General features: G+C 38.0%; 5 protein-coding genes across 5 annotated transcripts; 1 reads left to right on the forward strand and 4 right to left on the reverse strand.

Moving 5' to 3' along the window:
• Positions 1-16107: 16107 nt before the first annotated feature.
• Positions 16108-17196, reverse strand: LOC127129855 (uncharacterized). The gene is made up of 2 exons (XM_051058970.1): positions 17008-17196; positions 16108-16737 (listed from the first exon to the last, which is right to left on the reverse strand). The coding sequence occupies exons 1-2, from the start codon at positions 17194-17196 to the stop codon at positions 16108-16110; spliced, it is 819 nt and encodes a 272-aa protein (XP_050914927.1).
• Positions 17197-20838: 3642 nt separating this feature from the next.
• LOC127129856 (uncharacterized) lies at positions 20839-21981 on the reverse strand. The gene has a single exon (XM_051058971.1). It carries the CDS (start codon positions 21979-21981, stop codon positions 20839-20841), a length of 1143 nt encoding a protein of 380 aa, XP_050914928.1.
• A 2936-nt stretch (positions 21982-24917) lies between these two features.
• LOC127129857 (uncharacterized) lies at positions 24918-27690 on the reverse strand. Its single transcript, XM_051058972.1, has 2 exons — positions 26909-27690; positions 24918-24936 (listed from the first exon to the last, which is right to left on the reverse strand). Exons 1-2 carry the CDS (start codon positions 27688-27690, stop codon positions 24918-24920), a joined length of 801 nt encoding a protein of 266 aa, XP_050914929.1.
• A 12-nt stretch (positions 27691-27702) lies between these two features.
• LOC127129859 (uncharacterized) lies at positions 27703-46290 on the reverse strand. The gene is made up of 2 exons (XM_051058974.1): positions 45509-46290; positions 27703-27853 (listed from the first exon to the last, which is right to left on the reverse strand). Exons 1-2 carry the CDS (start codon positions 46288-46290, stop codon positions 27703-27705), a joined length of 933 nt encoding a protein of 310 aa, XP_050914931.1.
• Positions 46291-61205: 14915 nt separating this feature from the next.
• LOC127129860 (uncharacterized) lies at positions 61206-63004 on the forward strand. The gene is made up of 3 exons (XM_051058975.1): positions 61206-61360; positions 61459-61899; positions 62017-63004. Exons 1-3 carry the CDS (start codon positions 61206-61208, stop codon positions 63002-63004), a joined length of 1584 nt encoding a protein of 527 aa, XP_050914932.1.
• Positions 63005-72089: the final 9085 nt, after the last annotated feature.

Below are 72089 nucleotides of genomic sequence, written 5' to 3' on the forward strand. Positions count from 1 at the left end.
ATTCTAAAGTCAAAGATAATGTGGCAAGGAACTAGAAGCTTCAGAGTTTTGAAAGAGTTAACGGGTGAAAGCTCACATGTCTAACTCGAGTGATCAGTGTTTGTAAACATATAAGACTAATCTCAATTTCACTAAGGCAAATCACACACACACAACATCTTAAAAAGCCTCTCTTGATTTTATAAAATCACCTAAAATGATTTTAAAATTAGAAGCATTTTTTTCAAAGGTATAATCGATTAGGCCTTTGGGATAGTTGATTATTCCACTTTATAATGCCTTACATCGATTGGAGAAGTCCGTTAATGATTTGCAACAACTAGAAATTAAAACCTTCCATTTTACGGTTCCATAATCAATCATGTACTTATGATAATCGATTATGAGCATTAAAACAAGCTTATGGATTATTTTCATATTCAGCCACCTTTTTTCCTATAAATAGAGGACACATTTCTCATTTCTAACACACTAGAAATCGTATTTGACATACCCTTCTCTCACTCTCTTTTCTCTCTTTTAATTCTTCACATTTTTCCTTAATGCTTTTGAGAGTTAAATCTTTATATCTGTGAGGTAGTCTGGTCTGGTGTAAGATCATATTTGTAATATCTCATTGAGAGAAAAATATAGTTTGGTTGTGAGCTAAAGCAAGTGAAAAACTCTCTTTTGGTTATTAAGGTAAACAAAGTAAAACCTTTGTTTGCTTGGGGAGGTCTCCGTTAATAAAACTCTCAGTCGGTTCATGAGCTTAGCTGTATTTTAAAAGCTCATTTTTGTTCGTGAGTTTATCCTATGCTAAAAGCTCGTAGTTGGTTGTGGATGTCTCCTCACTTAAAACTCAAAGTCTTGGTTGGGTAGTTAGCCATTGAAAAATTATAATCCTTGTAAAATGAGGTTTTTGATTATATCATATTAAAAGCTCTCAAGATAGTGGAAACTCCCAATAAGGAATTGTTGGGCAAAATAGTATGTCATTTCTTTAAGCCTGAACCTATATAAATATGGTGTTTTCTCTTATTCCTTATCTCTTTAATTTCAAGTAATTTATTTCCGTTGCAATTTCATTTTCTTATTCTGGCTACCTTTACTCTGTTTTGTTTTGAAAATGGATTTTCAATGTCACACAACTCACCCCTTCTCCTGTGTATGTATTCTCATGTCCAACAAGTGGTATCAGAGTCTAACTCATGTTTAAAGACTAATCCTCTTAGGAGGAAGATGATGACTACATACACTTCTGCTTTTAACAAGAGTTTTTTTTCATGACTACACTTCCACCATTTGATGGTGGTAGGTTTGACTTATGGAAAGTAAAATTTGAAACTTTTATCAAAGATAACGATTTTGAAATATGGGATATTTTAAACAATTGTATGTTTATTACTACCTTATCCATTAATTATGAGGTAATAAATAAACCCAAGTTTGATTGGACCGAAGAGGATTTGAAAAAAGTTAAACTTGGTTTAAAAGTTAAACACCTTTTGATAAATGCTTTAAGTTCCAAATTATTTTATTATGTTTTTACTAACTACTACGAAAAGAAGATTTTAACATGGTTGGGAGAAAGATTCTACCACGAATGGTGGCCCGTGGTAAAGAAAGGTGCGGTTGTATGGGCTCTCTTTACCACCACTGACTATTAGCCGTGGTAAAAATACATTAGCGTGTAACATACCACTACAGTTGTATAAATCAATCATAGTAAATGTTGAGGTTAGGGTTTTGATACCCAACACCTGGATTTTGGAATATTTCAAAACAATACACCACGACTCTAGATTCTAACCATAGTGAAAGACTTAGCGCATAATATTTCACCATGATTCTAGATTCCAACCGTTGTTATATGCTTACATGATTTTATTCTAACTTATGTGGAATGCTTATTTTACCAACGACTCACTAAACATATAATTTTTCAATCGGATTTAGAAATCAATAATATGATAAATTAAGTTATATTAGAAGAACAAGCTACAATAATCAATATTGTACTAGCTTTATACAACCTATTATCCGCATTTTACTCTTTAACGTTTAAAATTTGTTTCATTATTTCTAATTTTTCAACTAACACTTCCTTATATACTATTTCATTTTTTAAAGTATTAATTACTTTGTAGACAAAACTAGTAGTGAAGGAAGTGATAGCAAAAGAACTATAAGCATTGAATCAGATTCTAACCATTAAAGAGTAAGAGACTAATAATAGGCTGTATAAACCTCAAAAATCATTGATTACTATATGTTTTTTCTAATATAACCTCATTTTTCATATTATTATTTTCTAATTTAATTTGATGGTTATATATTTAGTGAAGGGTTGGTAAAACACTCAAACCATATATGATATAATAAACTCATCTTCTAGGACATGTTGGAGAAACGAAATGATAGTTGTATTGTAAAGGAATAACATTAAGAATAACACAAATGATTACATTTATCAACAAAAATATCAACATACTTCAAAATTCATCAACATACTTCAACATTTACAACATACTTCAACATTTATAAACATACTTCAACACAAACAACAATATTTATCAACAAAAACAAAAACTTACTTTAACATAAACAACAACTTAACAAAACAATAACATACCTCAACAAAAACATCAACAAACCTCATAAAAAACATCTACAATAACACAAACAACAACATTTATCAACAAAAATAAAAACTTACCTTAATAAAACAACAACATACATCAACAAAAATATCAATGTGCCTCATAAAAAACATCTACAAATAACAAAAATCATAACTTACCTTAACAAAACAACGTAGATCAACATACCTAAACAATAACATCCATAATAACACAAATAACAACATATGAGCTAAATAAAAACATGAATATACCTAAACAATAAAATTCATAATAACACAAACAATAACATATGAGCTAAATAAAAATATCAATATACCTAAACAATAACATTCCTAATAACACAAACAACAACAAATGATTTATACAAAAACAACAACATACATAAAAATATATTAACATATCTTAACAAAAACATAAAAGATATCACAACTCATAACATAAAAGGTGGAAACATCTCACATACCTGAAATGTGAAGAGGAAGTAAAAGAAATGAATTTGGTGTTTTCCTATTGCATGTTGTGTAACACCTTTCCTTGATCCATATGAGTTGGAGAAGATATGTTAGAGTTTTGTGAAGAAATGATGCACAAACGTTAATTGAGATTAGGATAATGGTTGAGAGAGATGTTAGGGTTTTTATTTATGAGAGATACAATTGTTCTATACTGAAACGAGAGAACTTTCGCTTATATATATATATATATATATATATATATATATATATATATATATATATATATATATATATATATATATATATATATATATATATATATATATATATATATATATATATATGTAATACTTTTCACCACGACTAATAATAATGATAGTGATGAAATGTCAGTACTTTTCACAACAGTTTCTATGTTAGACCGTGGTGAAAAGTATTTTAATTTTAATATAAATATAATATTATAAGTGAAACACCCATTTTGTAACTTAAAAATGGAAAATTGTTGGTGCTTGGGTTCGAAGCCTGCCACTTCAGGTATGTTTCACTACGGTTGTTAGTTCGGACCATGGTGAAATGTATTTTAGTAAATAACAAAAAAAATGAGCCTAAAAATTAGTTATTACTACGGTTGACTAAATGGTCATAGTAAGATGATGTTACGAAATGTTGTCATACCCTCATTTTCATCCTAACATATCATCTCATTCATTAGCATATCATTTGGTTCTTGGTTCTCAAGCATGGTGAATCATGAATAGAATGCAAGGCATTATAACTAGGGTTTCTTGATACCCTAGCTTGCATCAAAGTGAGCAAGATAGACTTGAGAAGGTATTGGCCTCAAGTCAAAAGTAAGAGGAGCAAAGTATCATAGTCAAGACTTATTCATCATGGCATTAGGGTTTCATCATGGTAAAGAAGGATGCATTTTGCTACTTAGGTTCAAGTATGGTTCATGAGTTTATTTCCATGTCGTATCATTCAAACTTCAATACATCATCATGGTTAATCAAGGTTCAATCAAGATTTACTCATTTAATCCTCAATTGGTCATCATTGTGCCTTGGGATTCAAGAAAGTTTCAAAGAATGCAAGTTAGTGCATGGTTGGTTGGCCTAGTTTCCAAGTTTGGCCTACCATTTGGTCAAAACCCCAAAAGTTTCTCATTTCTCAACCTTTTCGAGATATACTTTGATAAAAATGTCACACATGGAATCCTCTATAAGTTTATTTCAAGGCCCAAACCCTAATTCAACACCTAAAAACCTCAAACTTTGCATTGGCCAAAACAAGTCAAGTTGCCTAAACAGGCCCAAAACCATGTCATGACCACTACTTTACTCCTATGCCATTTTCACCTCCAATTTCATTTTTCCCTAATTATTTTTGCATCTAATTAAGATAATGGCAAGGATTATTTGGCCTAAGTTTGACCTAAAATACAAGAGCCAATTTCATTTGGCCCAAGCCTAAACTTGGTGACCTGCCAAGCTGTGTACACATACCAGACATAGCCAAAACAACCATATTTTTTTATTCCAAGCCACCAAATCATGCACATCCCATTTAAATTGAACAAGACATGTGAAAGAACAATTGAGAGAAACAAATAAAGTCACAATAAAGGCACATAAGTAGCAAAAAGGTGAGGTCCCAAAAAGCACAAAAATGCAAACTCGGGTACAAGCCAAATAGCAATTTCCGAGCTTCTAGAATGAGTGGGGACCACCAATGATTCACAAATGATCCCTCTCTTTAGTGCAAGAAATGAGAGAAGGATTCCACACACTCTCACATGCCAGCTCACCAACACTTAGTGAGCAAGTTTCTGTTTTCCCACTTTTTTGGTTCACGCGATTTCACCCAAATTTCACACGTATGAAGGTACCCGCAGCTTGCCTACAAGTAGAGCAGTGTTTTCCTCCGTTTTCCCAAGCTTGAGAGCCAACAAAATCCTGCAGAAATCACTCTTCCACAATCTTCAAAATAGAGCATTCAAGTAGAGGATTTGAGCAACTTTCAAAGATTCTTGAGCATCCAAACACTTTCCCCAAACTTTTCTGGAGCTAATCAGATCAAGAGAACCTCTCAAACGAAGCTCACCTAAGCTTTGCAACTCCACCGGAATCTGAATTTTGAGTTTTTCTGACAAGGTAGATTACCCTATCATTTCACTTAAAATAAGTTACCACTGTGCTCGTTATACTCCACTGATCATTTCCACTAACATTTGAGCTTCTATCACTGAACATCAACCATTTAATTTTTAAATTAGGTTATCTGTTCTTCACAATGTAAGCCGAAATTCTCCATGCTAAGGTCAAATTAATGGATTCTGAGCATGGAGGAAGCAACAGTGAGCTAAGACGAGTGTAAGAGACACATGTTTGTGCATTCAAATGGTGAGATGCTGGGATTCTATTTTCACATGTTTGGAGGTTGAAGACAATGTCTTTGCGACTCATCTCCCTCCATTTTTTAGTTAAATTCAAACAATCTTGCATGGTGTGTTTTAATTGGTTGTTAGGAGTGATGTGGCCTTCTGGTCATGTGTGTTTTTGGTCAGCGCGCGTGCATTTGATCTTTTTAATATGAGCTTTTCTTTTTGCATACCAATTTTAGTAGTCTCATCCAAGGGTTAGTGTTGGTCTTCTGTATAACGCGTTTAGGCCATCAGATCAGATCCAATGGATCTGATCACTTGATGGACTATGCGTTGACCTTTGGTCAACCAGACTTGGCATTTAGGCCTCCAACGCGTTGGGCATGGCATTATTTGATATTTGGACCCCTTGTTTCAGTTTACACCCCCCATTTCATTTTAATTTCATTTTCTTTTTCTATTTTATTTGTTTTATTTTTATTTTCCATTTTCTTTTATTGTCACATTTTTTTATTTTATTTTCAACTCTTGATTTTATTTCTTAATTTCTTTATTTGTATTTTGTAATTATTGTCATTTTTATTTTTTATTATTTAGTATAATATTTTGATTAATTGAATTTTAAGTTAATTTTAATTCTTTTTTTTTGAAATATTATTTTTCATTTTTATTAATAGAATAATTAGGTTAATTGCATTTTAATTCTATTTTGATTTTGAAATTTATTTTTCACTTTTTATTTTAATAATTGAATTAGTTGCATTGTAGTTTGGTTTTAATCTTCTTTGTTTCTTGCAATATTAACTCCCTCTAATCTAATTACTAGCTCCTCATTTCTTTTTATGATAATTCCTATTCATCTTGTGTGGTTGCTTGATTGATAGATCTTTCACATTTTAAATCATTGATAGATGGACGTTTCAGTTGATTTAATCTTCTTTAATTCAAACATGTTGATAAATGATCATTGTATCATTTTGACACTTTGAATCAATGATAACTTATCCCTTAATGCGCCATATTTTGAGTCCTTTGACTTGTGGATAGATAATCCCTAGGTGATCACCTTTTGCAACTTAACTCCTAACATCTAATATATAACTTTTACCTTTTATCATCTACATTTTTCTATTTACTTTATGCACAAATATCATCCATCATTATCATCATCTACTTCATCATTGTCATCTACCTCATCTTCATGCATCTTTATTTATGCTTTAGCTATTGTGTTTTACTTATTGTTATCTAATCCATTGAAAAAGAACAAAAACATGATAAAATGAAAAGACCAAAAATAGTTCTTTGTGAGACTTAGTGTTGGACTTAGAGGATTCTTGTTAGGACCCTTGCATTTGGACCTTGAGATTATGATACTTGACATATTGCTTTGACTTGGAGTTTCATTATAGAATTGCAATCTTTTATTGTAAGAACGACATTCATGACACTATTATTGGGAGACATGTTTTGAGTCCATTATCCACTTGTTAGCTTAGACCACTTTGCACACACAAGGCTTTCTCTTGGGCTACCTTACAACGAGACCCTTTTATTTCTCGCATCATTTCCCTTGTAATTTTCCATGTACCCATTCCCCTTTGGTTGTACTTTTCTCCTTTGTGTTCGTTTTGATCTCTTAGAAATTAGGTCAACCTTACCATTTCAAAATAATATGCAAACCCTTGATCTAACGTCAAACGACCTTTTTTTTCAATCAAAACTCAAAAGGTAATAAACTACAATTAGGATTGCGCACTCCGTGTAGTAGAGCAATTCAAATCAACTAATAAAAAAAAACCATTTTCCCTTTTAGCAAGTCAATTTTTAAATAACAACACCCATTCGTGTAGACGACCTAGATGGTTCCCATCGAGTACGATGGATGTGAGGGGTGCTAATACCTTCCCCTCTCATAACCGACTTCTGAACCCTAGTTTTGGTTGCGAGACCAAAATTTTCTTTTCTTTAGGGGGTTTTATCAATATTTTTTCTTTCCTCTTTTGAAATAAATAAAGTCCGGTGGTGACTCTATGTTTGTAGTCAGTTTTCGCGTAGCGACAAATGTATATTTTATAGTAGTGACTTATGAGTCCACCAAGGAAGTTTGGTCCACTCTTTAAATGATTTATGGAGTTTTTCTAAGTATTAATAAGAGAGAATGAACACGCAAAACTAGGAAGTTGTAACATCAAATGAATGTGAAGGTTATCTTCACATATGGTGCTCAACCATTGGAAACCTTGAAGGATATATTAGAACATTTTTTCTAACAAATATCTAAGTGTTAAAAATTGGAATCAAAAACCTAATTCAATTCTTATATCGAGAGATGGTATTGTTTTTTATTTTTAGGAGAAATCAGAGAAAAAGGAATCATTGAAAAGCTCAACGAGCTAATTCAATTGTTGATTGATGAAGTAATTAATTTAGAAGAATCTTCATCAACAAGAAGATATTTTAAGGAAGAAGAAGTAGAATCAACCCCAGTTGCTTCCTTCAAATAAACTATTTCGATATATGGACAATCATCAATCGATGAGTATGACGAGGAAGCCATGTCCAATATAATATTTTAAGAAGCTTCATCAAGGAGAATATTTGATTCAAGAAATAGATATGATGAGGAAACTTTGGTCAGTGGAATCTTTGAAATAAGGGATAATAAAGAGTCAACATCTATAATTTTTTTTGATAAGTCAACTTCTGAAAGAATACTCAAAGATCCTTCATATCCAGTTTCTTGTGAAGAATAAAGCAATGGATCAATTGAGGAAACATGGATAAACCCTTACAGAGATTCTTGCAAATACCTCTTCAAAATTATACCTGATGATACATCAAAAGATTCCTATGAAGCGCCTCTTGAAAAATAAGAAATTGATCGCGTATGCCTCAAGACTTTAAAGGAAGATGACTATGAGGTAACTTCTATATCTCATAATCAACTTTTTAAGCTTAGTGTTAAGATTTCTAAATAAAATGATAAGTTAGAGAAGAACATTACTAATCTTAAGGATTATGCCGAATTCCTGGAAAATAGCAACAAGATTCTTTGTGAAGAAATGGCTAGCATAAAAAGCATATCCTTAAACTCAACTATATGTAATTATTGAAATTATCTTAAAATTTAAGTATCTAAATTGAAAGAAACCCTAATTAAATTTACTAAGAAGAAAGAAAACCCTCATATGACCCTATCAAATCAAAGGCCATCTGTCGCGGTGAGAATCAGATATCAAGCTATTGTATTAACTTGAATCACAAAACATTAAATGTTCACCACCGAATTTTAATTTATCCAAGGGAAGGGGAAAAGATAGAATAAAACCCTAATTGTACAATGTAAAAACAATGCGAAGAGATCTAAAGTTTAGGGGTTAGTTATACTAAGGGAAGGTATTAGCATCCTCAGTATCTATAGTATCCTATAGGAACATTTTGAAAGTATTTGTGTTATGTTATTATTTGTTTTCTATTATTTGGAAATGTTTATTGGGAAGGACCTAAAGGTTTTATTAAGTTTGCTCGCCAAAACTTCGCGGTCATGTGCCTACGTATCCTTATAAGGATGAAATCAGAGCAACCGTAGTTCACCTAACTAATTGTGAAAGAACACTTGGTAGTGATCAAGGTTCCAAAGGGGGAAGTAAGTTTTCATAACAAACATACTTACAAGAGTTACAAACTCTTACTTAAATCTAAGTTGAAAGTGAGAATGACTCTAACAAGGTCAAAGGGAAACTAGGGATTGCTAAGCTACCTATGACATTAAGTCAATAAAGAGGTCTTTTCCTTGGATTTACGCAAAAAGATAAACAAAATATAAGCAAGATGAAGAATATGTTCAAGCATGACATCAATAAATATAAGCACATGATAAAGAAGATGTTCAAGTATGACATCAACAAAGATAAACAAATGGTAAAGAAGATGTTCAAGCATGACATCAACAAGGACAAACAAATATGAAGAAGATGTTCAAACATTACATCCACAAAGATAAGCAAATGAAGAAGATGTTCATACATGACATCAACAAATATAAGTACATGATAAAGAAGATGTTCAAGCATGACATCAACAAAGATAAACAAATGGTAAAGAAGATGTTCAAGCATGACATCAACAATGACAAACAAGGATGAAGAATATGTTCAAACATGACATCCACAAAGATAATCAAATGAAGAAGATGTTCAAGCATGACATCAACAAATATATGGAAGCATGATCATACCAATATCAAGCATGGTATGTAAACACATATGTACAACATGTGAACATGAATAAATATACAATAACATCAATCAAATATGTATAAAGTTAACATGAATATGCATGACATGGATATATCATCGTGAAGAAACAAAAATGAATGACATAACAAAACATCAACATGTATATGGATGTCATAATAAGTATGAATGAACATGTGTATGCATGAAGTAAGACATGGTTTGGACATAACATCAACTTAATCATGAAAACAATTTAAGGTATTAAAGACATGCATGTTAAGGTTCAATATCATACAAAACATTTGAACATGTAAGCATACAAGTCATACAAAGACATGTTATTACAAGTTTAAAGCATTTGTAAACACATAAACAAAGACATACACAAGGGGACACATGCACACAAAGGTTCAACAAGACATGAAATAATGACATATGAATCATGGATCAATGGCAAAATAAGCACACAAAAGTCCATGGCATATTAACAAAAGTTCAAAGCACATAAACATGTAAACATACATTAAGGTAAGTCAAAATTAGGTCAAAACCAAGAGTAACATATTAACAACATCAAACAAAGTTCATATATGATGCACAATATTCATACAAGTCATGGTGATCAAGAAAAATTAAAGTATCAATCAAAGAAGGTCATTTGAAACCCTAAAGCAATCCTAAAAAGGTACCAACTTTAGACAAGTATAAGTATGTGAAAAATAAATCAATTCTGGAATTTCTTTCTACCATCATAAAATAGACAAAATTATGAACACATAGAAAAAAGAGTGGGTCAAAAAGGCTTAGGGATCATCAAGTTATGAGCATTTGAAGTTATGAAAAGTAACAAAAATAAATAGGCAAATAAAAAAACAGAGAATAAAAAAGGTTCTAGGGCCAACAAGATTCAAACCCCAGACCTCTTGCACACACAAAGCCCTAACATACACACTCTAACCGTTGGGGCGGTGATACATCTAGTAAACAAAACGCAAACACTAATATACATAATAAAGGTTCAAGAAATTGGAAAATGGCACCAACTCATCATCTTCTTCCTCGGGTTATTGCATGTTTCTTTTCATTTTTTTCTTCAAACTTTCAACAACTATAACTCTCTCAATTTTCCATGAAATTAAAAACCATAAGAACCTAAATTGCTCTATTTTTTGCAAGGAATCTAATGGTATCATTATCTCATCCTAAAACTCAATGTACAAAGCGTGCCAAGGCAAAAACCAGAACTGCACTTTTAATTTCCAAACAATAAAATCTCAATGCATGAGCATGGTATAATGCATACAGTAGCAAACACACAACAAACACATTATGTACTACATTTTTACTTTAATAAATATTCAAGAATGATGCATTCACAAGAGTTTTAGAGTGTGAGTGATTACCTATTGGAGAAAGTCCAATGCTTCTTCTTAGCTATTACAGAGATAAGAGATAGATTTTAGCAACCTTGTTGATCCTTGAGGGTAATGTTTGAACAATGAGAATGGCCAGAAACAACTTGTATTATATCACACAAATGTTCTTGAAAAGTGAAGAAGTGAAATGGTGAATGATAAAATAGAGGCTACAGAGCTTGTTCAAGCGATTAAACAAGCTCTAAATGATGTCTAGAGATGATTTATGGTGTTTGTTTGGAAGATACACGTGGAGAATAACTTTGGTTAGAGAACTTGCAAAAATAGTGTGTTTTTGCAAATTATAATGGAGTGGGAGTTTGATGAAGTGTTGAGGGGTTATTGTTGTGTGTTTTGAGGCTTAAGGGATTCCTCCATTTATAGGAAAAGAGTGAGGATTGGAACTGATTAGAAACAAAAGTTGTGAAGTTATGGTTTTGGTTGAGAATGAATGAGAAGTTTGCATGAATAGTTGGGTTTCAAGGAGTTTGTCAGATTTCCCTAGCCTCTACAAGGTTGCTTCTGATCTCTTAAGATTGTTTGTGATCTTTAGGGACAAGTTTCAAGGGTGAAAGAGTGAGTTGTTGACATAAAGCTTGCTTTATCAAAGTAGTAATGTGACCTTTTGCAAATTCACCCATAAATGGTATAATGCAATGGACAAAACCTCAACTCCTTGTGTAATGTACTTAGAATTCATATAAACATCTGATTATGTAGATATTTATACACAAGAGGACATGCAATTAAGAGATTTTCACATTTGAAATGGTTTTCCTCCAAAAATTCATCATGAACATGACTTGAAATTCAAGTTTGGAACCCCAACTTCCCATTTTTGAAACTCATAGCTCATGCATGGGAAAACAATGTTCTTGTACTTTTTAAAAGGCCCCAAACATGCTCTACATCTTTCATGTTTTGAGTTTTTTCTGAGTCAAAGTGGATCATGATGAAAACGGGCTGTAAAGTTTATCACTTTTTAGGGATCAAAGCTGACTTGAAAATATTCCAAGTGTTTCAACTTGAGACACCAACTTTATGTCCTCATAATTCAAAATCCTTGCATTTTTAGGGAATCAACCCTCTATGACAAAGTTGAAGTATGGAACAAGAGATTTCATTTGTGCTTTGGAGCAAAGAAAATGGCTGCTCAGATTGCAAGTTATGGCTTGAGAAAGTAGTGCACTTGAACATGAAATTTGGATACTTAGTGAAATTTTCAATGTTTTCAAGATTGCCCTTTTTGCAAGTAACCTTATTTATCTTGATTTTTCTTGATCAAATTCATCAATTAAGCATATAATCATGAAATTTAACTTGAGAAGTTCATATTTGATCATAAATCTCAAAAGTCAAAGGTTTGACTTTGTAGTGCATTGATTGTATATCAGATAAATTTGAATTTCTTGATCTTCAATGAATTCAAACTCTTGAGCCAATTGAACATCATGGATGGGACCTAAGATGTACTTTAGTGCGTTGAGTGATGTCTCAAGGCTTTAGATCATGTCTTGATCAAAATTCTCAGATGAAATTGAATGTTGTTGAGAAACCCTAATTAGTGAACCAGATGAAAGTGAAGCTTGATGCACTTGTGATTAGGCCACAATACCCTTATTTGTTGATGGAGAGAGATCTCTTGAGTGTATGAGAACTTTATTTATTGATGATCAATCCAAAACTTTGACTAATCAATCCTTTGAGCTCTTTGAGGGAAACCTTAATTCACATATGAAACAAACCAGGCATATCTTGATCTTGAGGTTAGCTGTGCATGAATCATGTCTATGATGAAAATGATTATGAAATCTAGGGGTAAAATTTGGGGTGTGAAAGTTTCTCCTATTTAAATAACTTTGCCAGATGGCATGAGTGATGATAATACTCATGAAATCAGGGTAAAAGGTATTTAAATATAGAAATAACCGGTAATTTTTCCCTTAGATGCAATGGCATGCTATGCTATGGACAAACAAATTCTCTTTTTGGTATATATTTTTTTATCTGCTGGGGATATGATGCAAAATGCAATGAATTCTAGCATGATGATTTATGATGAATGATGAATATGATATGTAGGAAATGATGGAGATAAAGTATAATGTCAATGACCATGAGCAACAACTCACTAAGGATGAAATGTACTGGGGAAAAACAAACTGGGGGGTATTCAAAGCAGTTGATCACCAGGTTCAAGCATGACCAGATGACACTGAGAATAACAAGAAATACACAAACTTGAAGTAAGTGATTGATCACCAGGTTCAGGCATGACCGAATGACACTAAAAATAGCAAGCTGGAAGTATTCAAAGTGATTGATCAACTGGTTCAAGCATGACCGGTTGACACTAAAAAATATCCTCATTGGAGTTTTCAAACAAGATAAAACATCCAATCCTCTGGAAATTACTTACAATGAAGAGTTCAAACATGACCTTCAGGAACCATCAAGAATAATACAGGGTAATTAAACTCTTCTGTATGTGCCAAATCAGATTGGACTTTATACCGCAGGCAAAGGTATCACGACCAGCTTCTAGCGGATTTAATGCCAGCAACAACTGGACTTTAACAATGATGCCAACAATAATTGGACTTTCAAAGTAGAATAACAGCAACAACTGAACTTCAAGGGAATATTGGGGTTAACCAATTGTGCTTTCACAGGGGACGCCAATAATTTACTGGAAAAAAATTGGTCATGTCCAAACTTCGAGGTACCAACAACAATTGGATTTTCAACTGGAGTGCCAGTTATAGCTGGACTTTTGGAGTTAGAAGAACGACAACTAAGAACAAGGATTTATATTAAATGTCAAATGCACATGATTGAGCATGATGTGAATGATCATGATATGCAAATGCTGACTCTGGAGAGACAAAGAGTTTTGTGGAGACTTAATGGGGAATACATCCTTAACACCAGTAACTTAAATAAGTATCACAAGATGGGCACTGGGGAGATCCTCAAACTTGAGAGTTACACACAATCGAAGGATTTATCCAAGAGTGCTTGTCAGTTTAGACTTCAATGGGGATTTTTGTAATGACAGTGTAAAAGTGCTTCTGCAACCTTGAGACTTATTGGGGAGACAAAAGATTTCCCTTTCAATATTTCTATATGTCAAAGAAAAATTATGTTTTTCAAAGTTTTTTCAAAACATTTTATTTTCAAAACCTTTTCATTTTCAAAAATCATTATTAACAAACAAATGACGTTTTGCATAACAAGGAAAGGTAAGAGAAGTACAAATGATAAAATTGATAGGCAAAGTCTTTTTTTTATTCAAGAATGGTAGCTTCCAAGTGGCAAAAGCTCCATGGAGTGTTACATTTCGAAGATGGCAATAGGGAAAGGTTTATATTGAATCCAATAACCACTACTATCCCTAATAACTAAGATTTTCCCAAAACTTTGCTTCTGACAAGAGCAACTGAATTGATCCTTAACTTTGATTCTTTAGTAATGGTAAACACCATCTGATACAGTCAAATGCCTTTTGTCCCTAATTTTTCCTGGACCACCCTTTCGGGCTTTCAATCCACCGGGACACTCTTTTTTGCCTAAGCCGCCCTTTCGGGTTTTCAACATAGCGAGCTTTCATTTTTTTACCCCTAACTTTTGCCTGGATCTCCTTCATAGGTTATGATCCACCGGGATACCCATTTTTTGCCTTAGTCGCCTTTTTAGGTTTTCGACTTAGCGGGTTTTATTTAAGTATAATATCTTTTGCCCGCATCAGAGTTAACAGGGTGTGCAAGCTATTCACCATCCATAGTTGTGAGAATCAAGGAACCTCCGGAGAATGCTTTCTTCACAACATATGGGCCTTCATAGTTGGGACTCCACTTTCCATACATATCCTTGTGTACTGGCAAGATCTTCTTGAGTACGAGATCTCCTTCTTTGAATTCACGAAGACAGACTTTTTTGTCAAACGCCCTCTTAATCAGCTTCTGGTACAACTGACCATGACACATAGAAGTCATTCTCTTCTCACCAATAAGGTTCAATTGGTCATATCTATTCTGGATCCATTCAACTTCCTCTAGCTTGGTCTCCATCAAGACCCTCAAAGATGGTATCTCTACCTCAATTAGGAGAACTGCATCCATCCCATATACTAGAGAGAAAGGGGTTGCCCCTGTTGAAGTACGAACTGAGGTTCTGTATCCATGCAAAGCAAATGGTAACATTTCATGCCAATCTTTGTAAGTTTTCACCATCTTTTGCAGGATTTTCTTGATATTCTTATTTGCGGCTTCAACAACTCCATTCATCTTTGGACGATACGGAGAAGAGTTGTGATGTTCAATCTTGAAGGTATCACACAACTTTTTCATTGTTTTGTTGTTCAAATTTGTCCCATTTTCCGTGATAATTCTGCTTGGAACTCCATAGCGATAGATAATTTGGTTCTTGATGAAGCGGGCAACCACTTGTTTTGTCATGTTGGCGTAGGACGTAGCTTCTACCCATTTGGTGAAGTAGTCAATTGCAACCAAGATGAAACGGTGACCATTGGAAGCTTTAGGCTCAATTTCCCCAATCATGTCAATGCCCCACATTGAGAAAGGCCAAGGTGATGATAAAACATTCAATAGTGTCAGAGGCACGTGCACCTTGTCAGCATAGATTTGACATTTGTGACATTTTGTAGCATAGTTGAAACAATCAGACTCCATGGTCAACCAATAATAACTAGCTCTCAAGATCTTCCTAGACATGGCATGTCCATTGGCGTGAGTTCCAAATGATCCTTCATGAATCTCTTTGATCAACAGGTCTGCTTCGTGCCTGTCCACGCCTCTGAGCAGAACCATGTCATAGTTTTTTTTTATATAGCACCTCGTTGCTAAAGAAGAATTTGGATGCCAACCTCCTTAGAGTCTTCTTATCTAGGGTTGTTACATTCACTTGGTATTCTTGATTTTGTAAGTAGTTCTTGATATCATAGAACCACGGTTTCTCGTCAATTTATTATTCAACCAATAGACAATAGGCTGGCGCAATTTTCCTCTCAATTGTGATAAGTGGTGCCTCATTGAGAAATCTGACTTGGAACATAGAGGCTAACATAGCCAAAGCACCTGCTATCTGATTTTCTGCTCTCGGAACATGATGGAAGGTGATTTCATCACAGTACTTTATCAATTCCATAATGTGGGAACGGTATGGGATTAAATTCTCATCACGAGTTTCCCATTCTCCTTTGACTTGGAAGATCACCAAAACTGAGTCTCCATATACTTTAAGGATCTTGATTCGGGTGTCAATTGCAGCTTCAATACCCAAGATACATGCTTCATACTCTGCAATGTTGTTGGTACATTCAAAACACAATCTTGCTGTGAAAGGAGTATACCCACCATTGGGATTCATCAACATAACTCCCACACCATGCCCCATGCAATTGGAGGAACCATCAAACATCATCTTCCAACAGGAACCTGGCTCGGGACCTTCATCTGGGCTTGGAGTTTCACAATCTTTCACCAACATAATGTCTTCATATGGGAAATCAAACTTCAATGGCTCATAGTCTTTGACATGATGATCAGCGAGGTAGTCAAACAAAACACTTCCTTTAATAGATTTCTGGGTTATGTACTGGATGTCGTATTCAGATAACAACATGTGCCAATGGGCAAGTCTTCCAGTCAAAGCAGGCTTCTCAAAGATATACTTTATTGGATCCATTTTGGAGATCAACAAAGTAGTGTGACAAATCATATACTGCCTAAGACGTTTGGCAGCCTATGCTAAAGCATAACAAGTTTTCTCTAAAAGTGAATATCTGCTTTCACAATCAGTAAACTTCTTGCTCAAGTAGTAAATGGCATGTTCTTTCTTTCCAGTTTCATCATGTTGACCTAGTACGCAACCCATGGATCCTTTGAGCACAATCAAATACATGAAGAGCGGCTTCCCTAGAATGGGTGGAATCAAGATAGGAGGTTCTTGCAGATAACCTTTAATATTCTCAAAAGCTTGCTGACAATCAGAATTCCATTCAATTGCTTGATCCTTTCGGAGCAATTTGAATATAGGCTCACATGTAGCAGTCATGTTGGAAATAAACCTGGAAATGTAGTTCAATCTTCCAAGAAAACCTCTAACTTGCTTTTCAAATTATGGAGCTGGCATTTCTTGTATCGCTATGACCTTGTCTGGATCTACTTCAATTCCTCGTTGACTAACAATGAAACCAAGTAACTTCCCTGATCGAACCCCAAATGTACACTTACCTAGATTCAGACGCAAACCTGAATTTTATGAGGCGCTCAAATAGTTTCAACAAATGGTCCAAATGATCCTCCTCACTCTGTGATTTGGAAATCATATGGTCCACATAGACCTCAATCTCCTTATGCATCATGTCATGAAAGAGGGTGACCATCGCCCTTTGATAGGATGCCCCTGCGTTCTTTAGACCAAAAGGCATAACCTTGTAGCAATAAGTTCCCCATGGTGTGATGAAGGTGGTCTTTTCCATGTCATCGGGATCCATCTTGATCTGATTATAACCTGAAAACCCATCCATGAAGGAGAAAACAGCAAACCTAGCAATGTTATCAACTAAGGTGTCAATATATGGGAGAGGGAAATCGTCCTTCGGACTAGCTTTATTCAAATTCATATAGTCCACGCACATTCTGACCTTGCCATCCTTTTTAGGTATTGGCACAATGTTAGCTACCCATTGAGGGTACTTTGCAATTGCAAGGAAGCCAACATCAAACTGTGTTTTGACCTCTTCTCGAATCTTCAAAGCCATGTTTGGTCTTGTTCTTCGGAGTTTTTGTTTTACTGGTGGACAATCTGGTCAGAGTGGTAATTTGTGAACAACAATGTCTGTGTCTAAACCGGGCATATCTTGATACGACCATGCAAAGACATCCACATATTCTTGTAAAAGCTTGATCAACCTTTCTTTGATGTCTGCCCCAAGTGTTGTACCAATCTTGACCTCTTTCTTTGCTTCCTTAGTGCCAAGGTTGATTGTCTCTACCTGCTCTTGATGTGGTTGGAGATCTATGCACCCGTACTCAACCAATCTTTCCAGTTCGTCGGGAACATCACAATCTTCCTCACCCTCTTCTTCAGCTTGGTAGATTGGTGAATCAAAGTTAAGAGTAAAAGTAGAGTCATTGGATTCAACAGGGTTTTCTTTTATTCTACATGTTTAAATGATTTGTTTTTATTAAAAGTAAAAAAAATAAATGAATGCAAGAGGAAAATGATTTTTATTTTAATGGTTTTGAAACATTTCCATTTTTCTTTAAAAGTGAAAGAGAAAAAGCAGTAAATGAACAAACAGGAATTTAACAAAACGCCTTCATTGATATAATCTTTAAAATGCAAAAGGTGGCCCTACAAAATAGTCCATAGCTTTGGGCATAGCTATGTAATTTTGAAAAAACAAAGAAAAACAACAAATTACTTTGATAAAGGAAACATCTCTGGGATTTCAATCTCCTTCCAATTGTTCAAAGCCATTTCACATTGGTACACTAGGTTGCTCAAATATTCATCTTCAAGATCTTCATCAATAACATTGACTTGATATCCAGTGCTGACAAACACTTCATGGATAGTCTTCAGACGTCCTTTGATGGAGGTTGATGCTCCCTTCTTGGCATTGGTTGGTTTGTAACCTAACCCATAACGGTTCGGCTTTAGTTTGACATCAATAACATCTCCCCAAACTTCGGGACTTCATTCCTCAATGGTTGATCTTACTTTCTTCCATGATGAAAAAGATAGAATACCATTCCCCTTTGGTTCTTTAACTTCCATAAGGACATCGTTGGCTATTTCAAGAGCTTGGAAAGAAGTTTCTAAAGCACCCCCATCAGCCTCAATGGAACTGAACGAAGAGAGGTGGCTTACCATAAGATCTTCGTCACCTGACACAATCACCAGCTTATCATCAATAACAAATTTCATTTTTTGGTGCAAGGTTGAAGTCACGGCCCCAACGACATCAATCCATGGCCTTCCAAGCAAACAACTATAATTTGGGTTGATGTCCATAACCTGAAAAGTAATTTCAAACACATGTGGACCAATTAAGATTTGCAACTCCACTTCCCCTATGACGCTCCTTCTCGATCCATCAAATTCCTTGATAATTAATGCACTTGGCCTCATCTCAACCCCTTCATATTCCAACTTAGCGAGTGTCCTCTTAGGTAAAACATTCAGAGAGGAGCCAGTGTCCACAAGGACTCTTGCTAGGGTATCTTCTTGGCATTTCATAGATATGTGCAAAGCACATTTATGGTCTTGGAAATCCTTCGTCAAATCTTCTCTACTGAAGCTGAGATGGTTGCATGTTGTAATGTTGGCAATGACCCCATCAAATTGATCAATAGTAATGTCGTGTGTGACATGAGCCTGAGCTAACAATTTCTTCAAGGCACTCCTATGAGCTGGAGAACTCATAAGAAGAGACAAAATGGATATCTTTGAAGGAGTTTGATGAAGCTGATCGATAATCTTGTAATCACTCTTCTTGATAATCCTCAGAAATTCAGTGTCTTCATCAGTTGGGATCAACCCTTTGCCTTTATCGGTAATAGTGGTGGTGGTTTCTTTCGGTGGAATTGGCGGAGCCAAGTTGAACTGAGGGGTATAAATGTGACCACTGTGGGTCATTCTGCTTCCCACTGCTATATCAGTGCTTGCAATCTTTAGACCTTCTTTCTGACCTACTTTCTCAGACCTTTGGTTAACCACAGTTGTATCATACTTCCAAGGAACTGCTTTAGTATTCTCAAAAGGAAAAGATCTAGACCTTTGGACAACCACTGGCTTAGGCATATTGAAGACTGGTTCAACTGATTCTGGAATGTTGAAAATTGAATGAACAATATTAGAATCTGAAATATTGAATACTGGCTCTGGAATGTTGAAGGTTGGTGTTGTAGTGCATAACTCAGGTAGATTGAAGATGGGTTCAATCACTACTACCTCATTCTTTCTCATACGATTGCTTACTTGCAACACACCCTAGTTAATCAATTCTTGAATGTCCTTTCAGACCATTTCACATCCTTTAGGACCAATAGTACATTCTTCACAACTCTTATGGCAATTTTTCAATAAACCTTCCTCCACTAACTTTGCATGAAACTCTCTGAGCGGAGTCTTGATTTTGGTTGCATCAAGAATCAGACCTTCATCAGGCTCATCATCAATAGCATTCACAGACCCATGAGCGGGTAAAGGATTATTTTTGACATTTGGACTGGTATCCCCAAATGAAAGAATATTTTTCTCAATCAATTCCCTCACAATATGTCTTAAGGCATAACAACCTTCTAAATCATGCCCTGGGGCGCCTTCATGGAACAAACAATGTGCATTGGGATTGTAATCTGGTGGGAGAGGATCTGGTGGAGGTCCCAAAGGTCCTGGAACAACTAACCCTTTCTTCAATAATGACGGATATAATTCAGTGTAAGACATAGGAATCTGAGGAATCAGAGGTTTTCCACCTTGTCTTTTATTTTGAAATGGAGCATTTTGGCGTGGAGCTGAAGTCCTTTGTTGATAAGCTGGAGCATTGGGAGCTTGTTGAGAAGTTGGAAGGTTGGGTGTTGTTTGAAAGATCGGAACTGCTTGAGTCGACTGATACACTGGGACTTGTTGATTGAAAGTTGGTGTAATAGCTGCTACATACGGCTGTTGAGCAAATTGTGGTTGTTAAACATACTGTTGTTGAGAAAAAGGTTGTTGCTTTTTCCAAGACTGATTCTTTCTTCTACTACCCATCACTGCATTTGTTTCTCCTTCCTTTTTCTTATGGAAACTGCTAGAAAATTTCTTGATATTGTTGTTGGAATTACTAGCTTCAATAATCATGTTGTCATTTTTTAAGCCAAGTTCCACTTTGATACCCATGGCCACCAAGTCAGAAAAACTTGTAGTCACGCTTCCCACAATCCTTTCAAAAAAATTTGGTCGCACTGTGTCGACGAACCAATCTTCCAATTCTTTTTCAGTTAATGGAGGTTCCACTTGTGATGCAGTCTCTCTCCACCTTTGTGCATATTCCTTAAAGGATTCAGAATCTTTTGGGGACATGCTCAACAATTGCCTTCTATCAGGAGCTAGATCCATGTTGTACTTGTATTGTTTGATGAAAGCATAAGACAAATCTTGGAAACAATGGATGCGAGTCTGATCAAGGGTCAAGTACCATTTGGAAGAGGCACCTTTCAAACTGTCTTGGAAACAGTGGATAATGAGTTTGTCATTGTCCACGTGAGCTGTCATCTTTCTATAATACATGATAAGATGACTTTTGGGACAAGTAGCTCCTTCATATTGATCAAGGTTGGGTGTCTTGAATTTTGCGGGGATCACCAATCCAGATACAAGGCACATTTCTCTAGCAACAACACCAAAGATTTGATCACCTTCCATTGCTCTCAGCCTTTTCTCAATAGTTTCAACATTTTCTCTCGGCTTTTCATGTCTTTCATCACCTTCTTCAGGCATATCAGGTATATCATACACTTGTTGATGATCATCGAAGTACGGTTGAACTCGAGTGTGCATGGTAGTGGGTGTAAAAGTTGGAATCACTTGATTAACTTCAGTAGTTAGTGGAACTGTGTGTTGAGTGGGCTGTCCTTGAGTAGGAGGCACAAAACCATAAGGAAGACCAAAGGGAGGCCAAGTTGCTGGAGTAGTAAGTGTTGGCTGAGGATTAATCACTAGATTGACGATCTTAGAAACAATTGTGGGTTGAGTATCTATCTTTGCACGTATTACTTGCAACATCTCCATGATTTGACATATATTCCCATGTAGATCTGTAAGCTCTTCATTGACTATTTCCATATTGTCGCATTACGCAAAAAATCGGCGGGAAACGAAAACAACAGAGCCGCCACCGTGCGTTATTTATCCCAAAGAGGGAAAGGAAACGCTCGAAGTAAACCTGGAAAAGACATGGTCTCGCGACCAAAGAGAGATGGGATCGGGAGTCGGTTATGCGAAGGGAAGGTATTAGCACCCCTACGCATCTGTCGTACTCGACGGGATCCACGCACAAAAGGAAGGATAAGGTTGCTAGAAACTGCTCACAAACTGCACACACAAGGCTGGAAAGAACACACAGAAAGACAAAAGAAACAGGACTCGGCAGGATATCGCATCCTGGGCCTACATAGTCTGTCAAGCACAGACATCAGAGTCGACGGAGTTCGGGACAGGGGAAACGTGCTTGCTAGGATGTCGCATCCTATGCATACGTATCTTCTCTGACTGGAGAAGAATCAGAGCACTCGTAGCTCAGCTAACGCACGCCAAACAAAACCACACAGGAAACCGACTGCCAATCGCTGGACTTACGTCAGACTCCACACAAATAGGAAAACCTGGAGACCGAATGCCAATCGCTGGACTTACATCAGACTCCGAACCAACAAACACACACACACAGGAAACCGACTGCCAATCGCTGGACTTATGTCAAACTCCAACAAGCAAACAAGACACAGGAAACCAACTGCCAATCGCTGGACTTATGTCAGACTCCAAACACACACAAAGGGGTTGAAAAATAAAAAGGGCGCCCGGAGAGATCAGTTCATCTCCTGCCTACGTACCTCATCTGGTATGAGGATCAGGGCGACGTAGTTCCCCTGAACAGGGAAAGAACTCCTAACCTAACCAGAGACTGGGAAATGACAAAGAAGGGAGCCTGACTCGAGCCTAATAGTTATCATGTAAATTCACTATGGTCCTAGGTTAAGGTTTCTATCTAACTTGCACAGGGAGCAAGCTATCCTAAACAACACAGGCAAATACATACAAGCACACAAAGCAAGCACACACATTATATGCACACAATTGGGCTCATACCAGGGTTAGGCTGTGAAACACAAGCCAACTGGAATCGGGTGTAGTTAGCTCTTAACCCTAACATTGAGAGTTAGGGTGAAGCAGATGAAATGGGAAGTGAGGGTAAGACCTCACAACTCTTATCCATGGCCTGGGAGAGCTTCAGACAAATGAAAGTGCGGGAGTTCAGAAAGTTGGAACTCTTCTCCACATATGACTGACTCAACAGGGATCTTGGGTTAGTATCCACAATGCATCAACATAAGGTGTGTGAGCAAAGTGGATGACACACTGAGTAGCAGGAGATGGATTACACATCTCTTTTATCTGCCAATTTCCTCTTAGAGGTCTTTACCTGCTTGGCACAAATTTAAACATTCACAAGCATTGCCTCTTAAGGAGGGCTTCAGACAGGTGCCTGCCCAAGTAACATGACAGGTCTTCCAGACTACATGAAGAAGAGAGGTTATACCTAATTGGTTAAGCAACCAAGCAAAAGCAAGTTCAAAGTGAACTTAAGCAACTTATGTACCTGTGGAAACATCAAACAAATCAGTACACAACTCAGACAAACAGACAACATCAATATCAACAGTCAAACCCAATAAGCAAAGACATAAGCCACAAGTCAAGCTCAAATGAGTTAACAACCCTACAAAACACACAATGTTAGTAGTCAAAAGTAAGCATCAAATGCTCAAGTGTTGAAGCATAATGAATCATATAACTTGGATGTTCAACCTGAAATCAAAGCTCAAACATGAGAAGCAAAACACTAGGTCAAAGCCTAGGGTCAAAGATGGAGAAAAAATTCAAAACAGAAGCTGAAAATTAACATGATGAAACTTCAAACAATTATTGACACATTGCAAAAAGTCTCACATCAATATCAATTACCAAATGCATTTCATGATCAATTGAAATTCAAGGCAATTTTAAAGCTCAAATAGGATCAAATAGAATGAAAAATCTCAATTAAATCATAAATGATTCAAAAAAATCTGGAAAAATTCATGCATATTCAAGACATCTCAGATGATCAACATGCAAAAAACCAGAACAATTGAGCATCATTTGATAGGGTAAACACATAGCACAAGATGAACATCCAAAGGTGTGACACAAATTGTCACACCTACTTAGAAAAATCACAAACCAGAAATGATAAATGATAAAAATGCAAACTCAACACCAAAATGTCAAGCCAAGTGCCTAGTTTCAACATGTAAATTTTCAGATTCATTGGATCAACAACCAGAATTTCATAAATGCAAAAGCAAGGCAATGTCAAAATGGACACATGAACAAGAACCCTAGGGCAAAAATTTAATCAGCCAGGCACAATTTGAGTTATCATGATGATAAAAAACTAGAGAGAAAAAGAAATTCAATGCAAAAATCCCCATATTTTTGGATCATTATTGAATGAGATATGATTTTTTAAAGATGCAAATGAAAAATGAAATGAAAATTGAACAAGTAAATGAAATAATAGGAATTATTGGAATTAATTTGAATAATGGTTTTGGCGCCAGCCTTAAGCGCTGCGTTTCATTAAAGAAACGCCTGGCCAATCACAAGCGAGCATGAGCAACACATGCAGCCAATAGGAAACGAGCCCTAGCAACATTAGAAAACACTTTTGCGTGGCATATGCAGGATTAAAACCGTGGCCATAGGGACTGTACTTCTTCTTCCCCAAACGCGTGCAAAAACAGTAACCATTCAAGAATAATGAAGAACAATATTTCCAGATTTTGAAAACAATCATATCAACATGTAGCCTAAACATCCTAGAGCAAGAATCAACCATTGAAATAGCATTTAACATCACAAATCACTTGGATCGAGCAAAGTAAAATTCACCATGAAACTTTAAATCTTCGAAACTAAGTGAATATGGCATGTTTTTTAGTGAATCAGAGCTCAGATTAATCACAACAATGAGATCTACAAGAATAGCATAAGCAAATTGAGAAATGAGAGACACGATTTCATGACCTCTTGAAGAGCAGCTTTCGAATTCAATGGAATCAGGCCTTGCAATGCTCAAATGATCTTCTAGCAAGCTTGTAGAGTTGATTGGAAGAGGTCTTGAGGTCCAATTGCTCGTGATTCAACAGAATTTGGATTTCACCATTGATGAGCTTCAAGCTTGAGTTGCTTCAAATTGCACGAATTCACTTGGATCTTGGTTCAAACATGCTCCATGATGATACTAGATGATGAATTAGGCAAGGAAATGTGGTTTGATTTGAAGAAATTTGAAGAAAAAATGAGAGAAAGTTTGAGAGAAATTTTGAGATCTGAAAATTTTGATGTGTGTTTTTGAAATTCTGTTAGGGTTTTAGCTTATATACTCTCTCCTAATCATGCTTAATTAGGCTCTAATCAAATGCTAATGAAAATGGTTAAGTTTGGAGGTGTTTTGCAAAAATGATTTTTCACCCTTATGCATGGCAATGGCATGTGAACAGTACACGAATTTTGATTATTTTCACTTAAAATGCAATTTTGAAACCAATGGCAATTGCAAAATATTTGAATTATGCACCAAATTTAAATGATGAAATTTCCCTCCAAAAATCCCAAAATTGGCAAGTGTTCATGTGATGACAATTGATGCAATGCAATGCAGGATTTTGAAATTATAGGTCAAAACAAGAATAATGCAAAAAAAAGCCAGGCAATTTGGAGTTTTGGTTGAGAAGTTATGCACATTTGAATCTCCATGTACACCTTGCCTAGATTGATCCATATCTCTTCAACCACACATGAGAAATTCATGATCTTAGACTTTTTGGAAATGGGAGAGGAAGATCTTCAACTTTCATGTTGGACAAAATTTCATTTGAAGCTTTCTTGATGATGTAATCTTGAGTTGAAAACCTTTCCATTTTTGGCAAATTCAAATTACAGGTCACCTGCTATTTTGGGCAAGTCTTGATCTGACCTCAAATCCTTCAATGTTGATGTTTGAAATGTCAAATGAGACTTGTATGAACATGAATGAGGCATCTCTAACCATCCCCCACCTCCAAATCCACAGTTAAACTGACAGTTGACTTCCGTTGACTTTTTAGGGTTTCAGATGAATTGCACATGGACTGATGAGCTTTGAGCCTCCAATTCTTGGCCAATCCACTTCAAAATGATCCTTAGATCACATGAACTCATTGGAACCACCCTAGGGCTTTGATCTCATGGAAAATGCCTTTGTTGCCTTGCACAGTGGAATCTCTTGATCAGTCTGTCTGATGAGATGCAATGGACTAATGCAATGACAATGCAATGTTAATGTGATGTTAATGACCTAAAAAATAAAATGTATATACAAATGGAAGGTGTAAATTTGAGGTGCTACACATATCTTGCTCTTGCTCGGCCATTCTACGTCGGGCTTGAGCTCTGGTGTTGTACTGGTGTGAAGGTCTCAGTGTGGAAACTATTGGAGAAGAAATGACGGAAATGAGTTTTTATTTTGATAAAAAATTCAAGTGTGATGACATATGCATGAATGCAATGAAAATTCAAATTTTCAAAAGTTTCAAGGAACTTAAGAGATGATTGCAAACATCAAAAGGAAAATAACAATGGTCAAAAGAAACTCATTTCATTAATCAGAGAGAGTTACAAAGTTTGAGTACACTTTCAAAAGTTCTAAACAAAGCTAAATAAAAGCTAAATAAAGTCCTTAGGAGATTCCCCTAGTAGCCTCAAGTTGAGCTTCTTAATTTGTTCTTCCATCTCAGCCTTCTCGAGCACAAGCTTGTCCACGATCAACTTCCAAGGAGTATATGACTGAACGGAATAGGAAAATAAATCCTCTTGCACCTTTCTCTTCTTTTTTTAGAGATCTTCTTCATTCTTCATCTTCAACTGCCTTTGAAGTTCTTCATCCTCATTGTTGATGATTTGATACTTGTTCTTCCAAGTGTCCCTTTCTCGCTGCGCTTTGGTCAAAGCAATCTTCAACTTCTCTGCATCAGTCATGAAGATATAGGTAGGTTCTTTGTCAGCTAAAGGAAAAGGCTCTTGGCGAGGATAAGGAATTTTCAAGTTGATGGCCCTATCTTGCACCCATTTAAGGTAAGGTTCTAAAGAGACACAATTTGTCTTCCCTAAAACTTTCTTTTCTAGCTTATGAACATGGCACCAAGCGTGCACAATCTTCTCTTTGAGCACTTTGCAATCTTTACATTCCTTAAAGAACAAACCCTCCAATTGAATATTCTTTGGCTTATCTCTCATTGGATAACCGAGTTGACGACGAGCTAGGATTGGGTTGTAACGGATGCCTCCTTTTGTACTAAGAAGAGGTACATTAGAAAATCCTCCATAACTATCAATGATACTAACTCCATCATAGTCATGATTATACCTAACAATATCTGAATGTGTGAGCGTTATAATCTTCTGCGACCATAAAAGACCATTCTTAAGATCCCAAAAAGCATGAGACCTAGGCAAGTGAGAAATAAACCACTTGTACAACATAGGCACACAACCTGTAATCATTCCCCCGCTATAAGAATTCCTCATATGAACAGAATGATAGGCATCAGCAAGCAAAGTAGGAACTGAATTTCCTATTAAGAAGATCTTGATGGCATCCAAAGCAACGAAGTCGTCAAAACTAGGAAAGAGGAATAATCCATAGATAAGTAGAGCAAAAACAGCCTCAAACGCATCCACACTCCTCATTCTAGCAAAATGCTAAGCTTTGTTCATTAGAAACTTAGCTGTCAAACCAAGCATTTTTCCTTTTGTGGTCATGTGATCCCTGATCTCTGACATTTTCAAGCGAGTAGCCTTTGCGATGTCTTGATCTTTGGGATCTTCCTCCAAACCAGAAAATGGAGCTTGACTAGAAATAGGAACACCAATCAAATGAGAGTATTCTTCAAGTGTTGGCATAAGCTGATAGTCGGGGAAAGTGAAGCAGTGATACACGGGATCATAAAACTGAATAAAAGTAGAAAGAAGTCCATATGCCATGTTGATCTTCAAAAGAGAGAGCAAATGTCCATATCTTTTGCTGAAACTTCCATTGGGATCTGACATTATCACTGGGGATCTTGATTTTTCCAGAAAAGATGCATCCAAACGTCAACGGACGAATGGGAAAAACTCAACGTTTATGGAAACCAACGGAGAGGTGACCAGACATCAACGGATGAATGGGAAAAGAGATATACAACCATACGTCAACAGATGAATGGGAAAAACTCAACGTTTATCGAAACCAACGGAGAGGTGACCAGACATCAACGGATGAATGGGAAAGACTCGACCAGACGTCAACAGACGAACGGGAGAAGCTCGACGTTTATCGACACCAACGGAGAGAGGTGACCAGACATCAACGGATGAACTGGGAAAGACTCAAAGAAAGGGGTGAGGTGTTACCGGTTAGTAGGTAACAAGCTCGGGAAGAAGGAATATCTAAAACCGGTGCACGGGTGAGAGATATCAATCAACCAAAAACATCTGAGGAAAACCTGAAGAGGCATATTTCAACTCAGGAAAATCTGACTCCACAGGGGACCAAGGTCGCAATAGGGAGTAGGAAGGAAGGAACACCAAGGATACCGAGTTGTAGGCATGAAACAGGTGACCAACCAAAGCGTGAATTGGTTTGTGTTCCAAAACACTCATCATCCTGAAGAGAGCTAGAAAAGCAATCTTGTTAAAGGATGGACATTCGGTTCCACAAGGAATACGAATCTTACTCAGTTGGGGAAACAAACAGAGGGTTCAACCAGAGAGTGCATGAGATATATTATCTATAGCCATCAAAACATAGATAATATACTCGCAAGGAAGATTATCCATAACCGGGTTGTAGGTTGTTAAAGGATAAATCAACCAAAACGTGAATTGGTGTGTGTTCCAAAACACTCATCATCCTGAAGAGAGCGAAAGCAAACTTGTTAAAGGATGGACATTCAATTCCACAAGGAATACGAATCTTACTCAACTGGGAAGGACAAAACTTCGACCAAAGAGCGCATGAGATATATTATCTATAGCCGTCAAAACGTAGATAACATACTCGCAAGGAAGATTATCCATAACCGGGTTGTAGGTTGTTAAAGGATAAATCGACCGAAATCGTGAATTGGTGTGTGTGCCAAAACACTCATCATCCTGAAGAGAGCGAAAGCAAACTTGTTAAAGGATGGACATTAGATTCCACAAGGAATACGAATCTTACTCAACTGGGAAGGACAAGACTTCGACCAAAGAGCGCATGAGATATATTATCTATAGCCGTCAAAACGTAGATAATACACTCGCATGGACGATTATCCATAACCGGGTTGTAGGTAGTTAAATGAATAAATCGAACGAAATCGTGAATTGGTGTGTGTTCCAAAACACTCATCATCCTGAAGAGAGCGAGAGCAAACTTGTTAAAGGATGGACATTCAATTCCACAAGGAATACAAATCTTACTCAACTGGGAAGGACAAGACTTCGACCAAAGAGCGCATGAGATATATTATCTATAGCCGTCAAAACATAGATAATACACTCGCATGGACGATTATCCATAACCGGGTTGTAGGTTGTTAAATGGATAAATCAACCGAAAAGAAAGGCATCGGGATACCGAGACTAGGTATGCAAAGATGACCCATCAAAAGGGGAAACCACAAACATTACCAGCAAACGGTGAATGAAAGAGGACCCACTGAGGATAAGATTGCTTACTCGGAGCAAATATCCAAAAGGAAGGGGAAGACCCGCTGGGGATAAGATTGCTTAATCAAAGCAAGCATCCAAAAGGGGAAAGGAATATCAATACCAAAAACTGGATAATGATAACCGCAAAGAGGGGATTACATCTACCGGTTAGTAGGTAGAAAACCGACAAAACCATCTGTTGAGGGACAGAGTGAGAAAAAAGGATTTACAACTACCGGGTAGTAGGTAGAAAACCGCAAAATCCGCCAACAACCAGAATGAACCACAAAGGTTACCTCTGCTAGGGGGATGAAAGTGGTATTTATAACTACCGGGTAGTAGGTAGAAAACCACAAAGATAGGACTTACAACTACCGGTTCGTAGGTAGAAGCCAACAAATTCGCTGAGGATAAGATGAATGAGTGCCGGTTAGTGAGCAACTATTCATTTATACCACAGGGAAGCACAAGAGACAGCCACAAGGAAGCCAGTTTATGATCGATCCAAAAAGGCGCACTGAATCAAGACTCATCCTAATGAGGAAAGAACTCAATAGGGAAAACCCATCCCGTTATGTGTGAGGGAGGGAACAGAAACAACCGTCATCCACGAGGATATAACTTAGTGGGGAGCGCAGAAGGAAATGACAGACACTTTCTGCTTAAGGGGTCGACTCTATATGGAGAGATCTGACACACCCACATCTGCTAGGGGATGATCTACTGGGGAGATCTATATCACCAATTAGCAGGAGACAACCATCAACAGATACATGGCAACAGCTGCAACATGAGTATCTGAAGGTTATGATTATGCATGTATGCATTATGCATGAGAAATGTATGATGAATGCTGACAAACAGACATGCTCAACACACATAGGTCCAGGAATCAACCATCCGGTGCTACTCTTCCAGAGGGAAGGCCAAAATCACCAGAGAGCAAAGAAAACCTGCTGGAGACTGGGACATCAGGGGACAACATCATCCTGCAGGGGAGGAAGGCCACAAGAGGCTTCCGGGGGGATCATTAATCACAACCGGAGAGAAGAGTCCAATGCACAGGCAGACACTGCCACAACAACAACTCATGCTGGGGGTCAAAAATACCAAGAAGCAAACAGATCTCTGATGAGGATAGATAGGCATTGATAAATTTCCTCATGTCAACAACTCCGCTGAGGAATCTATCCGAGGGAATGTCGGATTACTGGGATGTCAAACCACCAAATACCGAATCTTCCAAAGACAAGCACCCATGCCGAGGAGAGGAGAAGACTGCTCTTCTGGAGAGACGAGAGTTGAAGTCGATAAACGCTCTGCTTGGGAACTGCCCCACAAAAAGTGTTCCAACAGCAAACTTGCTGGGGATGCCCCACGATAGGGCTCAAACAGCACTCTACTGGGGATGCCCCACCATAGGGCTAACAAGGGCTTGGAGGAAGAATGCTGCACTGCCGGGGACATGAAGATGAACACCTTCAACCAACACTGCACTGAGCAACCTCGTTGAGGAGAAACCATAAGAGGTTCTACAGGAAAAAGATACAGTTATACTCGAGATACGAACAAATGTCTTACCTGTTGGTAACATTACAACCCTTGGGAAAGCACTGCGGATCTCCTAAGTATCCTTCCATCATTGTGAATGTTCACTTTGTTTAAGAACAATTTTGTGAAAAATTTGTTTATTTCGAAAACAATGATACTTTATCAATTAAAACATGCGAAACATTTGTTGAGTTGAAACAAATAAGAGTGCAAATAATTGGATAAAAGCTCAAATTGATGTGATGGAATGGTAGTCTGCAAATGGCAAGACTCCATAGATCTGTACAAGTTTGAAACCGGTGATATATATTGGAGAGGGCTACATTGAACATAATGACCTTTTCTCTACCAATTCCGAATTTCGATGTATTCGAAGCTTCAGTCGACGATGAATCGAGAATTTTCTGGCGGATGACAGATATAGAGCACAGTCTTGTTAGGATGCAGTTACTTGCCAAATCCCTAATTTTTGCCTAGATTGCCCCAGTGTGAGGTGTTCAATCTAGCGGGATGCAGATTCTTTTTTTTCATGTCTCTAATTTTTTCCTGGATCGCCCTTTCGGGTTTTCAATCCACCGAGACGCTCCTTTTTGCCTAAGTCGCCCTTTGGGGTGTGCAACTTAGCGAGCTATTTTGTTCTTTTTTTTTTAGGCGAAGTATTTATTGACTGCATCGGAATTCACAGGACGAGTGAACTTCTCCATCCATTGTTGTAAGTGTCAAAGCACCGCCTGAAAAGGCTCTCTTCACAACATATGGACATTCATAGTTTGGGGTTCACTTGCCCCTGGAATCGGGCGCGAAAGACAAGACTTTCTTGAGCACGAGGTCACCTTCTCGGAACACACGAGGCTTGACCTTCTTGTCGAATGCTTTCTTCATTCTCTGCTGATGTAACTGACCATGGCACATGGCAGTTAATCTCTTCTTTTCGATCGGATTCACTTGGTCGTAACGACTCTGAATCCATTCAGCATCAGTCAACTTGGGACTTCGAGGGTGCTATTTCTCTTTTGTTTCTTTTCTTTTTTTCTTTCTTTTGATTTTGATCTCTTTTGATTTCTTTTGATTTGGCACCCTCCTTTTTCTTTCTCTTTTTTTTTCTTTTTTTTGTAATGCCCCAGTTGGACTGTTTTGCTGATTCTCGAGATGCAGCTGAGTGATCTTCTTTTCTTGCTCAAGAAGTCAGGAAATCACTGTCGCATCCGCGAAAAACAACCGGCGGGCTAAAACAAAACAAACAGAGCCGCCACCGTGCGTTATTTATCCCAAAGAGGGAAAGGAAACGCTCGAAGTAAACCTGGAAAGGAAATGGTCTTACGACCGGAGAGATGGGATCGGGAGTCGGTTATGAGAAGGGAAGGTATTTGCACCCCTACGCATCCGTCGTACTCGACGGGATCCACGCACAAAAGGAAGGAAAAGGTTGCTAAAAACTGCTCACAAACATCACACACACACACACTGAAAACAACACAGGTGGGAGAAGAGGGGAACGGGCTCGCTAGGATATCGCATCCTATGCCTACGTATCTCATCTGGAATGAGAATCAGAGCTACCGTAGTTCGGCTCACGTACGCCGAAACAAAACACACACGAACAAGCAAACATGGAAACCGAATGCCAATCGCTGGGCTTACATCAGACTCCGAACCAAACAAACACACACTGGAAACCAAATGCCAATTGCTGGACTTATATCGGACTCCAAGCACACAACAATAGGATACGGAATGCCAATCGCTGGGCTTACATCCATCTCCTAACTCACAAGAAGGATAACAAGTTACTAAGGAGTCTGGCACTCGAGCCTAGTAACTGTCAAGCAAACACACACAAAAAGAAAAAAGAGTGAGGGTGCCCAGAGAGATCTCGTGCGACCTCTTGCCTACGTGCCTCATCTGGTATGAGGATCAGGGCAATGTAGTTCCCCTGAACAGGGGAGAAACTTTCTCCTAACCAGAGACTGGGAAATGACAAACTAGAAGGGAGACTGACTCGAGCCTAATAGTTATCATGTATTCCATAATGGTCCTAGGTTGAGTTTTCTATCTAACTTGCACAGGCAGCAAGCTATCCTAAACAGGACAAGCAAAGCAAAGCAAACATACACACAATTATCACACACTATATACAAACAAAGTGGGCTCACACAAGGTTAGGCTGTGAAACACAAGCCAACTGGAATCAGGTGTAGTTAGCTCTTAACTCTAACATTGAGAGTTAGGGTGAAGCAGATGAAATGGGAAGTGAGGGGTGTGCCTCACAGCTCTTATCCCTGGCCTGGGAGAGCTTGACTCAAATAGAAGGTGTGGGAGTTCAGAAAGCAGGAACTCTTCTATCCACATATGACTGACTCAACAAAGATCTTGGGTTAATATCCACAATGCATCAACATGTAATGTGAGCAAAGGGATGACACACTGATTAGCAGGAGATGCATTGCACATCTCTTTTATCTGCCAATTGCCTCTTAGAGGTCTTTTCCTGCTTGGCACAAAGATAAACAATCACAAGCATTGCCTCTTAAGGAGGGCTTCAGACAGGTGCCTGCCCAAGTAACAGGACAGGTCTTCCAGACTACATGAAGTCAGTGAGTTATACCTCAAATGGTTAAGCAACCAAGCAACAGCAAAAGCAATTTCAAAAGAACTTAAGCAACTAATGTACCTGAAAACAATCTAACTCAATCAGTATACAAATCAACAAAAGTCAAACAGACATACTAGTGGTCAACAGTCAACAATACACAATTAAACAGACAAGCATCAATGCACCAAGGCAAAGCACAAGCTCAACTCAAAGGAGCTAATCCACCTAAAAAACAACTCAATGTTAATCAACATCAATCAAATAGGCAACTCAAGCCAATGAATCAATTCCTCAAGGCCATATGCTTCTTGTCCTGAAAACAAAGCTCAAACATAAGCACAAACCACTAGGACAAGGCCTAGGGTCAAAAAGGGAGAAATAATTCAAAACAGAACATGAAAATTGACATAAATCAAGTTCAATCAAATTAGAACATCCTCCAAGTGGTCTCATGTCAATAGCATCAACCAATTTCATTTCACAAAGCAAATGAGGCAAAGCATGCAAGCTAGAAGCTCATTGAAGCAACAGAATGAACCAATCCACATCAACTCAAAAATGTTTCAATAAATCTCAAGAAACATCATGGCTAAACAACACACATAACATGATCAACACACCAAAAATCAAGGCCTTTGGACAAGTTTAGGCAAGGCAATCAAATTCCATAAGGCAAGGTAAGCACAAACAAGCTCAATTGAGGCACAATTTCATACATCAACTTAGCATAAGCCTAAAACAGAATTGACAAATGATAAATGTCTCAAACCAAAGCCACAATAAACTTCAAAGTGTCTAGAATCAATGTACAAAATTTCAAATTCATATGATAAACATCAAGCATTTCACAAATCATTGAAGTTCATGACTATCCAAAAGTCCACAAATGACCAACCAGAAAGGAAAATTCCAAACAAATCAACAATCAATCCAAAAATTCCATAAAAATTCATGATCATTCCTAACATCCACAAGTAGCATCATGAAAAAAATCACATCAATTTGCATTTATTTGGCATGGCAAAGAAAATCAGCAAGTCAAGCAAGTAAAGGTGTGACACACATTGTCACACCTATATTAATCAGATCATAACTCATCAACCAGAAATGCTAAAAGTACAAACTCAACACCAAAATTTCAATCAAAGTGTCTAGTCTAAGCATGCAAAGTTTCAAAATCATTGGATCAAAACTCATCATTTCATGAAGCTTTTGGCAAGGTAGGTCAAGAAAGCACATACATACACAATCCCTAAGCCAAAACAAAATTCATGCGTGCACAATTTCTGGAAAAAATCTCATAAAATACTAGACATGATGAGGAGCAAAGTGCAAAAATTCTCAGGCCAATTGGATCATTATTCATGAACTTATGAATTTTCTAAGTGAGAAAAAAATAAAAAAAACATAGATGAATGTACATGAACATGGATGAAGGAAAGGAATAAAATGCAAAAGGAAGTTTGGAAATGTCTAGAGCCAAGATTCGAACCGAGGGAATATTTGAAAGTGGCGCGTTTCATCATGAAACGCACCGTTTCATTAAGCTTATGTGGCCGTGTGAATGAACGAGAGCCAATCATCGTGCCACGCTGGATTTAATGCAGCCAATACATGGCCAGAAACAAGAAAACTCATGCAATCACGCGCTCAAGAGATCTACAGCATTTCTGGAAAGCAAAACCTAACGCGTTCATCATGTTCATCAATATTTTCCAGGTCAAGAACAATTGTTCACAGAAATGCAAAATGAACACACCATTGGCTTCATCTTTCAACATACATTAACATGCTAGGCTTGGATTTTGCTAAATCAAACTATATCAAAAGATTCGCATGCAAGAACATTCATGTGCCAAACTTAGATCTACCATAACTCGCTCATTTCTTAATGAAAATCCACGATACAAAGCTCAGTGTGATCACCAATGAAGGATCTACAACATGCATCCATCAATTTTAAGAATCATGACATGCGAAATCTAACCTTGTTGGAAGTGCAGAATTGGATTTGCTGCTTTCAAGCCTTGTAATGTCCAAACAGGTGATCTAACACTCTTGTACAATGGAATGGATGAAGGTTGATAGCTCAATTGCACTTGATGTTGCTCAAATCCTCGACTGCCATGAATGGATGCTTGCTTCAACAGTTCCAAAACATGCACGAAATCCTTGAAATCTTGCTTCAATCTTGTTCAAAAATGCTTGTGAATGATGATTCAACCAAGAACAAGGCAATGGATTTAAAGAAATTTGCAGAAAAGTGAGAGAAGAAGTTTGAAGAGATTGGTGAACTAGATCTAGAGCTGAGCAAAATGAAATGTTAATCCAATTTTCTGTTATGATTATGTTTATATATGGTTTCCTAATGATGTTGCTAATCACAATTAAGCAAATGCAAGTGAATTAAGTAAAAACCAAGTGTTATGCCAAATTGTCCAATTCACCTCTATGCATGTCATGACCAATGCTACAGTGCACGATTTCCTTCTCAATTCACTTGGAAATGTTGTGTGGAAGCCAAAGCAAGTGTAAAAACATGAAAACAATGCATAATTTTTGAAATTGGAATTTCCCTCCAAAATTCAAATGAAAATGCACATATTTTTGTGATCAAAATGCATGGCTTATTATGCATGAATTGGATAGAGCATGTCAAAACAAGAATGTTGCAAAAAGAACCACTTCATTTGGCCTTATGGTTCAAAAGTTATGCACTTGTGAAATTCAAATTTGCTTGGCAATGATTGATCCATAACTTCTCAACCATACATGAGAAATTCATGTTCTTGTACTTTTTGGAAATGGGAGAACAAGATCTTCAACTTTCATGTTGGACAAAATTTCATTTGAAGCTTTCTTGGACTTGTAATCTTGAGGAGAAAACCTTCCCATTTTTGGCAATTTCAAATTACAGGTCACTTACTATTTTTGGAAACTTTTCATCTGACCTCAAATTCTTCATTGTTGATGTTTGAAATGTCAAATGAGACTTGTATGGACATGAATGAAGTATATCTAATCACTTCCCACCTCCAAATCCATCAGTTGACTTTTGGTTGACTTTTTTAGTTAATAGATGACTTGATCATGCATAGATGAATTTGAGCCTCAAACTCTGATGAAATGGCTCCAAAATGAAACCCTAGCTTATACAAGCTCATTAAAACCATGTAATGATCCCCATCTCCATGAAAACCTCATCTCCTTAACAAACCCTGATTGGCACAATACAACTAATTAGGGTTGACCAGAGGTCAAAACCCTAATCCCAAGGAAGCTTGATCAGGAATAATGAACCTCTTGGTGATGATGATGTATCCATGATGATGGTGTACCACTTCAACCAAGATAATACCCAATCTCCTTGAGGAACCAAGAAACCCTAATTGAAGCACAAACCCTCAGATGGCTAGTGATCAATCCATGAGACCCTCAAGCTTGAATCTTTTACCCTCTTCATCTTCTGAGCAAGACTTAGGAGGATGACTTGCTTATTTTTGCCACATGATATGCCAAAATGCAATGACTAATGACCTACAAAACAAAAGGCAATATGCTAAGCTAGTCCCAAGAGAGGAGGGCAAATTTTGAGGTGTTACAATCTCGTCAGGAATCCTTTCAACATCGTCTTCTTCCACTTCGAATACAGGGAATTCAAAATTTGGGAGATGACGTTGGATCACTATGTTCAATGGGTTTAAGAATCAACCTGCATAATGATTTTGATATGAAAAGCTTTTTGAAAAACAAACAAGGCAACCATTATGCAGATGAAAAGCTTGCTTTTATTCTTGTTTTTAGGGTTTTTTGTGATCACCAATTTCATGCAAAAAGCGAAAAGGGAAAACAAATGGAAAAACAAATGTTTTAACATGCTTTTATTTGAATGAAAATATCATTGCACAAATGTTGCCAACAATGTCATCACTTCTCCTTTTGGCATGGGAGAAGGGTTTTTAAATAAAGTGATTATTACTCTGACTTATGAACAACTGCAGGAACGCCCACAGTGACCCAATTGCGACAGATCCCTCCAGGGATGACAACTGTCAGTATCCTTTGCATCAGCGGCTTCTCCGCTCTGATTGACGTGGACAAAACCTTCACTCTTGAACATCCCTTTTCGTTGAAGACCTCAGAAGACAAGTCAACGCCAGCCCGGGACTTGTTATCTTCAAGTTCGATTACCATTGGGACCTAAGTCCTCGAAGCTCAGAATACCTGATCTGATAAGGTCCTGCACCTTATTCTTCAACTGAAAGCAGCTTTCCACATCATGACCAGGAGCACCCGAATGATACACACAATGTTGATCAGGCCTATACCACCACCGAGGGTTGACGGGTATAGCCGGCGGGTCTCTGGGAGTAATCAAGTTCCGCTCTATCAAAGAGGGATACAGTTCTGCGTACGACATAGGAATTGGGTCAAAAATGATCTTCTTCCTCTCATTACTTGTACTGGCTTGATTACCATTGTGAGGCTGGTAAGCCTGCTGTTGAGGACGATGTTGTTGGTGCTGATATTGCTGAGTTGGTCTTCTTTGCTGTTGTTGAGTTGCTGGAATAGTCACATCAGCAACTTTACGATACTGTCCTCTGTTCACATTCCTCCGACAGTGCACAACATTTGTTTCACTCTCTCCCCTTCTGGGTGCCCCAGAGGATGGCTTCTTACAACTCTAAGAACTTGAAGAGCCAGGATCTTGTATCTTTCCTGCTTTGATAAGACTCTCAGTCCTCTCCCCACAGACAACAACATCAGAAAAGCTACTGAACGGGCAACTCCCCATGCGGTCCATGAACACACCCTGCAAGGTCCCGATGAACATGTCAGTCAGCTCTCTCTCCAACATCGGAGGTTGTACTCTAGCGGCTAACTCACGCCACCTCTAGGCATACTCTTTAAAGCTCTCACCAGTCTTTTGACACAAGCTCTGCAGTTGGGTCCGGCTCGGCGCCATATCCATGTTGTGCTTGTATTGCCTCAGAAAGGCTTCACCCAGATCTCTCCAGCTTCTGACTGATTCTTTCTTCAGGTCCATGTACCAGTCCAAAGACGCTCCAGACAAACTGTCTTGGAAAAAGTACATCCACATCTTTTCATCGTCTGTATATGCTGAGATTTTCCTGTAGTAGGCCTGCACATGAGTACAAGGACAGGAAGTGCCATTGTATTTGTCAAAGGACGGCGCTTTGAATTTGTAAGGGATCCTCAATCCATCAACCAAACCCATATTTGTCACATCAAACCCCAAAGAGTTCTGACACTCCATGGCTCTGATCTTCTCAGCTAGGGCATCCACTTTTCTATCCCTCTCTTCAGTTCTCACGACTTCGTCTTCATCACTGAGAAGAGTAAACATATCCTCCTGCCGGTCAACCAACGGAGCAGGATGGCGAATAGGAGCACGGGTTGCTCTGACATTAACAGTCTCTGCAGCAAGAGGCTGTCCGTTGACTCTGATACCCTTCAATTCATCTCCCATGGCATAGTCAGTGGCGGGAGCAGCAGCAACAACATTCTCATGAACCGGGACACCCACTGGTGAAGCACGGCTAGGCGGTGGAAGCACGACTTCCTGTCTCTGGGCTAAGGCACGCAGCTCCTCTTGCCCCTGAACAACTCCTTGCATCATTGTCATGAATTGGGCCATGTTAGTCCTCATCTCAGCCAACTCAGCCTGAACCTGATCCATACTTCTCTGTTGATTCAGTCTGGTGTGGACGACGATCAACAATCCTGTCTCAGTCAGGAACCAGAGTGAGAAGTCTCTCCCAAGCATGTCTGTAATGCAAGGATGATATGTGCATGATATGCGTATGATGCAGATGCTATTTTATCATGAATGATCCAAATGAAGGATATGCGTATGCGAGTTAACTTTTTTCTTTATGCAGTATTATTTTTTTTGGAAAATAAACATGCTATAATACAGATGATGCAGTTATGACTGGTCGGCTATGCATCACAAGGCACAGGATCAGAGCTTCGGCCTGAATTCGGAACCACAAAGTCATCTGAAACCCAAAGTCATCTGAGACCCATACCTCTGAACCAAGTCACCATCTGAGCAAGTACTCTCAAATTCAGCCCAGGGATCCGAAATAAACGGAACCCTCTGATCAATACTAGGGTCAAACCTCCAGCGTCCAGAAATAAAGATCCATAAATCCGGCTTAAGGTCACCAACACAGCATCACTGGCAGAAACTTGTACTTGCAAGAATCAAACCCTCCCCTCACAGGTGAATTCTAACAAGGTCATCCTAAGGCGGACAATGGTCTCGAAAATCGGGCAAAGATCTCTTAAGATCGTCTAAACCAAAGATCCGGGACAGAACGGGTGTGCCGTTGCAGCTCTCTTAAGATCGTCTAAACCAAAGATCCGGGACAGAACGGTCACCGAAGTCAATAGCCCAAAAGAGATAATCCAACCTAAGCGGAATAACTCCACCCGAAAGGACTCTCTCAAATGAACCTCGTCCGGCTGTGGTGACACGTCCCCTCATCATGTCGTACAACATGTGAAGAAACATGAGACCACGCTAATCCTAGGTGTATACTCAGGCCTGGGTATTGGGCCTCACTCAGAACACCCACCCCAAATTAGAGGAACCAACCTGTACAGAATCCAACATGACAGTATGATGCATGCAAATATCTATGCAAACATAAATGCAAACAATAAATGAATGCAATAAATGAAACAGCAAAAGTAACCAAACCCTATCCTAGAGAGCGCTAGGACTGACTCGCTTAGGGAAGATGGACTAGCAGAAGGTCAACTTCTATAGTCCCCAGCAGAGTCGCCAGCTGTCGCATTACGCGAAAAACCGGCGGGAAACGAAAACAACAGAGCCGCCACCGTGCGTTATTTATCCCAAAGAGGGAAAGGAAACGCTCGAAGTAAACCTGGAAAAGGCATGGTCTCGCGACCAAAGAGAGATGGGATCGGGAGTCGGTTATGCGAAGGGAAGGTATTAGCACCCCTACGCATCCGTCGTACTCGACGGGATCCACGCACTAAAGGAAGGATAAGGTTGCTAGAAACTGCTCACAAACTGCACACACAAGGCTGGAAAAAACACACAGAAAGACAAAAGAAACAAGACTCGGCAGGATATCGCATCCTGGGCCTACGTAGTCTGTCAAGCACAGACATCAGAGTCGACGTAGTTCGGGACAGGGGAAACGTGCTCGCTAGGATGTCGCATCCTATGCATACGTATCTTCTCTGACTGGAGAAGAATCAGAGCACTCGTAGCTCGGCTAACGCACGCCAAACAAAACCACACAGGAAACCGACTGCCAATCGCTGGACTTACGTCAGACTCCACACAAACAGGAAAACCTGGAGACCGAATGCCAATCGCTGGACTTACATCAGACTCCGAACCAACAAACACACACACACAGGAAACCGACTGCCAATCGCTGGACTTATGTCAGACTCCAAACACACACAAAGGGGTTGAAAAAGAAAAAGGGCGCCCGGAGAGATCAGCTCATCTCCTGCCTACGTACCTCATCTGGTATGAGGATCAGGGCGACGTAGTTCCCTTGAACAGGGAAAGAACTTCTAACCTAACCAGAGACTGGGAAATGACAAACTAGAAGGGAGCCTGACTCGAGCCTAATAGTTATCATGTAAATTCACCATGGTCCTAGGTTAAGGTTTCTATCTAACTTGCACAGGGAGCAAGCTATCCTAAACAGCACAGGAAAATACATACAAGCACACAAAGCAAGCACACACACTATATGCACACAATTGGGCTCATACCAGGGTTAGGCTGTGAAACACAAGCCAACTGGAATCGGGTGTAGTTAGCTCTTAACCCTAACATTGAGAGTTAGGGTGAAGCAGATGAAATGGGAAGTGAGGGTAAGACCTCATAACTCTTATCCATGGCCTGGGAGAGCTTCAGACAAATGAAAGTGCGGGAGTTCAGAAAGTTGGAACTCTTCTCCACATATGACTGACTCAACAGGGATCTTGGGTTAGTATCCACAATGCATCAACACAAGGTGTGTGAGCAAAGTGGATGACACACTGAGTAGCAGGAGATGGATTACACATCTCTTTTATCTGTCAATTGCCTCTTAGAGGTCTTTACCTGCTTGGCACAAATTTAAACATTCACAAGCATTGCCTCTTAAGGAGGGCTTCAGACAGGTGCCTGCCCAAGTAACAGGACAGGTCTTCCAGACTACATGAAGAAGAGAGGTTATACCTAATTGGTTAAGCAACCAAGCAAAAGCAAGTTCAAAGTGAACTTAAGCAACTTATGTACCTGTGGAAACATCAAACAAATCAGTACACAACTCAGACAAACAGACAACATCAATATCAACAGTCAAACCCAATAAGCAAAGGCATAAGCCACAAGTCAAGCTCAAATGAGTTAACAACCCTACAAAACACACAATGTTAGTAGTCAAAAGTAAGCATCAAATGCTCAAGTGTTGAAGCATAATGAATCATATAACTTGGATGTTTAACCTGAAATCAAAGCTCAAACATGAGAAGCAAAACACTAGGTCAAAGCCTAGGGTCAAAGATGGAGAAAAATTCAAAACAGAACCTGAAAATTAACATGATGAAACTTCAAACAATTATTGACACATTGCAAAAAGTCTCACATCAATATCAATTACCAAATGCATTTCATGATCAATTGAAATTCAAGGCAATTTTAAAGCTCAAATAGGATCAAACAGAATGAAAAATCTCAATTAAATCAGAAATGATTCACAAAAATCTGGAAAAATCCATGCATATTCAAGACATCTCAAATGATCAGCATGCAAAAAACCAGAACAATTGAGCATCATTTGATAGGGTAAACACATAGCACAAGATGAACATCCAAAGGTGTGACACAAATTGTCACACCTACTTAGAAAAATCACAAACCAGAAATGATAAATGATAAAAATGCAAACTCAACACCAAAATGTCAAGCCAAGTGTCTAGTTTCAACATGTAAATTTTCAGATTCATTGGATCAACAACCAGAATTTCACAAATGCAAAAGCAAGGCAATGTCAAAATGGACACATGAACAATAACCCTAGGGCAAAAATTTAATCAGCCAGGCACAATTTGAGTTATCATGATGATAAAAAACTAGAGAGAAAAAGAAATTCAATGCAAAAATCCCCATATTTTTTGGATCATTATTGAATGAGATATGATTTTTTAAAGATGCAAATGAAAAATGAAATGAAAATTGAACAAGTAAATGAAATAATAGGAATTATTGGAATTAATTTGAATAATGGTTTTGGCGCCAGCCTTAAGCGCTGCGTTTCATTAAAGAAACGCCTGGCCAATCACAAGCGAGCATGAGCAACACATGCAGCCAATAGGAAACGAGCCCTAGCAACATTAGAAAACACTTTTGCGTGGCATATGCAGGATTAAAACCGTGGCCATAGGGACTGTACTTCTTCTTCCCCAAACGCGTGCAAGAACAGTAACCATTCAAGAACAATGAAGAACAATTTTTCCAGATTTTGAAAACAATCATATCAACATGTAGCCTAAACATCCTAGAGCAAGAATCAACCATTGAAATAGCATTTAACATCACAAATCACTTGGATCGAGCAAAGTAAAATTCATCATGAAACTTTAAATCTTCGAAACTAAGTGAATATGGCATGGTTTTTAGTGAATCAGAGCTCAGATTAATCACAACAATGGGATCTACAAGAATAGCATAAGCAAATTGAGAAATGAGAGACACGATTTCATGACCTCTTGAAGAGCAGCTTTCGAATTCAATGGAATCAGGCCTTGCAATGCTCAAATGATCTTCTAGCAAGCGTGTAGAGTTGATTGGAAGAGGTCTTGAGGTCCAATTGCTCGTGATTCAACAGAATTTGGATTTCACCATTGATGAGCTTCAAGCTTGAGCTGCTTCAAATTGCACGAATTCACTTGGATCTTGGTTCAAACATGCTCCATGATGATACTAGATGATGAATTAGGCAAGGAAATGTGGTTTGATTTGAAGAAATTTGAAGAAAAAATGAGAGAAAGTTTGAGAGAAATTTTGAGATCTGAAAATTTTGATGTGTGTTTTTGAAATTCTGTTAGGGTTTTAGCTTATATACTCTCTCCTAATCATGCTTAATTAGGCTCTAATCAAATGCTAATGAAAATGGTTAAGTTTGGAGGTGTTTTGCAAAAATGATTTTTCACCCTTATGCATGGCAATGGCATGTGAACAGTACACGAATTTTGATTATTTTCACTTAAAATGCAATTTTGAAACCAATGGCAATTGCAAAATATTTGAATTATGCACCAAATTTAAATGATGAAATTTCCCTCCAAAAATCCCAAAATTGGCAAGTGTTCATGTGATGAAAATTGATGCAATGCAATGCAAGATTTTGAAATTATAGGTCAAAACAAGAATAATGCAAAAAATGCCATGCAATTTGGAGTTTTGGTTGAGAAGTTATGCACATTTGAATCTCCATGTACACCTTGCCTAGATTGATCCATATCTCTTCAACCACACATGAGAAATTCATGATCTTAGACTTTTTGGAAGTGGGAGAGGAAGATCTTCAACTTTCATGTTGGACAAAATTTCATTTGAAGCTTTCTTGATGATGTAATCTTGAGTTGAAAACCTTTCCATTTTTGGCAAATTCAAATTACAGGTCACCTGCTATTTTGGGCAAGTCTTAATATGACCTCAAATCCTTCAATGTTGATGTTTGAAATGTCAAATGAGACTTGTATGAACATGAATAAGGCATCTCTAACCATCCCCCACCTCCAAATCCACAGTTAAACTGACAGTTGACTTCCGTTGACTTTTTTAGGTTTCAGATGAATTGCACATGGACTGATGAGCTTTGAGCCTCCAATTCTTGGCCAATCCACTTCAAAATGATCCTTAGATCACATGAACTCATTGGAACCACCCTAGGGCTTTGAGCTGATGGAAAATGCCTTTGTTGCCTTGCACAGTGGAATCTCTTGATCAGTCTGTCTGATGAGATGCAATGGACTAATGCAATGACAATGCAATGTTAATGTGATGTTAATGACCTAAAAAATAAAATGTATATACAAATGGGAGGTGCAAATTTGAGGTGCTACACATATCTTGCTCTTGCTCGGCCATTCTACGTCGGGCTTGAGCTCTGGTGTTGTACTGGTGTGAAGGTCTCAGTGTGGAAACTATTGGAGAAGAAATGACGGAAATGAGTTTTTATTTTGATAAAAAATTCAAGTGTGATGACATATGCATGAATGCAATGAAAATTTAAATTTTTAAAAGTTTCAAGGAACTTAAGAGATGATTGCAAACATCAAAAGGAAAATAACAATGGTAAAAAGAAACTCATTTCATTAATCAGAGAGAGTTACAAAGTTTGAGTACACTTTCAAAAGTTCTATACAAAGCTAAATAAAAGCTAAATAAAGTCCTTAGGAGATTCCCCTAGTAGCCTCAAGTTGAGCTTCTTAATTTGTTCTTCCATCTCAGCCTTCTCGAGCACAAGCTTGTCCACGATCAACTTCCAAGGAGTATATGACTGAACGGAATAGGAAAATAAATCCTCTTGCACCTTTCTCTTATTTTTTTAGAGATCTTCTTCATTCTTCATCTTCAACTGCCTTTGAAGTTCTTCATCCTCATTGTTGATGATTTGATACTTGTTCTTCCAAGTGTCCCTTTCTCGCTGCGCTTTGGTCAAAGCAATCTTCAACTTCTCTGCATCAGTCATGAAGATATAGGTAGGTTCTTTGTCAGCTAAAGGAAAAGGCTCTTGGCGAGGATAAGTAATTTTCAAGTTGATGGCCCTATCTTGCACCCATTTAAGGTAAGGTTCTAAAGAGACACAATTTGTCTTCCCTAAAACTTTCTTTTCTAGCTTATGAACATGGCACCAAGCGTGCACAATCTTCTCTTTGAGCACTTTGCAATCTTTACATTCCTTAAAGAACAAACCCTCCAATTGAATATTCTTTGGCTTATCTCTCATTGGATAACCGAGTTGACGACGAGCTAGGATTGGGTTGTAACGGATGCCTCCTTTTGTACTAAGAAGAGGTACATTAGAAAATCCTCCATAACTATCAATGATACTAACTCCATCATAGTCATGATTATACCTAACAATATCTGAATGTGTGAGCGTTATAATCTTCTGCGACCATAAAAGACCATTCTTAAGATCCCAAAAAGCATGAGACCTAAGCAAGTGAGAAATAAACCACTTGTACAACATAGGCACACAACCTGTAATCATTCCCCCGCTATAAGAATTCCTCATATGAACAGAATGATAGGCATCAGCAAGCAAAGTAGGAACTGGATTTCCTATTAAGAAGATCTTGATGGCATCCAAAGCAACGAAGTCGTCAAAACTAGGAAAGAGGAATAATCCATAGATAAGTAGAGCAAAAATAGCCTCAAACGCATCCACACTCCTCATTCTAGCAAAATGCTAAGCTTTGTTCATTAGAAACTTAGCTGTCAAACCAAGCATTTTTCCTTTTGTGGTCATGTGATCCCTGATCTCTGACATTTTCAAGCGAGTAGCCTTTGCGATGTCTTGATCTTTGGGATCTTCCTCCAAACCAGAAAATGGAGCTTGACTAGAAATAGGAACACCAATCAAATGAGAGTATTCTTCAAGTGTTGGCATAAGCTGATAGTTGGGGAAAGTGAAGCAGTGATACACGGGATCATAAAACTGAATCAAAGTAGAAAGAAGTCCATATGCCATGTTGATCTTCAAAAGAGAGAGCAAATGTCCATATCTTTTGCTGAAAGCCTCTGTGTCAACAACCAAAGATCCCAATCTCCTTAGGTCTTCTAACTCAGGACTCTTGAAAGTGTACTTTTGAGTTTTTTTCCTTCCAAAATCCATGATAAACCTAATGTTTGCAACAAAAGTTCCTAAGTTCCTTGAAAACTTTGTTAAAAAAAATTATGTTTATGATGCATGGATGTATGAATGCACAAACACACAAACAAGGGTCACACACAAATAGGGTTCAAAGGTTCGACATTGCGAGCATGAGGCCATGGGTCTAACCATCCCAAATGTACCATGGGTTTATTTTGTACCTGTACAGTGGGTTCTACAAAGGTTCCCAAAAATCATTGACCCATCTTTCGGATATTATCAACACGCCAATTACTCGGGAATCAATAATATTCTCAAGAGAATCTCATTTGAGTGTAGTATCACGTCTCAACTATTTCAGATTTACACCTTCATAGTCATCGCACTACATCCTTAAGACCAAGTGGGGTAAAGGGGTTACTAAGGTCCTCAGCTTCTCAGGTTACCCAAATCAATATAGTATGTGTTTTCACAATTGCTTGATCAACAATACTAATTGTAAAGTGAACCTCCACATGAGTGGTGGATTCTCAAGTCAGCTTGTTCAGGATTAATCTCCCTATAAGCCTTCTTGACTATACCACATCCTATCTTATTTCTGTACACTCAAGTTCGGGTTAGGACTTAACTCACCATACAATGGATCGCCCAAAACAAAGATCCAAACAAACAAAAAAAACTAACAATAACAACACAAATATAATCAAAATAGGCTTAACCCTCTTACAATGTGTCCCCAGTGAAGTCGCCATTTCTGTCGCGGTGATAATCGAATATCAAGCTATTGTATTAACTTGAATCACAAAACATTAAATGTTCACCACCGAACTTTAATTTATCCAAGGGAAGGGGAAAAATCGAATAAAACCCTAATTGTGCAATGGAAAAACAATGCGAAGAGATCTAAAGTTTGGGGGTTGGTTATACTAAGGGAAGGTATTAGCATCCTCAGTATCTATAGTATCCTATAGGAACATTTTAAAAGTATTTGTGTTAAGTTATTATTTGTTTGCTATTATTTGGAAATGTTTTATTGGGAAGCACCTAAAGGTTTTATTAAGTTTGCTCGCCAAAACTTCGCGGTCATGTGCCTACGTATCCTTATAAGGATGGAATCAGAGCAACCATAGTTCACCTAACTAATGGTGAAAGAACACTTAGTAGTGATCAAGGTTCCAAATTGGGAAGTAAGTGTTCATAACAAACATACTTAAAAGAGTTACAAACTCTTACTTAAATCTAAGTTGAAAGTGAGAATGACTCTATCAAGGTCAAAGGGAAACTAGGGATTGCTAAATTACCTATGACATTAAGTCAATAAAGACGTCTTTCCCTTGGATTTAGGCAAAAAGATAAACAAAATATAAGCAAGATGAAGAATATGTTCAAGCATGACATCAACAAATATAAGCACATGATAAAGAAGATGTTCAAGCATGACATCAACAAAGATAAACAAATGGTAAAGAAGATGTTCAAGCATGACATCAACAAGGACAAACAAATATGAAGAAGATGTTCAAACATTACATCCACAAAGATAAGCAAATGAATATGATGTTCATACATGACATCAACAAATATAAGCACATGATAAAGAAGATGTTCAAGCATGACATCAACAAAGATAAACAAATGGTAAAGAAGATGTTCAAGCATGACATCAACAAGGACAAACAAATATGAAGAATATGTTCAAACATTACATCCACAAAGATAAGCAAATGAATATGATGTTCATACATGACATCAACAAATATATGGAAGCATGATCATAACAATATCAAGCATGATATGTAAACACATATGTACAACATGTGAACATGAACAAATATATAATAACATCAATCAAAGATGTATAAAGTTAACATGAATATGAATGACATGGATATATCATCGTGAAGAAACAAAAATGAATGAGATAACGAAACATGAACATGTATATGGATGTCATAATAAGTATGAATAAACATGTGTATGCATGAAGTAAGACATGGTTTGGACATAACATCAACTTAATCATGAAAACAATTTAAGGTATTAAAGACATGCATGTTAAGGTTCAATATTATCACAAACAAAGGTTCAACATCATACAAAAAGTTTGAATATGTAAGCATACAAGTCATACAAAGACATGCTATTACAAGTTTAAAGCATTTGTAAACACATAAACAAAGAAAAACACAAGGGAATACATGGACACAAAGGTTCAACAATACATGAAATAATGACATGTGAATCATGGAATAATGGCAAAAGAAGCACACAAAAGTTCATGGCATATTAACAAAAGTTCAAAGCACATAAACATGTAAACATACATTAAAGTAAGTCAAAATTAGGTCAAAACCAAGAGTAGCATATTAACAACATCAAACAAAGTTCATATATGATGCACAATATTCATATAAGTCATGGTGATCAAGAAAAATTAAAGTATCAACCAAAGAAGGTCATTTGAAACCCTAAAACAATCCTAAAAAGGTACCAACTTTAGACAAGTATAAGTATGTGAAAAATAAATCAATTCTGGAATTTCTTTCTACCATCATAAAATAGACAAAATTATGAACACATAGCAAAAAGAGTGGGTCAAAAAGGCTTAGGGATCATCAAGTTATGAGCATTTGAAGTTATGAAAAATAACAAAAATAAATAGGCAAAAAAAACAATGAATAAAAATGGGTCTGGGGCCAGCAGGATTCAAACCCCAAAACTCTTGCACACACAAAGCCTTAACACACACACTCTAACCGCTGGGGTGGTGATACATCCAGTAAACAAAATGCAAGCACTAATATACATAATAAAAAGGTTCAAGAAATTGGAAAATGACACCAACTCATCATCTTCTTCCTCGGGTTCTTGCATGTTTCTTTTCATTTTTTCCTTCAAACTTTCAACAACCATAACTCTCTCAAATGGCCTTCAAACTTCAAACTTCAAATTTTCAACAACCAAACCTCTTGCTTCATATTCAAACTTAATACCACCACAACTTAGTTTTCACATTCACACATTCGATAATGATTGTAACTCAAACTCATTAGCATTTTGGTTCTATTTTTGTGCTTAAAAATGGGTTTCATTCATGGCTTGCATTTTGAGAGAGTTTTTGAATCAAGTTTGAGAGAAGTGGTTTTGTTTGGTTTACACTCTTTTTGGGATTTTTTGTTATTACTACTTTTCATTTATCATTTTCAATCACATTTTATCATTATTATGTTTTCTTGTTTTTTTATTTACCTATTGTTATGATTATATTGGTTGATGACAAATCTTGAATATCATTGATTATTGATCCTAAGGTTGATTGAACCTTCAACATTTCAAACATATTGATGAATGATCAATGGATCATTCTTGACATTTTGAGGTATTGATAGGTTACCTTTGGTTGATCATATTGTTGAATCTCTTGATGATAGATGAGGCCTTTTGTAACTTTGTCAGTAACTACTAACTTCTAACTTTTATATTATTGCACTTTATTTCTTCACCATTTAAATTCTCGCAATTTACTTTCCACAATTTATTTTTATTGTTCATTTTATTTCAAGCACTTTATGTTTATGTACACTATCATCCATTTACCTCATATATCATTTACTTTGTGCCATTTTATTTTCTTGTTATTTCCTTATCATTTTGCATAATCAAAAAGAATAAAAACATGATAAAATGGAAAGACTAAAAAGATGTACCATTTGTGACTTAATGTCGGACTTAGAGGACTTATTAGGAACTTTGCATTTGGACCTTGGACTATTGTATTTGACTTATTGTTTAACTTGGAGTTTCCATAGACTTGTAATATTTTATTGCAAGAATGACATTCATGGCACTACCCTAGGGAGACATGTTCTTAAGCTCGTTATCCACTTATTAGCATAGGTCACCATGCATACACAATGCTTTCTCTTGGGTTACCTACAATGAGATCCTTTATTTCTCGCATTATTTACCTTGTAATTTTCCATGTACCCCCCCCCCCCCCCTCCTGGTTGTAATTTTATTTTCCTTTGTTTCCCAATCCTTGGCGAGCATAATAAATAAAAATAAACCATTTCCCCTGATAGGAGATAAGAATTAAGATAGATAAAACACCCATGCATGTAGATAACTTAGATGATTCCCATCGAATACGATGGATATGAGGGGTGTAAGACCCCAATTTTGACCCTAAGATCCCTCATGCAATTTCATCATAAGCATTAGCATTGGGATCATATCTTGGCATCCTCCTTACCCCTCCTTTCATTGGGTTTATTTTGGGAGATATCACCAAGAATTTTGTGATTATATCATACTTATATATTATCAATTTTTACTAACAAAAATACAAAAAACATGTCTTTGCATTTATCTAACTCTTTTGTAGGTAGGGCATGATCTCATTGATTCATCAAGTTCACATCTAGGGTTTGAGACCCTCATGAACAAAGAGCACAACCAATAATTGATTCAAGAATGGTTATTAATATCACATATGAGTCCCAATGATCTCTACATGTTATATTGATCATGTTTTCTTCAAGAGTTTGAGGGTGATTTGCCTTGGAAACCCTAGTTTGACTGGGTATCTTGAGTAACTTCTCCAACAAGCTATCTCACCAATTGATAAAAAATTTCAAGGGACACTTTAAATATTCATCATCTTATACATATATGATCTACCATGAGCCAATAAAGTCAAGAGAATTGGAAATTAGCAAGTTGGTTGATGGTGGTTGGCCAGATGAATTCATCTAATCAAAACTGGGTCTCCCTAGACCCTATCTCCTACAATTTTCACCATATGAAAATGATTCCAAGAGAAAACTTACTCTAAATGACATTCCAAACAACTTTCATGTTGAGACCTAGAGCTAGTTTTGCTTGGAAAATCATTTTCTATGTTGAAACATTATAGGTCATTTTGTCTAAACCCTAATTTGAAAGTCAACTTCCTAAGGCCATAACTTGCTCAATTTTTATGAGTTGAAAGATTTCCAAGTTGCAAAATCAAATTAAATGTGTATACTTCAAATTTTATGTTTGGAGTGGGAGCTAATTCAACTTTTTTGAGCATGTGATATGAGGCTACATTATAGGTCACTTTTGACCTATACCATTGATCAAGTGATTTTTCCAAACTTCAAAAATGCATAACTCTATCATTTCAAATCCAAATGACATGAAATTGGTTACCATTTTAAAGGTTTTTGAGAGAGATATAACTTTTATGAAGACATTTTTCTCATTGGAAGCTCATGTGAAAAGTTAAGCAAGGTGGAATATTGAGACATATGGCTTGACACTTAGAAATATTTTGATATGTCAAAAATTTCCAAACTTCCACCTCAAATTTCTCCAAGTTCCAATCTCCAAATGAAAAAGTGTTGAACATGAAAGTTGTTCCTCTTGATCTCACCTTTCTAAAGAGCTCAAATTCATTCATTTTGGATAAGAAATGCATAGGTTGCGCATGGCTTAAACAGGGTGACATCACTTGGCATGGATCAAACTTTAAGCATCAATGTGCATTTGCCTTGCAATCCAAGCTTACTTCAGAGCATCTGATGTTCATTTAGGGACCTCTAGCAATCATTTCATGGGCCTATGCGCGCCCATGCACCATGACATCACCATTTGCCAAAATTGGAAAGTGAATGAGAGTGTGCAATTATCAACCATTTCAGCTATAAATAGAGCTTCAATTGCTCAGAAATTGGGACACAATTGCCCCAACTTTGATCCCCCACTTCAAACCCTTAATTATCAAAGGATAAGCCTGCGAAATTCTCTTGAATTTGAGCTTGAATCTCCACTGTTTTGGAATTCAATTCTCCAGAAATCCATAGCTTTTAAACCATTCAATCCTTCTCCTGCAAGCAAGTGGAGTGAGTCCAAGCATAAGCAAGATCAAGACCTGTTGAATCCAGACCTCCATTGAAGGTATTTTTCAGAAATTTTAAACTTGTAGGTGTTTAATTAGCTGCATTGTATGGTAAAACACTAGCTGGATTCGAATGTCTTGACTGATGTCATGACATGGTGTGAAGGTGTGACTGCATTGTAGGTTAAGATATCTAACTGTACTCTGATGTCTTGACTGATGTCATGACACACTTGAGTAGTTTACTGCAGGATTAGCTAATATAGGATTTGTTGAATGTCAAATTGGATGTGGTGACATTCATCCCTGTCAGCAAATACTGAGGAATAGAACAGTTGGTGTTCTGTCAGAACTCAGTGTTTAGTTCCGGTCTGGTTATCAAGGAAATACCAGACCTGGCATAAAGCCTACTGTCTGAATGTCAAACTGGATGTTATGACATTCATCATTGACAGCATATACTGAACAATAAACAGAGTGGAGTTCTGCTACACTTCAGTATGTTTCTTAGTCTGTTCTTCAAGAATAAAACAGAACTGACTTAAGGCTAAATGTGTAAATGTCAAATTGGATGCTTTGACATTTATTATTGTAAGTTGCTACTGTAGAATGGACAGTTTGGTCCTGTACAGTTCAACAAATGATGTACAGTCTGTTTTCAGGAAAAACAGACTTAGCATATGGTCCTTGATGTCAAGCTGAATGTTGTGACATTCATTCCTGACAGCATATGTTATATTGTAGGTTGTTTAGTGTTCTGTTTCAGCTTTTTCTCAGGCTATTCTTCAGGGATTCAACAGCTGAGAGAAAATCCAGGAAAACAACAACCAAGCTACATTTAATGAACCTAACAAATAGCCTATTTGTTAGTAACCTAGATGTGGAATTTAGGGGAACTCGCGTGACCTTAAATTCAGGAGAATACAAGTGCAAAGGCCCAAGTACTGCAATATAAAAGGAAGTCGTTCCTTCATTCAGAACTGGGGATTTTGAGGCGTGAAGATTTAGTGTGTCCATCATACTTCACTGCTGTATTTTTGTGAGTCTTGTATTAGACATATCTTGTAAACCAAGTTATTATCACGTAGATGATTGCCTTGGTGTAGGGTGTTCATTGAGTTGTAAGTGTTGTGTCACTCTAAGCTTTTAAGCGTGAGTGCTGTGTATCTTGATTAAAGTTGTTAAGCACAATCAAGAGTTGTTTGAAGTGTGACTTCAATATTATCTTTAATATTGATTAAAGGTAGTAATCACTGAGGTGATTGAGGGGGAGTGAGTAGGAACTCTGATCTTAGAGTAAGATTGAAATTGCATTGGGTAGGGATTAAGTGAAGAGTTGTAAACGGGTGAGTTTAGCTTTGAATTAATACTACTGATAGTGGATTTCCTCCCTGGCTTGGTAGCCCCCAGATGTACGTCATGTTGGACTGAACTGGGTAAACAATTACTTGTGTTATTTACTGCACTTACTCTTAAGTTCTGCATAACTCTTGTCTGTGCAGAATTGGATGTCATAACAACCTGTGTGACATCGAAAGTCTGATAACTAGAATTTCAAAACTCTTCGATTCTCTCAAATTCTTGCTCAATTCTATTGATTCTTTGGTTGTCTGAAGTCCTACCAATGTAGGCAAGAAGATTGAGTTGCTTTGAGGTCAAATCGAAGCAACTCAGTTCATGTACCTCAAATTTCAATTCCATGTATCTCTCAATATACTTGGAATTGGAGTGAATGGAGGTCAGATTCGAGCTCAGTGCCATTTTTTCTTCAAGATCATGTCCTTGTTTTTCTTTATGGTGATGGTTCATGGTGGACCAGTCCGGCGAGGTCCACCAGAGAAGGTGACCGGAGCTCTGGCTCCGGCGATGACTTGGCTAGCATCTGAACCACATGATCAGTCCCTCACGTTCTAATCTTGAGCATTGGTGTTGATTACCACATATGCCACGCGCTAACTAAGGTCCATGGTGGATAGCGTGCTAGGGACCATCTGATCTGTCACCTCAATTAATGAGGGAGATCTGATGGTCCACGTAATTTAGATTTTCTGAATTTTTATTTTAATTGCATTTTCTTCAATAATTCATATTAAATTCAATATTGATCCAAAAAATATGGGACTTTCATTGAAAATTTTCAAATATTTTTCTCTTTCATATTCTGAATTAAAATTATTTTTTGGATCATTATTACTCCCTCCGTTTCTTTTTAAGTGTCGTTTTAGCATAAAGCTCTCCAACCAAGATAAATGAATTGTTATAATTTTTTTCCCATTGTACCCTCATTTTAATCCACCATATACTTTCTCTTTCTAAATAAAATTCATTAATATAAGTACTCATTAAATTATTTACTTCAAATAACTAATTTCATAATTTTCTCCACATAACTCTCTCTCTCTTCCGTTGCATTTTTCAACTACTCCTAAATTTTTGGAATTAATATTGCTTGCTATAGGAATACGTACTGCTTGCATTTTCATTAATGGCTAAAGGAAAACTTATTGCTTATTGTTTCAATGAATGGCTAAAGGAAAACTTTGAATAGGAATGGGAGTTATGTATGGGAATGAGAGTACGTATTAAGAAAGAGAATTTTATGGAAAATGTGGAGTGAGTTATTACATATATTAAGAAAGAAAAATTTATGGAAAATATAAAGTTGAGTTATTTAAATAGTAAGGGTATAATTGACAAATTGTAACATTAAAACATCAAAACGACACTTAAATAGGAACAAAAAAAATCTTCTAAAACGACACTTAAAAAGAAACGGAGGGAGTAATATTTTTCATGAATTAATTGATTTTGCATTTGTTTTTAATTGTTTAAAAATATTTTTAAATGTCCAAAAATTATGAAATTTTTTCTGCAAGGTCCTTTGACCTTGTTTGACCTATGATAAATCTCATGGCCATTTCTTTGGTGTTTTGATGAGATTTTAGGAATTGGACAAAACATATTTGATTTAAATGCACTATTTTATTATTTTTAATTGAATAAATGCCAATTAATTTTATTGACCATTTGTATTGACTTATTTGAGTCCGCTTATTGTTGTTGGGCCTTGGGCAAGGTTGATTTGACTTTGTCAAGTTAATATCATTGGATTTAGGGGATTGATGGAATGTACATTCCATCTCCCAAAATGAATTAATGATATTAATTTGGTAAAAGTCCTCATTTGACCAATTTGTGATTTCATTCATCCCCTTCCCACTTCATCTCATTCCTCTTCTTAATTCATTCATTCCATTTGGCCTATGACATCTCAAAGTCCTAATGCTAGTTGATTGAAAAATTAACATGAGTATGGATGAGATTAGGCCACACCTTTTGCATATTCTTTCTTGTGTGTGGTATGTTTCATGAGCATAGTCCATTATACTATGTCTCTAACATGCATTAACACCAAAATTCTATTGTCCGGCCTCAAATAGTTGTGACTTCTACTTAAGTCCAATTACGATTGCTTAACATAGTGCTAAATTTTTGACATAAAAGGCATAAGAATTCTAGTTAGTGAGATTATAAGTCTCCCCTCTTTCATGGTATTGTGTGGAAACTTGGCCTTCTTTCCTTCCTTTGGAAGATGCTTTGGTTCAAGGATCCATGCTTGTGATAAGTGGGTTGAGTGTTCTCCAGAGAATGTCTTGAAAAAGCAAAAGCAAAAGAAAACTAACCTCTAACCTACTAACTATTGACTTTTAATTTCAAGTTTGTACTTTAATGCAATTTACTTTTAGCACTTTATCTCATTTGCCATTGTTCATATCATTCTAATTGTTTATGTTAATGCAATTTTCACTTTGTCCATTTGGACCATATTATGTGATATATTTTGTTTGTATATACTTTGTTTGTTTGTGTGGTCTTTGACCATTAATGCACATAATAATCATAAAAACCATAAAAAACTTTTGAGTGGACTGTTGGCTTGATCTTGGACAAATGGACTTAGAATCTAGGCAACCTCCCTAAGCTAAAGGACTTGGCCAATGCCAATTTCTTGAGAACCAAGTGCTTGAAATTTGAAATTCATCTGATACATCTTTGAAGACCTCTCTAGGATTCATCTGCAACATGATCATTGTGAAGTTGCTATTTTGAACCTATGACTTGTGGAATTCATCTGTTACATGGGCTATTTTAAAGAAGATCATGGAATGGATAAGCTTGGATGAGGCCATCTTTATTTGATGCCTTTGCTCTCCAAGATAATATAATTGTGCATTTGTGTGTTGCTTGATTCTAAAAGTCCAAGGGAATTCTGGGTTTCTATTGACATTTTTGTCTATTGGATTGCTACCCATTTGGTCAGATCTTTTCAACTCTAAACTTTTAAATTTTGTGCATAGGATAGTCTCTTCATCTTCTCCCCATTTCTTTAATTTCAAAATCTCTCCCTCCATTTTCAAAATCTTCTTTGTGTGAACTATTTTTGTTCTAAACTTTGACCACTTTTGCAAAAAGGTAGAAACTTTGGCCTTATGCCATTGCCTTTTCAAACTTATTTTCTTAAATCAAACTTGTAAATGAACTTAACAATACTTGACTTAAACTTTCAAAAAGCCAAAAAGAAATAACTCATTCAAACCATTTTAGGCCTTTGTGCCTTTCAAACTTAAATTTTGTTAAAAGCAATGCACTCATTTTGAAATGTATATCACGAACTTTGAGGTTTTGATCCCTCATTTTTATGTTGGGACGTAGGCACAAGTCCGAAGGTCTTGTCAAACACAAAAATATAATTAATGAATTCTTTTCTCATCCCCCCATTCTATTTGTTTGTAAACATTGTAGATGTTTTTCATTGGCTGCATTTTGTGTTAAAACACTTACTGTACTTAGATGTCTTGACTGGTGTCATGACATGCTTAAGTAGTATGCTGCAGGATTAGCTAATACATAATTTACTGGATGTCAAACTGAATGTTATGACATCCATTCCTGACAGCAGATGCTAAAGTATAGGCCAGTTAGTTTTTCTGTTATATTTCAGTATTTATCTCAGGCTGATTTTCAGGAAACTAATAGTTGTGCTAAAATTAAGAGATATAGCATATAGCCTATTTTCTGGATGTCAAACTGAATGTTATGACATTCGTTCCTGACAGCAGATGCTGAAGTATAGGCTAATTAGTTTTTCTGTTATGTTTCAGCATTTATCTCAGGCTGTTTTTCAGGAATCTAACAGCTGTGCTAAAATCCAGGAAACTAATAGACCTAGCATATAGCCTATTTGTTAGCACCCTAATGTGTGGAAATTAGGTTAACTTGCTTGACCTTAATTTTAGGAAATTCAAGTACAAGGCCCGAGTGATGCATTATAAAAGGATGGCAATCCTACTTTTAGCAACTCAGGGGTTTGAAGCGTGAAGATTTAAATATATCAGTATAGATCCTTGATGTACTTTCATTGTGTCTTGTATTAGGTTTTACTTGTGAGCCAAGAAATTATCACCTAGATGATTGCATTGGACTAGGGTGTTTATTGAGTTGTAATTGTTGTGTCACTCTAAGCTTTTAAGCGTGAGTGTTGTGTTTCTTGATTAAAGCTTTTAAGCACAATCAAGAGTTATTTGAAGTATATCTTTACCACTGACTTTAAAATTATTAAAGGTTGTAATCACTGCTATGATTGAGGGGGAGTGAGTAGGAACTCAGGTCTTAGTTTAGATTGAAATTGCATTGGATAGGTCTTAAGTGATAGGATTAAACTGGTGGTTTAAGTCCTGAATTAATACCTCTTATAGTGGATTTCCTCCCTGGCTTGGTAGCCCCCAGATGTAGGTGTGTTTGTCACCGAACTGGGTAAACAATTCTCTGTGTCATTTACTGCATTTTACATTTATTGTCTGCATACATTACCTGTCTGCGCAGAATTGGATGTCATAACATCCAGTGTGACATCGATAGTCTGTTACTATAATTTCAATTGGCATCAGAGTAGGCACCCTGCCTGTTAATTTCTGGGTGAGATCTAGGGACGTTACTTTCTAGTACCATGGACAAGGATGTAGGATTCTCAAATAGACCACCCATGCTGGATGGTTCTAACTATGATGACTGGAAACCTCGTATGATAGCCTTCTTGAGGTCTCTCGATAGAAAGGTCTGGAGAGCTGTCAACAAAAGATGGGAACATCCAACGAAGACAGGTAAAGATGGAATCATCATGCAAATTCCTGAAGAAGAGTGGGACAAAGAGCAAGAAGCATTAGCCCTTGGAAACTCTAAGGCCTTGAGTGCACTGTTCAATGGGATAAATAAGAACATTTTCAGACTGGTGCATCACTGTGAACTGGCTAAAGAAGTTTGGAATACTCTCAAAACAACTCATGAAGGTACCTCCAAGGTAAAAATGTCTAAACTCCAAATGCTGACTACTAAGTTTGAAAATCTGAGGATGAAAGAGGATGAGACTATTCATGACTTCCACATGAATATTCTTGAAATTTCCAACACTTCTGGAGGCTTAGGAGAGAAAATGTCTGAAGAAAAACTTGTAAGAAAGATTCTCAGATCATTTCCCAAGAGATTTGTCATGAAGGTTACTGCTATAGAAGAGGCTCAAGATATCTGCAATATGAAGGTTGATGAGCTTATTGGGTCTCTCCAAACTTTCGAAATGGGCCTGTGTGAGAATATTGAAAAGAAAAACAAAAGCTTAGATTTTGTATCAAATACTGAAGAGGATTCAGAAGAAGGAAATATTGAAGGTGATGAAAGCATATCAGAAGCTATAACCATGCTTGGAAGACTGTTCAACAAGTTCATAAAGAAGGTTGATCAAAAAGGTCGACCAAATGTCAAGAACACTTCATCTGACATCAGTAGAAGATCAAAATCTGAAGAAAAGGCCAACCAAGGCAAGGGAATCCAATGTCATGGATGTGAAGGTTTTGGACACATTAGGGCTGAATGTCCTACCTTCCTCAAGATGCAAAAGAAGGGACTATCTGTCACCTGGTCTGAGAGAGACTCTGAGAGTGAATCAGAAGGAGAATCTGCAAAACATGTCAATGCACTAACTAGTGTCTGTGCCTCTGATGATGACTCAAGTGGAGATGAACTTACATTTGATGAACTTGCTGCTTCATATAAAGAGTTATGTGTCAAAAGTGCAGAAGTGTGTATCCAAGGAGAAAAGTAGAAGAAACTCATCAAGGAGCTGGAAGCTGAGAAGAAGAAGCATCTGATAGTCATAGATGGTCTAAATGGTGAGATAACCTTCCTGACCTCCAAGCTAGATCAAATGACAAAATCCATCAGAATGCTGAATAAAGGAACTGATACTTTGGAAGAGATTCTAAAGGTGGGACAGAAATCAGGAACCATGTCTGGTTTAGGCTTTGTTAAGGAATCCTCATATGAATTCAAAAGCTCAAAGGCTGAAGTTCAGAAAATCAAGCAGAAGTCACAACCAATGTCACAACATCATGGAAACAGGAGGACTAACCATCAAAAGAAGAAATTTCAAAGATGGAGATGCCACTACTGTGGAAGATTTGGTAACATAAAACCCTTCTGTTACAGGTTGCATGGTTATCCTAACCAGACCCCTCAAGTCAGACCTAAGCAGAAGGCACCTAAGCATAATGCCCCTATCAAGAAACAACAATGGGTTGCTAGAATATCTCATACATCTCTAAGGGCGTCTACCAAAGAAGACTGGTATTTTGATAGTGGTTGCTCAAGACATATGACTTGGATGAATAACTTACTGGTAGATATACAACCTCATACTACCAGTTATATGACCTTTGGTGATGGAGCTAAAGCCAAAATCAAAGGTGTTGGTAAGTTGGAAAGTCCTGGAGTTCCAGAACTGAATAATGTGTTGTTAGTAAAAGGAATAACTGCTAATCTCATTAGCATAAGCCAACTATGTGATCAAGGCTTCAATGTACAGTTCACTAAGGAAGAATGTGTTGTGACAAATGGAGAAAATAAGGAAGTTATGAGAGGATCCAGAACCAAAGATAACTGCTATCTATGGGAACCCAAAGTAGTTGAAAGGAAGAAACATAATTGTGTATCATTATCCATTACTGAAGCTGAGTACATAGCAGCTGGAAGCAGTTGTTCCCAATTGGTATGGATGAACCAGATGCTGACTGAGTACAATGTCACTCAGAATGTCATGACATTGCTCTGTGACAATCTCAGTGCCATCAACAGTTCAAAGAATCCTATCCAACACAGCAGGACCAAACATATTGACATTAGACCTCACTTCATAAGAGATCTGGTAGAAGACAAAGTGATTGCCTTGGAACATGGGGCAACTGAACTACAACTTAATGACATATTTACAAAGGCTTTGGATGCTACTCAGTTTGAAAATTTAAGGGGCAAAGTGGGAATATGTCTTTCTGAGGAATTATAGCAACTAATGATGCTAAGAATTTACTGTTTAATATTTCAAATTATTAAACAATTGAGAGTATACTCTGATTGGTCAACAGATAATAGCTATTACTCTTGCAACAAGCATTACCTCTTCCATAGTTTCAACTTTCATTCACGCAAGCATCCTCTCAGAGAAACTTTTCATTTCGCCTCTGAGATACTCATCATGTGTCAACAATCCACCTCATCTTCTTCCAAGAACATGTCTGATTCTCCTAGCGCTGAACCAAGCAACCCTAACAGAGAAGATCCTGTTGTTGACTCTGTGAATACCCCACATACAAGAAGACCTAAAGAAACTGTATCAGGCTTCTCCTCAGCCATCGCTCTTGAGGAACGAACCAAAGAAGGATCCAGGTATGTTCACAATGCCATTGCCACTATGGTAACTGGAATACTGTTTGGTAATAGGTCCTTGGGGTTTCCATTCCCTTAAACACTATTGAACCTGATAGTGTTACTTATCAAGAAAATACTGAGTCTTTAGGAAAGAATATCTCTGATGATGTTGAGCAAGCTGATGCTCATAAGGAGCCAAATGTTGACAAACCCTTAGATAATGGGGCTGGTGAGGAAGTTCATGTCACTCATGATGTCAGTGACAACCCTAACTGTGAGGCTGAAACAGTAGACCTGGAGGAATCTTCTGATAATGAGCTGATGTCCTCTGTCCTCCCTAGCATAGCCAAAAGGGTTAGGACTAGGAGAGAAAAGAAAATTGTAGCTCAAAGGTCCCCCAGAAAGAAGATTGATGTTCCAACCTCTTCCAAGACAACGGTGGCAGTCGAGAGTTCCCTCAAGAGGAAAGTTCATGGTCCAACCAAATCTTGGAGCAAAGGGGTGCCCAAGAAAAAGAAGACCAAGTCTGTTATTGTTGAGTCTGACTCAGATGTTCCGTGTAATGTCTCTGACACTCTGCCAAAGAAGAAGCCAACCACTAGCAAGCTTGCAGCTAGTGTCCCTGAGGTACCAATTGACAACATATCTTTTCATTTTGCTTCAAGTGTAAACAGGTGGAAATATGTGTATCAGAAGAGGCTGGCTTTGGAAAGGGAATTAGCTCAGAATGTCCTAGACTGTAAGGAGATTATGGACCTTATTCAAGAGGCTGGTTTAATGAAGACTGTGACTCAGTTCTCAAAGTGCTATGAGATATTGGTGAAGGAATTTATTGTTAATTTGTCTGAAGAATGTGTTGATGGCAAGTCTAAGGAATTCAGGAAAGTGTATGTGAGAGGCAAGTGTGTAAATTTCTCTCCCTCAGTGATCACCAAGTATTTGGGAAGGCCTGATGTAGCTCAACTTGAGCTTGAGGTGACTGACAACAAAATCTGTCAAGTCATCACTGCTAATCAAGTAAGGAAGTGGCCTCTCAAAGGAAAATTGGTGGCCAGTAAACTGAGTGTCAAGTATGCAATGCTGCACAAGATTGGAGCTACTAACTGGGTGCCCACCAATCATAAATCTACAGTTGTTGTAATGCTTGGAAAGTTTATATATGTTGTTGGAACCAAAGCCAATTTTGACTATGGCTCCTATATTTTTGATCAAACTTTGAAGCATGCAGGAAGCTTCAGTGTGAAGGGTCCTATAGCCTTTCCTTCTCTCATATGTGGTATTGTTTTGAATCAGTTTCCAAACATCTTAACAGAGAATGATTCTGTGAAGAAAAGAGACAACCCTATGTCCTTCAATCATAAGCTGTTCCTAGGTACCCATGTCCCTGACATTGTCATGGCAACAGGCGAGACATCACGTGTAAGCAAACAACTAGGTAAAGTTGCTATCATTGCAATGCTCAAAGAAACTTGCAGGGAGTTAGAGGCAAGGAAGCTGAACTTGGAAAAATTAATTAGCAATTTGGAGATGACTGAAGGTGATGTGCTTGGTGAAGCTGCTGCTGTTGCAGAAGAAGCTGAAAGACAAGGTGAAGAGGGAGAAGCAGATGCCAGTCCTGATGATGGCACAAATGATGATGCTGACTCTGAGTCAGAGGACTAGAACATTTCTTGTGCTTCTGATAATTGCTTGTCATTTTATTTTTGTGTGTTGGTCTATAATATTAAGTGTTGCTTTGGCAACATTTTTGAAAAAAAGGGGGAGTAACACCTGTACCCCAGGACAACAGATTTCTTTGAAGTTGAAGGTCCTTTAAACAAGAGGTTATGTTGCTGTTTGCTATCTACTTGATCTTCTCTTGTGCTGCTGCTGTTTGAAGTTTAACATCTATGTTTGCTAAGTGTAGCACCTCAAATTTGCACCTATCATTGTACATACATTCTCATATTAGGTCATAGCATAACATGGTCCACTGCATAGCATTGCATTGTCCCATCTGCCTCAAGTACAAGATCATCAGGAGAATTAGGTCAAACTGATCAGGAGATCAGTCAACCAAGCAAGCAAATGTGTTTCTCATTGAGCCAAGGCCCTAGGGTTGGTCCAACATGTTCACATGACTTGGGGATCCATTTGAAGTGTTTAGGTCAAGGATTGGATGTTCAGAAGTCATCATTCAATGCACAGTCAGTCAGAAACCCTAAAAAGTCAAACTTGGTCAACTGTGATTGATTTTTTGGTTTTGATGATGGGATTTGGTTTGAGAGAGCTTATTCATGTCCAAATGGGCCTCATATATCATGTCAAACACCATCATGGAAGAATTTGAAGCCAGATCAGAATTTTCCAAAAATAGAAACTGGACCTGTAATTGAAACCTGCCAAAAATGGAAAGTCTTGATCCTCAAACTTACATCATGATACAAGCTTCAAATGAATTTTTGCCCAACATGAAAGTTGAAGATCTTGTTCTCCCATTTCCAAAAAGTCCAAGAACACTCAATTCCCATGTATGGTTGGCAAGTTATGATCAATTCATTTTCAAAAATTCTTGAACTTCAAAAGGCCATATCTCCCAAACCATTTGGCCAAATTGGGTGGGGTTTTTTGCTACAAGTCACATTTGATGCCATCTTCCCAAAAATGTCATCACCATTCACCAAAACTTCACCAATCAAAATGGCATTTTTGGACTTGCATGAATTGATTTCAAGTGTGGTACAAAAGTGAGTTTCAAAATTAACCATTTCTAATCAATTCTACCAATCAAATATGTTCAGAAATCATATTTTGGTCATGTTACAAAGCCCATTTCGTGCAGTACATACAGCCATTCCTAACTTGCTTGAAAATTGGCCAAAAGTACACTTTTTCACCAACTCCATTCCACCTTTTCATGGACTTTGATTTGTACCATTAAACAGAGTATTTAAACATCATTTTCTGCTAAATGAAACCCTAGCAGCCATACATTCAAGACAGAAAAATCTCATATTCTCTAAAATCCTCATTTTGCATTTTGGCATTTTTCTTGAGAAAACCTCAAAGAGCTCGAGCCACACTTGTTTGTGCCATCATTCACAATCATGTTGGAAGCCATTGCAAGCATGGAGTTGCAGCTGTAACAACCATTTCACTACTGTTTTCTCCAAGCACTCATCCATGGCAGTCCTTGATTTAAGCCATCTCGAACATCCCTGAGCCAAGCTTCCTTCACTATTCAACTTTGGGAAGCTGATAGAGCATCTGTTTCGCTTCAAAATAGCCAAACAACCCTTGAATCTCAACTGTTTTGCAGATTTGGTGAGTTTTCGACTTTCACTATTTACAAAACTATGATATGCTTTAGGTAGGCCTTGTTTTGCTGATTCTATTGAACCTTGAACCATTGAAAATGACTGAGTGATGTGGGAGAAATCGGGTTTTTAAGTTTCACATTCAAATTTGTTCTTGCTTATTTCTTCTTGCTTAGCATGATTTAATGGATTTGGTTGTTAGATTATGCATGTTTGTTGTTTGCTGATTCGAATGATATATTCAATTCCAATTTTTGGGCACAAAATATTTTTCGATTTGGATGAAGATGATGAATGCACTGTACATTGAAGAACCCTAATTTGCCCAGAATTTGTCTTTTGTACGTGTTGCATGGCACTGTTCCTGCGTGAGCCAATAATATTATTTCATTTCCGCGAGCAAAACGGCACCGTTTGATTAAGTGGAGTCCATAATTACAAGTTTGCCACTCGGGGCACATGACACATTGAATTAAATTGTTATTTTTCATTTTAATTCCATTTTTTGAACTCCAACTTTGAAAAATCATTGCGCATCCAATTTTAGTCCAAATTTCATGGGATTTTTTGCATCATGTTCATCACAATCTCTAGTTTTTTATCATATTTTTTCCAGATTTTTTTGATGAGTGGATTTTAATTGGTATTAGGGTTTGTGACATGTGCTCATATTTTGTACACTTTGCCAAAACATTTGTGAAATGGTGATACTTTATCCAATGACCCTGAAATTTTTTGTGATTAAACTAGACACATTCATGGTGATTTTGGTTTAGAGTTTGTGAATTTATCTTATCTGGTTGTTGAGTTATGAATTTTTGAATTAGGGTGTGACAATTTGTGTCACACCATTGATGTCTAACTTCATGATTTTTGTATCCATGCTTCGTGACCTCCAAATGAATTGATTTTTTGCATGATTGAGCTCTTATATGTCTAGTTGGCATGTGATTTTTGTGGAATTATTTGAGGCATTTCCTAATTGTTTGAGATTTTCTCCCCTGTTTGACCAAAATGTTGACCTCATGTGATGCATGTTGCCATTTCATTTGTGAAATTCTCATACTTTATTAGATGGACATGAAATTTTACATGAGATAACTAGACATCCTCATCTTTGCCATGGTTTTAGTCCCATTCATTTATCATACACCATCTCTGATTTATGATTTTTTCAAGTTGATGCATGATTGGTTGACTTCTTTGAGCATGTTCAAAATTGCTTTGACTTTCTGATTTTCATTGACTGCCTTCCACTTGTCCAAATGAGATGAAATTTGACATGCTTACCATGCTATGTGTTATAATTGATCATGATTTATTTGGTGATTTTTGGAAATGTTTAAGATTGCTTTTGAGCTAAGTCTTGCTGTTGACTTCTATGAGCTTCTAAATGCCATGCCTTGACTTCTTTTGTTCATGAAATGATGATGATGATTGATATGAATGTGAAACCAATTGGGTTTGTTGCTTGATTGTTTGAACATGATTTTGGACACTTGTCATTTGCTGTTTTGACTTTCTCATTCTCTTTTGACCCTAGGCTTGTCCTAGTGGTCCTATTGCTCATGTTTGAATTCATTGTTTCAGGTTAAGCCACAAATGCTTCAATGAGACCAATACAAATTGATTGAGTGTGATTGTTTATCATGAATAACATGCTTGTTTTGTAGGTTGCTTGGCTCACATGCCTTGAACCTTGTGCATTGCACATTTATCTGCTTGTGCTGACTGTTAACCTTTGTTTCATTCTGATTTAACTTTGACTTGTATACTAACTGTGCTTGACTAATTTCAGGTACTTTAGTTTCTTTTAGTTCCTTGTGAACTTTGCTTTGCTTTGCTTGATAAGCAATTTGCATTAAGGTATACCTTTCTATCTTCATGTAGTCTGGAAGACCTGGCCTGTTACTTGGCCAGGCAACTGTCTGAAGTCCTCCTTAAGAGGCAATGTTTGTGACTGTTTACATTTGTCCTTGTATAGAGTCAAAGACCTCCTAAGTGAAGAGGCATTGGCAGACCCAAGGGATAAGCAACCTATCTCCTGCTATTCTGTGTGTCATCTGCTTTGCTCACACCACTGTGTTGATGCATTGCAGATACAAACCCAAGATCTTGTACAAGTGTACAGTTGAGTCAGTTTCAAATGTGTAGAAGGGTTCCCCCTTTTTGAACCCACACATTCTTGTCTTAAGCTCTCCCAGGCCAGGGATAAGAGCTGTGAAGTCTTATCTTCACTCACCCTTCATCTGCTTCACCTTGGCTCTCAATGCCAAGGTTAAGAGCAACATCTACCCAGTTCCAGAGGTTTGTGTGTTGAGGTTGATACGACCCCTCGACTAAAACCTAACCCTTGTTTGAGCCACTTGCTTGTGTATAGTGTGTGCTATCTGTGCTTGTATGTTTGTTTGACTTGCTTCCTGTGCAAGTTAGGGTTAGTTTAGACTTGCTTCCTGTGCAAGTTAGGTTTTGCTTGGCTTGCTTCCCGTGCAAGTTAAGTGTGTGTGTGGCTTGCTTCCTGTGCAAGTCACGATTAGGATAGGCTGGCTCCCTGTGCCAGTTAGCTAGAAACCTTAACTTAGGGTCGATTTTGCATGACAACATCTAGGCTCGAGTCGTAGTCTCCCTAGTGTTGTGTCTCCCTCTGTTATCTGGTTAGGCTAGTCCTTTTTCCCTGCGTAGGGGAACTACGTCGCCCTGATCCTTATACCAGATGAGGTACGTAGGCAGGAGATGAGCTGATCTCTCCGGGCGCCTGTGTCTTTGTTTTGTTTTGTTGTGTGCTTGGAAGCTGATGTAAGTCCATCGAGTGGCATTTGGGTTCCAGTGTGGGTTTGTTGGTTCGGATGCTGATGTAAGTCCAGTGATTGGCATTCAGGCTCCACGTTTGCCTCTTTGTGTGTGTTCTGGTTCGGATGCTGATGTAAGTCCAGTGATTGGCATTCAGGCTCCATGTTTGCCTTTGCCTGTTTTTGTTTGTGTGCGTGTCAGCCGAGCTACGAATGCTCTGATTCTTCTCTCGTCCGAGGAGATACGTATGCATAGGATGCGATATCCTAGCGAGCATGTGTCGTTTCCCCAGTCCGAACTACTTCGACTCTGATGTCTATGCCTGATAGACTAAGTAGGCCCAGGATACGATGTCCTGCCGAGTCAGTCTCAGTCTGTTTTCTTGTGTCTCTTTCAGCCAGTTGTGTGTGTTTGAGCAGTGTTTAGCAACCATTTTCCTTTCTATTGTGCGTGGATCCCGTCGAGTACGACGGATGCGTAGGGGTGCTAATACCTTCCCTTCGCATAACCGACTCCCGAACCCATTCTCTTTGGTCGCGAGACCATGTCTTTTCCAGGTTTACTCTGAGCGTTTCCTTTCCCTCTTTTGGGATAAATAACGCACGGTGGCGGCTCTGTTGTTCTTGTTTTCCCGCCGGTTTTTCGCGTGATGCGACAGCTGGCGACTCTGCTGGGGATAATAGAGAAGTTGACCTGTGCTGGTCCGTCTTCCCTAAGCGAGTCTCTCCTAGCGCTCTCTAGGTTAGGGTTTTGGTTGCTGTTTGCTGTTGTATTTATTGCATTCATTTATTTTTTGTTTGCATTTATGTTTGCATTAATGTTTGCATTCATATTCATCTGTTCACCTGGCTGGCTGGTTGTCTGTTTCTCTCTGTTGGGGTGGGAGTTACATGAGGTAAAAGGCCCAATACCCAGGCCATGAGTGAAATCTAGGATACTTAGGAATAGAGTGATTCATGGGAAGCGGGTGGTATTGCGCCACTTAGCGGAACATTGATATCACGAGCAGTTCAGACCCTGGTGGGATATTATCGTTACATACTTCGGGTGTGTATATGATGATGTTCTGCGAAAGGTTATCTATACTGCGTTTCTCTCGACCTTACCCTGGCCTAGATGACACCCGTGAGTGGGGAGGGAATGATCATTATTATAGGTACAGTTGGTGACTTGTTGGTGACTTGTTGGTGACTTGTTGGTGACTTGTGATCCTGTTGGTGACTATTGGTTCAGAAGTTTGGGGTCTCAGATGACTTTGGGTTTCAGATGAATTTGTGGTTCCGAGTTCAAGCCGAAGCTTTGATCCTGTGTTCCGAGAGACACAGCCAACCAGTCGTGTCCGCATCATTTGCATCATAGCATATTTATTTTTCAAAAGAAATGCAATAAAAAACATACAAAAAAGGGGGAAAAAGAAAAGTAAAAAAAAAAAACTAATCCCCGCATGCATATCATTTCTCAGGTACATTCCAGAGCTTGTTCACTGATAGAGATGGCAACAGTCCCAGAGTTGAAGCGGAAGACTTGTTCCTACAGCTTTCACCGTGAACCTTTGACGTCTCTGATTGAGTTGAGTAACCTTATGACCAGTGGTAGCCAGAAGGGGTTTGTTGACCAGTATGGAGATATTCTGACACTGTTGAAGATGGTAGTCGATCCGGTGCCGTTGCAGACTCTTCTACAATTCTACGACCCAGAGCTTCATTGTTTCACCTTTCAAGATTATCAGTTGGCGCCTACTCTCGAGGAGTACTCCATTCTGCTGAGTGTCCCGGTCCGGTATCAGGTTCCTTTCTTGGACGTGCCTAAGGAGGTTGATTTCAGAGTTGTTGCCAAAGCTCTCCATTTGGGTATCAAGGAAGTCAATGATAGTTGGAAGTCCAGTGGGGATGTTGTAGGATTGCCTTTGAAGTTTCTGTTGAGGGTAGCTAGAGAAGAAGCAGAGAAGGGAAGTTGGGAAGCCTTTCATGCTCAGTTGGCTGTCATGATCTATGGGATCGTCTTGTTTCCGAGTATGCCAAATTTTGTCGACTATGCTGCAGTCAGTATTTTCATTGGAGGAAATCCGGTTCCTACTCTTTTAGCTGACACTTACTATGCTATTCACAGTAGGCATGGTAAGGGTGGGGCTATCAGGTGTTGTCTCCCGCTTTTGCTCAGATGGTTCTTGTCTCTCCTGCCAGTCAGTGGACCTTTTGTGGATGCTCAGAGCACGCGTAAGTGGACTCAGAGGGTTATGTCTCTTACCTCCTATGATATCAGGTGGCAATCTTACCGGATGGATGTGCGTAACGTCATTATGAGCTGTGGAGGATTCCGTAATGTGCCACTCATAGGGACTAGGGGTTATATCAATTACAACCCGGTTCTTTCTCTCCGCCAGTTGGGATTTGTGATGAAGGGAAGACCACTTGAGGCTGAGGTAGCAGAAAGTGTGTATTTTGAGAAGCAGAGTAACCCGGATAGATTGGAGCAGATAGGGAGAGCTTGGAAGTCTATTGGTGTGAAGGATGGATCTGTCTTAGGGAAGAAGTTTGCCGTTGCTATGCTTGATTACACTGATTGGGTCAAGGAGAGAGTAGAAACTTTGTTGTTACCCTACGATAGGATGGAGCCGTTGCAGGAGCAACCGCCTTTGATCCTTGCTGAGAGTGTGCCTGCAGAGCACTACAAGCAAGCCCTGATGGAGAATCGCCGTTTGAGAGGGAAGGAGCAAGATACCCAGATGGAGTTGTACAAAGCCAAAGCTGATAGGTTGAATTTGGCTCATCAACTCAGAGGAGTGCGAGAAGAAGATGCTAGCAGACTGAGAAGCAAGAAGAGATCCTACGAGGAGATGGAGAGCATGTTAGATGCAGAACACCGGGAGTGCTTGAGGCTGCAGAGAGTTGAGGCCAGCTATCAGAAGAAGATCAGAGACTTGGAGAAGCAACTCAGAGATAAAGACATCCAGTTGAAGAAGGAAGTAGACTTGAGACAGACATCAGAGAACCACCTTGGAGGAGAAGTGGTAGAGCTTAGACGACAACTGAAGGAGAAGATCACTCTTTTGCCAGAATGTTCAGAATGTGACCTGTTGATAGACCAGTGTCAGTACTTGAAGACTCTCATTCCGGGAGGCCGTTTGTCTTAGCTTGTATCTTTGATATGTATGTTGAGAATCACCTCCAGGCTTGTTGGATGGGATTCATTGTTGTACTCCGATTGTTTGGATTTTCTTTGTCGACTTTGTTGTATGATCCTGTTACTCATATAGATGAGGTTGTTGGTTTCACCTTGTACTCATCACTCTTGTGTATGTTGTTTCTGTGCTTCTATGTTGTTCTTGCTGCAGGTTGCCATCTTTTGAGGATGACTCAGGCTCTTTGAATGCCTGAGGAATGAACATATCATGTGCATCATACGCATCATTAGCACCATACTCATATCATTTTGCATAACAGGTGTTCTTGGTCGTGACTTCTCACTCTTGGTTCCTGTTCAGGCAGGATAGCTGATCAACATCCGCACCGCTACTCAACAAGACTGAATCAACAGAGAGGTATGGATCAAGTTCAAGCTGAGTTGGCTGAGATGAAGGCTAACATGGCCCAGTTTATGAATATGATGCAAGGGGTTGCACAAGGTCAAGAAGAACTTCGAGCCATGGTTCAGAGACAAGAGGCTGCAATTCCACCAGTCAACCATGCTCCGCCAGAGGGAGGCCCGGTCAATGATAATAATGTTGCTGCTGCTGTACCCATCAACAACTATGCTGTAGGTGATGAGTTGGGAGGTATTCGAATCAACGGTCAACCTATTGTTCCAGAGGCCGCCAATGCCAGGGTAGTCCGTGCCCCGGCCCGTAATCCTGTTCCGATTGTTGACAGACAAGAGGATATGTTCTCTCTGCTTAGTGAAGACGAAGGTGTTCTGGGAAGGGTTAATGAGAGGGATCGTAAAGTTGATGCCCTTGCTGAGAAAATTAGAGCTATGGAATGTCAGAATTCTCTCGGTTTTGATGTTACCAATATGGGGTTGGTGGAAGGTTTGAGAATCCCTTACAAGTTCAAAGCACCGTCCTTCGATAAATACAACGGTACTTCTTGCCCTCGCACCCATGTGCAGGCTTATTATCGAAAAATCTCTGCGTATACCGATGATGAAAAGATGTGGATGTATTTTTTCCAAGATAGTCTATCTGGGGCTTCTTTGGACTGGTACATGGAATTGAAGAGAGATTCTATCCGCTGTTGGAGGGATCTGGGTGAGGCCTTTTTGAGGCAATACAAACATAACATGGACATGGCGCCTAGCCGGACTCAGCTGTAGAGTCTATGTCAGAAATCCAATGAGAGCTTCAAGGAGTATGCCCAGAGGTGGCGCGAACTGGCTGCTAGAGTTCAACCCCCTATGCTGGAGAGGGAGTTGACAGATATGTTTATCGGTACTCTTCAGGGTGTGTTTATGGACCGGATGGGGAGCTGCCCATTCGGTAGTTTTTCTGATGTTGTCATTTGTGGAGAGAGGACTGAGAGCTTGATTAAAACTGGGAAAATCCAAGATGCTGGTTCCTCTTCTTCTAAGAAGCCATTTGCTGGGGCACCTCATCAAAGAGAGGGTGAAACTAATGCTGTTCAACACCGCAGAGATCAGAACAGAATTGAGTACCGTCAAGCTGC

Source organism: Lathyrus oleraceus, chromosome 3 (genome assembly GCF_024323335.1).
Source record: "Lathyrus oleraceus cultivar Zhongwan6 chromosome 3, CAAS_Psat_ZW6_1.0, whole genome shotgun sequence".
NCBI lineage: Eukaryota > Viridiplantae > Streptophyta > Magnoliopsida > Fabales > Fabaceae > Lathyrus > Lathyrus oleraceus.

Excerpts from the sequence above, each read along its gene's own strand:
- LOC127129855 (XM_051058970.1), bottom strand. The coding sequence starts at position 17,196 with ATGACTGCTACATGTGAGCCTATATTCAAATTGCTCCGAAAGGATCAA. Across the intron at positions 16,738-17,007 it reads TCAAAGGATCCATGGGTTGC|TACATAACCCAGAAATCTAT; the intron begins GTACTAGGTCAA and ends TACGACATCCAG.
- LOC127129860 (XM_051058975.1), top strand. The coding sequence starts at position 61,206 with ATGTCTGATTCTCCTAGCGCTGAACCAAGCAACCCTAACAGAGAAGAT. Across the intron at positions 61,361-61,458 it reads CGAACCAAAGAAGGATCCAG|TGTTACTTATCAAGAAAATA; the intron begins GTATGTTCACAA and ends TGAACCTGATAG. Across the intron at positions 61,900-62,016 it reads GAGTCTGACTCAGATGTTCC|GTGGAAATATGTGTATCAGA; the intron begins GTGTAATGTCTC and ends AAGTGTAAACAG.
- LOC127129857 (XM_051058972.1), bottom strand. The coding sequence starts at position 27,690 with ATGAGGAGTGTGGATGCGTTTGAGGCTGTTTTTGCTCTACTTATCTAT.
- LOC127129856 (XM_051058971.1), bottom strand. The coding sequence starts at position 21,981 with ATGGAAATAGTCAATGAAGAGCTTACAGATCTACATGGGAATATATGT.
- LOC127129859 (XM_051058974.1), bottom strand. The coding sequence starts at position 46,290 with ATGAGGAGTGTGGATGCGTTTGAGGCTATTTTTGCTCTACTTATCTAT. Across the intron at positions 27,854-45,508 it reads AGGGACACTTGGAAGAACAA|TCAAGCTCCATTTTCTGGTT; the intron begins GTATCAAATCAT and ends TCCTATTTCTAG.